General features: G+C 35.5%; 4 protein-coding genes across 5 annotated transcripts in view; 2 read left to right on the top strand and 2 right to left on the bottom strand.

Annotated features, from left to right (window-relative positions):
* Positions 1 to 17,959: 17,959 nt before the first annotated feature.
* LOC125195803 (uncharacterized) lies at positions 17,960 to 27,199 on the bottom strand. 2 transcript variants are annotated; one of them, XM_048094037.2, is made up of 16 exons: positions 27,055 to 27,199; positions 26,761 to 26,924; positions 26,018 to 26,420; positions 25,738 to 25,915; positions 25,498 to 25,637; positions 23,301 to 24,201; positions 22,850 to 22,950; positions 22,340 to 22,484; positions 22,198 to 22,266; positions 22,041 to 22,119; positions 20,919 to 21,391; positions 20,534 to 20,613; positions 19,710 to 19,845; positions 19,113 to 19,296; positions 18,457 to 18,539; positions 17,960 to 18,318 (listed from the first exon to the last, which is right to left on the bottom strand). In XM_048094037.2, the coding sequence occupies exons 2-16, from the start codon at positions 26,861 to 26,863 to the stop codon at positions 18,196 to 18,198; spliced, it is 3,198 nt and encodes a 1,065-aa protein (XP_047949994.1). In that variant the 5' UTR covers positions 26,864 to 26,924; positions 27,055 to 27,199; the 3' UTR covers positions 17,960 to 18,195. The 2 variants fall into 2 exon arrangements, with proteins under 2 accessions (XP_047949994.1, XP_047949995.1); XM_048094038.2 differs by having other exon boundaries at positions 22,074 to 22,119; positions 26,761 to 27,177.
* Positions 27,200 to 33,774: 6,575 nt separating this feature from the next.
* On the bottom strand, positions 33,775 to 36,636 carry LOC125196104 (putative late blight resistance protein homolog R1A-4). Its single transcript, XM_048094479.2, has one exon. The coding sequence runs from the start codon at positions 36,521 to 36,523 to the stop codon at positions 33,938 to 33,940; it is 2,586 nt and encodes an 861-aa protein (XP_047950436.1). The 5' UTR covers positions 36,524 to 36,636; the 3' UTR covers positions 33,775 to 33,937.
* Positions 36,637 to 40,219: 3,583 nt separating this feature from the next.
* Positions 40,220 to 43,881, top strand: LOC125192450 (putative late blight resistance protein homolog R1B-23). Its single transcript, XM_048090024.2, has 2 exons — positions 40,220 to 42,414; positions 43,484 to 43,881. Exon 1 carries the CDS (start codon positions 40,220 to 40,222, stop codon positions 42,401 to 42,403), a length of 2,184 nt encoding a protein of 727 aa, XP_047945981.2. The 3' UTR covers positions 42,404 to 42,414; positions 43,484 to 43,881.
* A 26,542-nt stretch (positions 43,882 to 70,423) lies between these two features.
* The window catches only part of LOC125196139 (putative late blight resistance protein homolog R1C-3), a 4,090-nt gene continuing 2,424 nt past the window's right edge, over positions 70,424 to 72,089 (top strand). Inside the window, exons 1-2 of the mRNA XM_048094524.2 lie at positions 70,424 to 70,890; positions 71,920 to 72,089. The exon at positions 71,920 to 72,089 is cut by the window's right edge and continues 2,085 nt beyond it. Coding sequence (XP_047950481.2) covers positions 70,468 to 70,890; positions 71,920 to 72,089 — 593 coding nt within the window. The 5' untranslated portion in view covers positions 70,424 to 70,467. The remainder of the gene's footprint in view (positions 70,891 to 71,919) is intronic.

Here is a 72,089-nt window from a genome sequence, read left to right on the forward strand (position 1 = left end):
GCAGATCCATTCATAAAGGCACTACAGACCAAGATGTTTGAACTGTTAGGTTTGGTATACTGAAAAGCATGTTTCGAGCAAGTTTCGCGCAAATAGAATCTTGCTTGTATACGTAAAACTCTACAATCCACTTTTAACCCGATTCAATATTATTCGAGTAGTCTCTCACGAATAAAATAACTATTATTATTACATTGTGTTTGCTTTTGCATTTATAAGATGTTTTACAAACATTTAAATGCATAAAAAGTAAACAAAGCCTAAGTCTTTTGCTTAGTAGACCGGTTGTGGGCGACGTCCACTTTAAGGTAACACGATCAATTCTATGCAATGCTTTTCAAAAGAGAAAGAAGAATTTCACAACCTAGATAGGCTTTGGCTACCTATCGTGAAAGGTTGCAATGTCAGTCTGATTATTTCTAAGCCTTACTGAAATAAGATGACATTGCTGTGGTATAGCACTGAACGGATCTAACAGCAAGAAGGTTGTTGATTATGACAGGCAGGGATTCGCCTTCGCCTAGGTAGGCATACTTCAAACCCGGAGGAAGGTTCTTCAACTCTTTCTTTGGAGGGGGTACTTCAGGGGCAACGGATTCTTCTCCATACCTTTCTTGACCAGCTCGTCCAACTCTGGCAACTTTTCCACACTGGCCAGTTGGACTTGATCCCTTGGACCCAGGGGATCCTGCCTCGCCACAGAAGTCCATTATTGCCTTTGTGATTTCTTCATCAGATAGCCCTTGCTTAATAACTGTTTCACACCATCCTGCAACTTCTTTCCTTATAGATTCTGTCATCTCCGATGCATCAGCCTGTTCCTGCAATAGTTCGGTCTCAAGAAACTCTTGGACCAGGGGGTTAATGACATCAACAAAATGGAGGTTTTCCACGTCAAGTGGTTTCCTCATAGCTTCATCAATGCTAAAAGTGAATTTCTCCCCATTGTAATCTAAACAGATGGTGCCATCAAAAACATCGATTATAGTCTTAGCGGTCCTCAAAAATGGTCTTCCTAAAAGAACGCCACTAGACTCAGCAGTTTCGTTGTCACTCATCTTTATCACATAGAAATTAGCAGGGTATAGAAAATCATGAACTTTTACTATCACATTTTCTAACACTCCTTCAGGGCTAATGCATGATCTATCAGCTAACTGGATCACCACTTTCGTATCAGTCATTCTTGCTCCTACCAGTTTTTTATATATGGAAAGCGGTAACACATTAATAGACGCACCTAGATCACACATAGCATGCTCGACTCCAACACCTCCTATAGTGATAGGTAAGGTAAACATACCTGGGTCAGTCTGCTTCGACGGCATTATCCTCTTCTGGATTACTGCGGATGCATTCTCCCCGATCACAATCTTTCCATCGGATTATGCCTTGCCCGCAATGAACTCTTTAATGAATTTGCTGAACGGGGGCAATTTCAAAGCCTCCAGGAACGGGAGATTGATCTCCAGCTTTCCAAAGATCTCCATGAAATCCACAGGGTTGTCCTTTTTCTTCTTGGCATCCCCTCGGTAGGGAAAAGGTTTAATCCTCTTTATTGCGTTGGTCGGATCTTCCTTAGAGGGCTCTTTCGCCTCTCATTTCTCTTTTTCAGTTTCTACCTCAGGCTCCGGGTCTAAGAAAAATGGGTTAGCCATCCGAGGTAACGGTCCTCCCAAATCACCGGCTTGGATATCATCCTCTGCTCTAACTTCTTCTTTTAGCTGGACCGGGTGGATAACATCCTCGCTCATTGGCACTGGCATTTCATCATTTACCTTCTTTTGGGTCCTTCATATGCTTTCCCGGATCTCAGGGTAACCTGGCTGATATTTGCCCTTTCTGGTGGCTTTACTGAGGCTGGAATCCCCCCTTCATTCCCTCGCATGTCGCTCAGGGATGTCGCGATCTGAGATAATTGGTTTGACATCAGATCCATCGCGGCTTTGTGTTCCTACTGAGCATCCTGGAGCTTGTGGACTACGTCATTATTTGCCAGTAAGTTGTTCTGCATGTGCTGTTGAGAATTCACTAGGTCATGGACCATATCATCCAGATTCCTGGAGTTCGGTTGACTGCCACTTGGCCCTTGACCATGATTTGGTCCACCCCCTTGATGCGGGCAAAAGTTTCATTGACCTCCTTGGTTATTGTTGTACTGATTCCCTGGTCCTTGATAGTTGTTGTTCCTCTGGTGTGGGGGTACATATGAGCTTCCCTTATTATTTTGATTCATATTGTTCCAGCTGGGTTGATTTCCTAGACCTCCTTGACTCCAATTACCTTGTGCTCATTGATTCCAGTTTTCCTGTCCCTCTTGATTCCTTCCGGACCAGTTGGATTGGTTCCCTTGGTTTCCTTCTGAGTTAATAATCTGGAGTTGAGGGTTTTGATTCCCATCGGACCACATGAAGCATGGATTGTCCCTCCATGGAGCGTCTTTAATTTTCCACTAGTTCCAATTACTGCCCTGATTATTTTGGTTCCAATTTCCTACAGCATTTATATGGGCTGGACAATCCATCCCTCCTCGAGATCCGCAATAATTGTAACCATTTTCTAGACCCAGTACTTGTTTTCTTTTTCTGTTGGACCCGGTGAGTCGTTCTTCCCCAGGGCGGTTAGAATAGTCTTCTCCAGCTGCTCCATTCTAACATCCATCCTTGCATCCACTCGGGCATCCATCCTTTCTTCATTTTGCACTGAACTCATTGAGGAATTCATATGGACATTCATTCCTCCGACACTTAATGAGATCAAGAAGAATGAGACAAGTTCCACAAGTGGAAGTCTCGTGTATGTTATGATGTGAATTAAGTAAGATATTAGCTTTGCCGATGGCATAGAAGTTTGAAAACACATATTATATAAAAACACATATTATATAAAAACAAACTTCTCACACTTAGACCGAGCATCGGGCTAAGTGGGAGAAGGTACACAAATTAACAGATACCAAAGCATGCTATATATAAAAAGAAAACAAACTTCTCACACTTAGACCGAGCATCGGGCTAAGTGAGAGAAGATAGCTAACGGACAAATATTTACAGACACATAAAAAAAACGGGCATGCTTTGTAAAAAACGAACTAAAACATAAAAAGACATAAAAAAAAAACTGAAATTTAAAATTACTTGGTTATGGGGGGGGGGGGTCAATTCTGGCTCTGGTCCCCCGTAGGACCAGACTTCTTGGGCACCGTCTTTGCTTTCTTCTGGCTGGGCTTTGGTTCATCATCCTTGTTGGCCTTTTGTTCCCCTGGCCTGGGGGTATCCTTCTTCACTGGTACGCTGGTGGTGGTCTCGCTGTCCTTTCTCTTCTTCTCTGGTGGCATTCCCTGGGCGCCGGAGGCTGGCTTCTCTGGGGTGACTCGTGGGGTCAGCTGCCTAGATTCTGTGGGCAACTTCGGAGGCATGCGCGGCTGTTGGGCCCGGAGGATCTTTTGGTCAACCACGGTGACCATTTTCATCATTGTCTCCACGGCCTGGGCCATCTTGTTAGCTTGCGCGGCCATCATCTCCCTTTGAGTTACCGCCTCCTGGTGCAGCTTCAGCAAAATCTCCTGTTGCTGCACCGTATTTGCTCCCAGTTTCAACATTGTTTCTTCCATCCTTGTCTGCCACCCTTCACTTGCCATTTTCTCATCACCTTCTTCCTCCACCTTCTCTGTTTTTATCTTCACTTCGTCAGCTTTCCCTACTTCGTAAAATCTCAACACGCCATCCTTCATTATCGTCAATCCCTTGTTGAAGAAGAACGGAGGATCGAAGTATCCTGGGTCGCTACACATTAGCAGGTTGGTGACTGAGTTGGCTATCTTCATTGACACATTCCTCTGGAGGTATGCTCCCAGCAAGTTGCACGTGTAGAGATGGCGGTCGGAGTGAGTCCTGACTCTCTGGCATGCATAGGCAGTCCAATACCCGAGGTGGACCTTCACGTTGTTCAGCATGCACCACATGAAATACAGCTCTGGAGTAGTGAGGGTTGCACCCACTTGACCCAAGAGATTGTACCCGATATATACTTGTGCCAATCGGAGTACAGGATCAGTGATGTTTATGTTGGAACAGATATACTAAAAAGCATTTTTCGAGTTTATTTTGAATTTGACAAATTGCTTGTATATTGTAAACACTCTTCATTTAATGAGAATAATAAATGTTTTCTTCATACTGTGTATTTTACTTTAATGGGTATTGACCGTATTTAATTATATATTAAATTATACAATTAAAGCGCCGGAAAGTAAAATCAGTCTAAGTCTTCCACATTTAAGGTTGGGTCGTGGAACAGGTCATCACAGTAGGTGGCCCAACCGGTACCTTGTAGAAGTAAAACTTTTTCACAACCTAGATAGGCTTTGGCTACCTATCGTGAAAGGTTGCAGTGTCCATCCGAAAGTCGTCTTTACCTTGAGAATGACTAGTGACACTGGTGTGGTATAGCATTGAATGGATCTAAAGTATAGACACGTCTTTGCTGCTATCTACTGTAAGACGATGTCTTGGAGATTTAATATTTCCTAATCTTTGTAAAAATATAGGACACACGTTATTTAATCATACGCTGTTTTGACTTATCAATAGGTGCGGGTTTTTCGTAACCCAATATTCCTGATATCTTGGGTAGTAGTAATTAATAACTAGTATGGTGTCAGTTTTATTATTACATTGAATCGTGTGCCTGCGTGGTTTGACTATATCCCCAAGAGGTGTTCGAGAGAAGTTCTATTATTCGAAAACCCGGCCGGTTTGGATTTAATCCAAGAATAAATAGAAAAGGAAAAGTATATTTTGATATACATCTCGTACTAGACAAACTCTTGGAAATAAAAAGATATTAATTAATTTAAAGTCTATAGCAGACTACAAATTAATTAATGGATATAGAAAGTCTTAGACACGGGAAATAATATATTAAAGAGGTTAACCCGGATTGCTTGTAATCACGGATTGGATGGGCGGTCAGTATTTCATCGATATTGGCACAAGAAATATTCCATTGGCCTTAGAATTATGGGTTATAATTTAATTGGTAAAGAAGGTCCAATTGGGGAGGCCCAATCCAAGCCCCATAGATCCCTAACCTAGCCCATCATAAACTCTATAAATAAGGATGTAAGGAGAGGATACAAAAATAACACAAAACCCTAGCCTCCACACTTGGAATTTTCGGCCCTCTCTCTCTAATAGAGGAACTCGAAATTCCTCTTTGTGTGTTCTTGGTTTTTCTTGTCTTCTCCTTCAAGATCCTTATAATTTCTAAAAGATTTCTCCCACGAGGAATTTAGATCTATAGAGTTAAGGGTCATAGGTTAGAAGATCTTTGGTCTTGCATTCACAATCAAGCTTCAAGATCCACACGTGGAGAAGTAGCAAGCCACTTCGATTCTTTGGAGAATCATTATTGTAAGTATTCAACATCATAATTTAATTTAAATTATGTGATTAATTGCGCAATTATATGTCTCTACATGTTCAAGCATGAAATTGAATCGATCTACATAATCTCCTAAATAGATTCTTTTGTGGATTTATTTAATTTGCAATTTCCGCTGCGATTATCCCCAACAATTGGTATCAGAGCCATGCTTTTAGGCTCTGATTATGTGGATTTAATCTGGTTTTTTCAAATGTTCTTGGATCCGTGAAGAATATTTTAGATCCGTAATCGAATATTCTAGATCTGCATAAGAATATTCTAGATCTATGAATTTTATTCTAGATCAGTAAAGAATATCTTGATCTATGAAAAGAATATTCCAAAATCTATAGAATATATTCTAGATCTATTTTTAATATAGTTGCAAGAAAGAATATTCTAGATCTATAAGAATATTCTAAATCTGAGAGAATATTCTAGATCTTTGAAATTTTATTCTAGATCCAAGAGAGAATATTCTAGATCAAGAATATTGTAGATCTATGATAGTATATTCTATTTCTATATTGTTATGTTCTATATATGTGTTTTAATTATGTAGATCTATATAATTTGAAAAATGTGATGGATGATTGTTTTCATGCTTGCAATATTGCGTGATTGTTGAATCTTGTTGTTCTTCGTTTTATTGTAAACCCACGGGGGTTGACCGTGGTAGATTAGGTTTTGTTTCTCCCTTGTATTTTTTTTTCTTTTGTGAACAAATGTAATAGTTAGAATACAAAGAAATGTAATACAATGGAGCAAACAAGACGAAGAACAAGACCGGCTAGAGAGACCTAGGCGGCGGCCGAAACCCTAGCGGGCTCGGCCGCACGCAGATCTGGTCGGCGGCAAGCGGCGGCGGCGGCGGTGGCGGCTGCTTTGTGAAGCAGCGGCTGCGGCGCTGCAGTGGCGGCTCCAGGCTGGCGGCGTCGATGGCGGCTGGGCAGGCCGGCGGCAGGGGCTGGCGGCGGCGGCAGGTCAGCGGCGAGGCAGCCTTGGCTGCGGCTGAAACCCTAGCAGGCTAAGCCGCATCCAGATCAAGGCGGCAGGGCAGCTGGCGGCGGCGTGGCTGGCGGTGGTGGTTGCCGGTGTTCGGCGGCGGGTGGGCAGCCCGATGAAGACGGCGGTGGCGCGGAACCCTACAAGGCGGCGGCGGCTAGTTGTTTTTATTTTAGGGCGAAACCCTAATTAGGGTTTTAGATGGCCCGATTAATAGGCAAGGCCCAATGTGTGGTCTTGACCTAATTTTTATACCCTAGATATCTGATTTATTCAAATAGAGTATATGTTTTATTTAATCCCTTTTATCCGGAGTACCATGGTTCATGGAAAGGATAAATTGTGATTTATTTTAATTATTTGATTTTAGACACTAGTGGTTTAAAATCAAATGATTTATTTGATTATATGTGATGTGGCAAAGTGTGCAAAATTATTTGCCTATGTGATTTACATCTTATGTGAGTTAAATAAATTATTTGCTTGCATGATAATCAAATGAAAACCATTTTGTTAAAATAACTAAGCGATAATTACGAACAGTCATGTTGTATATGGTCTCCATAAATGGTATTCAAATGTGAAGTAAATTAGATAACATTTCGACCTTTCTTTAGAGGAGTTATGTTATTAGTAATATTTACAGCTTTCATAAGATTTGAATAACTAAAATGGTTCTTTTAAATGAAAGGCATATTTCTGAAGAAATATTGTATCCAGTGGGAGCAATATTATCATGAATTGAGCATTGTTTAAAAGATGTTAACCATGGTCTTAGAATCTCATTGAGTGGCGTGCGACCTTTCTTTAGAGGAGTATTCAAAGCAAGATTAGATTCTTGAGGACTAGAATTATGGTACTAGCTTAGGCAATATTAGGCAGCCATGCCATTCTTATGGTCTCTGGACTATTTGTCGGTATTGTGACCAAGAAAAACTTTTTAAAATCTTTTGGTGCTTGTTTATTTAGCGTTTTAATAGCATATGTGATTCTCCAATGTTTTATGGTTTTACATTCCTTTATCATGTATGGTTGTGTGATGAATACCTTTTATTTTTTCTCAGTCAATATCAATTATGTCGCTTTATCCATTAGCTGTGATCTTGAAAGAAAACTCGAAGGCCAAAATTTAGTAGACTGGAAATGTAAATGGATACGATTCTCATTGCTAAAAGATTGAAATTTGTATTCACCAAATTTATGTTCTCCATTTCCTCGACAATGCTTCACAAAGGAAGTTTGAGAATGCATTTTATGCATGTACTCAACAAGTTCTTTAAGGAAGAATGTCAAGCTACTTTCTTGGAAGTAGTAGGACAAGTCTTGGTACACACCGATGTTAAAGGGATATCCAATGAGGACGTTGTCCAGATTTTATTGGAAATCCAACAAAGATAGAATGTTTTGAAGAATCTTATCATTCGGTTACTCAAATAATTCTATACTCATTTCATCGACAATCGTAATAAGATGTAACTATAAGAAGGTTGTTACTGAAAAGTTGGAAGCCTTCAGCATTATATTCACTTTATTACTGTTGGAGAAAGATAACATGATGGTTGACGAATTCATTAAAGCTACATCTTTTCTCTGTCCTAGTCTTATCAAACAAAAGACTAGCAATGAAAAGAGAGAATAGTTGAATTGTCATCAATGTCTGCTAGAAAGCAAGAAAGACAAGAAAAATTTTGGTGAAGAAGCAAAGAGGAGATGCATTATAAGTCGGATTGACCTCTTCATTAGAAGGACAATGACTTCGGTAGCAATGCAACTTCTAAAAGAGAGTTCCAAATCCAGTTGGGCAGTTGTTGCAGTGGGAGCTATTTATTTATGCTCACTTTATTGTTTTGAGTTGATAAGTAATATTTTGTTGGTACAATTCTGTTTAGAAAGAATTCAGTTTCAGTTTCTAAACTTGTATATGATTGAGCAATGTTCGATGTCATTTTATTATGCGTGCATTATTGAAAAATGTGATTCGAACATTTATCATAGTACCACAGAAAAATATTATAGTATCTAATCTAAACAATATAAATGCAACAAAATTGAGCTTTACACAACCGTTCAACTTCTTAAACTATGAACGATAAAGTATTTGTGGCACTTAGACATAAGGCCAAAAAAGTACTTAGAGATTGTTCAAACTGATTTTATCTAATTCAAGTGATTTTAGTAGCTTGTTTGTTAAATAACTTGAAAGTCAAGAAAGTCTAGTTGATGCACTATAAGTTAGAATCATTTGATTTAGAATACTTATAGAGATGCAACATAAAAAGACTAGCAAGTCTAATTGGTTTATACCATAAGAGACGAGCAATGAGTTAAGATCAGTAGTGGGAGTTAAATCCTAGTTGACTACTCCGAGCATTCTTCTAAAGAATGGGATTGTCATATAAGAAGATATTGAAGTCTCTCTATGATAAGTTCGATATATGAACAGTTTTACTCAATAACACCTTATCATTGACGAGATATACGTTGGAAACAACGAGTACCTTAAAGAAACTACCATGGCATCAGTACCTTCTACAACACACGAGTTGTGGACTAGAGGTAAGTCTAGTCCAACCCATCTCAAGGTGTGGAGTTATTCCAACACATGTTTGGAAAAGGTATCCAAGTAATTGGAGTTATGTACTGAGGTGTGTTTTAAGGTTATCCCAAATGATAGAAATGGTATAAGTTCTAAAATTCTTCAGAACTAAAAGGTATTTGTTTATACGAATACTAGATTTGGATGAAGATTATGAGAAGAACTACAAGCCTAACAGACTTGATGATTCTCAAGATAATGAGAATATCTATTTTTCATCTTAACCAAGAAGTCATACCATTGGAAACCTGTGCACTAAGGAAAACAACGTTGTACCTATGATTGTAAGAGTCATGTCGTAGTGGGAGCGTTCTTTGCGAACATAATAAGTTCATGGGCCTAAGGGAGTCGTCAGACTCAGTCTTAGATCAACTTGAACCTAATCCCTGTAACTACAAGGATACATTGACTCATTCAGATAGACGTTGTACCTATGATTGTAAGAGTCATGTCGTAGTGGGAGCGTTCTTTGCGAACATGATAAGTTCATGGACCTAAGAGAGTTTTTAGACTCACTCTTAGATCAACTTGAACCTAATCCCTGTAACTACAAGAACGCATTGGCTTATTCTGATAATCGTTTTTTTTAAAAGACGATAGATTCAGAATAGTAATCATAGATACACAAAGAATGTCTACAAGACTTGCGACACTACCATAAACTGTTTAAGCCAGTGGGAGCTAGTGAATCGGCAAGTGTAAACATGGATCTTAAAAGGCTAGAATAATGGCTAGTGGGTTATGCCCAGAGAGAATCTTCTTCTTTCCTGCCATTCTGCCTAAATCGATCTGTATTATATTGTCTGTGGTAGCCTACATAAATTAGGATGTATGTGTTATGATTGTCAAGACAGTTATCTTTGGTAGAAGTCTTGAGGAAATCATCTACATAGAACATCTTAATGGTTATGTAGTGAAGGGCAAGAAACACGTGATTTGGAAGCTTATGTAGATCATTCATGGTCTTAGGAAAGGATCTAAATCATAGAACATGTGTTTCATCATCGTTGTCAAATCTTTTGATTTTGACAAGTGCCCTTAACATAGCTACAAGTACAAGAAAGTTGAAAGTGCACTATATTTGGTATTTTATTTTTTTTGGTACTCTACGATGATGACATCTATAAAAGTTGACAAACAACTAAGAGGGTTATCTAGCGTAGGAAACTGGTCGTCTACCCAATTTAACGATGAAGGGTTTGAGATAAACTAGTTACATTCTAAGCATCTAAGTCCTTAGATTGCTAGAAAAGAATGTTATGTTTTTCTTAACAAAATCCTACATCTATACAATACTTAGACACTTTTGCATTGAAAACTTCAAAAGAAAAGTTTTTCTCCAGATGGAATTATCTTGTCTCTAGTCAAGTGTTTTTCGACACTGAATGAGATCAAGAAGAATGAGACAAGTTCCACAAGTGGAAGTCTCGTGTATACTATGATGTGAATTAAGTAAGATATTAGCTTTGCCGATGGCATAGAAGTTTGAAAACACATATTATATAAAAACACATATTATATAAAAACAAACTTCTCACACTTAGACCGAGCATCGGGCTAAGTGGGAGAAGATAGATAACGGACAAATATTTACAGACACATAAAAAAAACGGGCATGCTTTGTAAAAAACGAACTAAAACATAAAAAGACATAAAAAAAACTGAAATTTAAAATTACTTGGTTATGGGGGGGGGGGTCAATTCTGGCTCTGGTCCCCCGTAGGACCAGACTTCTTGGGCACCGTCTTTGCTTTCTTCTGGCTGGGCTTTGGTTCATCATCCTTCTTGGCCTTTTGTTCCCCTGGCCTGTGGGTATCCTTCTTCACTGGTACGCTGGTGGTGGTCTCGCTGTACTTTCTCTTCTTCTCTGGTGGCATTCCCTGGGCGCCGGAGGCTGGCTTCTCTGGGGTAACTCGTGGGGTCAGCTGCCTAGATTCTGTGGGCAACTTCGGAGGCATGCGCGGCTGTTGGGCCCGGAGGATCTTCTGGTCAACCACGGTGACCATTTTCATCATTGTCTCCACGGCCTGGGCCATCTTGTTAGCTTGCGCGGCCATCATCTCCCTTTGAGTTACCGCCTCCTGGTGCAGCTTCAGCAAAATCTCCTGTTGCTGCACCGTATTTGCTCCCAGTTTCAACATTGTTTCTTCCATCCTTGTCTGCCACCCTTCACTTGCCATTTTCTCATCACCTTCTTCCTCCACCTTCTCTGTTTTTATCTTCACTTCGTCAGCTTTCCCTACTTCGTAAAATCTCAACACGCCATCCTTCATTATCGTCAATCCCTTGTTGAAGAAGAACGGAGGATCGAAGTATCCTGGGTCGCTACACATTAGCAGGTTGGTGACTGAGTTGGCTATCTTCATTGACACATTCCTCTGGAGGTATGCTCCCAGCAAGTTGCACGTGTAGAGATGGCGGTCGGAGTGAGTCCTGACTCTCTGGCATGCATAGGCAGTCCAATACCCGAGGTGGACCTTCACGTTGTTCAGCATGCACCACATGAAATACAGCTCTGGAGTAGTGAGGGTTGCACCCACTTGACCCAAGAGATTGTACCCGATATATACTTGTGCCAATCGGAGTACAGGATCAGTGATGTTTATGTTGGAACAGATATACTAAAAAGCATTTTTCGAGTTTATTTTGAATTTGACATATTGCTTGTATATTGTAAACACTCTTCATTTAATGAGAATAATAAATGTTTTCTTCATACTGTGTATTTTACTTTAATGGGTATTGACCGTATTTAATTATATATTAAATTATACAATTAAAGCGCCGGAAAGTAAAATCAGTCTAAGTCTTCCACATTTAAGGTTGGGTCGTGGAACAGGTCATCACAGTAGGTGGCCCAACCGGTACCTTGTAGAAGTAAAACTTTTTCACAACCTAGATAGGCTTTGGCTACCTATCGTGAAAGGTTGCAGTGTCCATCCGAAAGTCGTCTTTACCTTGAGAATGACTAGTGACACTGGTGTGGTATAGCATTGAATGGATCTAAAGTATAGACACGTCTTTGTTGCTATCTACTGTAAGACGATGTCTTGGAGATTTAATATTTCCTAATCTTTGTAAAAATATAGGACACACGTTATTTAATCATACGCTGCTTTGACTTATCAATAGGTGCGGGTTTTTCGTAACCCAATATTCCTGATATCTTGGGTAGTAGTAATTAATAACTAGTATGGTGTCAGTTTTATTATTACATTGAATCGTGTGCCTGCGTGGTTTGACTATATCCCCAAGAGGTGTTCGAGAGAAGTTCTATTATTCGAAAATCCGGCCGGTTTGGATTTAATCCAAGAATAAATAGAAAAGGAAAAGTATATTTTGATATACATCTCGTACTAGACAAACTCTTGGAAATAAAAAGATATTAATTAATTTAAAGTCTATAGCAGACTACAAATTAATTAATGGATATAGAAAGTCTTAGACACGGGAAATAATATATTAAAGAGGTTAACCCGGATTGCTTGTAATCACGGATTGGATGGGCGGTCAGTATTTCATCGATAGTGGCACAAGAAATATTCCATTGGCCTTATATTGAATTATGGGTTATAATTTAATTAGTAAAGAAGGTCCAATTGGGGAGGCCCAATCCAAGCCCCATAGATCCCTAGCCTAGCCCATCATAAACTCTATAAATAAGGATGTAAGGAGAGGAGACAAAAATAACACAAAACCCTAGCCTCCACACTTGGAATTTTCGGCCCTCTCTCTCTAATAGAGGAACTCGAAATTCCTCTTTGTGTGTTCTTGGTTTTTCTTGTCTTCTCCTTCAAGATCCTTATAATTTCTAAAAGATTCCTCCCACAAGGAATTTAGATCTATAGAGTTAAGGGTCATAGGTTAGAAGATATTTGGTCTTGCATTCACAATCAAGCTTCAAGATCCACACGTGGAGAAGTAGCAAGCCACTTCGATTCTTTGGAGAATCATTATTGTAAGTATTCAACATCATAATTTAATTTAAATTATGAGATTAATTGCGCAATTATATGTCTCTACATGTTCAAGCATGAAATTGAATCGATCTACATAATCTCCTAAATAGATTCTTTTGTGGATTTATTTAATTTGCAATTTCCGCTGCGATTATCCAAAATCAGTAAAGAATATCTTGATCTATGAAAAGAATATTCCAAAATCTATAGAATATATTCTAGATCTATTTTTAATATAGTTGCAAGAAAGAATATTCTAGATCTATAAGAATATTCTAAATCTGAGAGAATATTCTAGATCTTTGAAATTTTATTCTAGATCCAAGAGAGAATATTCTAGATCAAGAATATTGTAGATCTATGATAGTATATTCTATTTCTATATTGTTATGTTCTACATATGTGTTTTAATTATGTAGATCTATATAATTTGAAAAATGTGATGGATGATTGTTTTCATGCTTGCAATATTGCGTGATTGTTGAATCTTGTTGTTCTTCGTTTTATTGTAAACCCACGGGGGTTGACCGTGGTAGATTAGGTTTTGTTTCTCCCTTGTATTTTTTTTTCTTTTGTGAACAAATGTAATAGTTAGAATACAAAGAAATGTAATACAATGGAGCAAACAAGACGAAGAACAAGACCGGCTAGAGAGACCTAGGCGGCGGCCGAAACCCTAGCGGGCTCGGCCGCACGCAGATCTGGTCGGCGGCAAGCGGCGGCGGCGGCAGGAGGCCAGGCGGCGGTGGCGGCTGCTTTGTGAAGCAGCGGCTCCAGGCTGGCGTCGTCGATGGCGGCTGGGCAGGCCGGCGGCGGCAGGTCAGCGGCGAGGCAGCCTTGGCTGCGGCTGAAACCCTAGCGGGCTAAGCCGCATGTAGATCAAGGCGGCAGGGCAGCTGGCGGCGGCGTGGCTGGCGGTGGTGGTTGCCGGTGTTCGGCGGATGGGCGGTCAGTATTTCTTCGATAGTGGCACAAGAAATATTCCATTGGCCTTATATTGAATTATGGGTTATAATTTAATTAGTAAAGAAGGTCCAATTGGGGAGGCCCAATCCAAGCCCCATAGATCCCTAGCCTAGCCCATCATAAACTCTATAAATAAGGATGTAAGGAGAGGAGACAAAAATAACACAAAACCCTAGCCTCCACACTTGGAATTTTCGGCCCTCTCTCTCTAATAGAGGAACTCGAAATTCCTCTTTGTGTGTTCTTGGTTTTTCTTGTCTTCTCCTTCAAGATGCTTATAATTTCTAAAAGATTCCTCCCACAAGGAATTTAGATCTATAGAGTTAAGGGTCATAGGTTAGAAGATCTTTGGTCTTGCATTCACAATCAAGCTTCAAGATCCACACGTGGAGAAGTAGCAAGCCACTTCGATTCTTTGGAGAATCATTATTGTAAGTATTCAACATCATAATTTAATTTAAATTATGTGACTAATTGCGCAATTATATGTCTCTACATGTTCAAGCATGAAATTGTATCGATCTACATAATCTCCTAAATAGATTCTTTTGTGGATTTATTTAATTTGCAATTTCCGCTGCGATTATCCCCAACAACTACAACTTAGCACAGGGAAGTAAAGGATCGATCCCACGAGGACGAAGGTGTTACGAAACTGCATTTGAGGATGTTTTGGGAAAATGGGTCTGACTGTACAAAGGCATGTACGCTCGAAGCATCTTTTAGCATACAAACCCCAACAAATGTCCTCAAGAGGAGCTCAAACAAGGTTTTATTATTCGGAAAACTGGTCAGTTGGAGTTTTATTACTCTATGAATAATAAATAAATGTTTCTTGCTAAGTCCACTCTTGGAATTAATAAGATGTTAATTAATTATGTCCATAGCAGACATTAATTAATTAATGGATATTTATATCTTAAGCGCGGAAAATAAATAATATAAACAACAGAAACCCGGATTACTTGTAATTTCGGATTTGGATGGGGAGAGTTCAATATTACTTCTGTAGTGGTTGCTCGTAATATTCCAATATAAGCTTGTATTAAATTGTGGGTTCAATTTAATTAGTAAAAAACTAATTGGGGGAGCCTATGTCCAAAACCTTCCATAGATCTTTGTCTGGGCCCAAAATGAACTTAATATAAATAGGAGAACAAAGGAGACATAATCACACTTTTCTACATGAAATTTTTTGTCCCTCTCATTATTGAAGGAGACGATTTTTTTTATTATTCTCCTCCGTGAGAATTTCAGCTCCTCATCCGTGAGGAATTTTCTATCTTCTTTATTCGAGTCCCAGTATTTTGATAAGATCAGCCCACCCTGATATCGAGATAAAGTTCGGGAACCAGAGAGAAGATCTGTGGTCTAGTACTCAAGATCATCATCGTGGAGAAGGCGCGAGCAATCGACGATTCTTTGGAGAATCAAAATCGGTAAGTCTAAACCGTAGAAATCATGTTTAGGATTTATATTTTTCTAAGCATGAATTATTTGCGTTCTAGCATGCAATTATCTGTTTAACATGTGAATTGATTAATCGCATAATCGGTCAAATAGATCTGTATCTGATTTATTTGTTTTGTACAAGTCTTCTGCTGTGCAAGGGGCACCAAACCCCAGCATGAACATCATGTGGATGGAATGAGATTCAGACTGATCACAAACCTAGACTTGCTTTTAGTATAAATGAAAAGATTTTGCAGTTTGTATACTCGAAAGAATGTCTTCGAGTATAAGTGGGAAATTGTTAGAGTTCTGTATACATCGAGTATAAGTGGGAAAATGTTAGAGTTTTGTATACTTTAAAGCATCTTTTGAGTGATTGTATATTATAAAAACTTTGTTTATTTTCCAATCACTAAAATAAATTATTAATTACAATGTGTTATGTTTGTACGTTTATAAGTGTTTTCCAGCATTTTAATGTATAAGAAACACACAAGTCAAAGTCTTTTGCTAAAGTAGACTGGTTGTGAACATGGTTCATATTAAGGTAACATAGTCGGTTCTTTGCAAAAGAAAAATAGGAGTATTTCACAACCTAGATAGGTCATGGCTGCCTATTGTGAAAGGTTGTAGTGTCAATCTGCATATTTCCTTGCCTTAAGGAAATAAATGACACTAATGTGGTACGGCACTAAGGGGATCTAACAGTGAGACAAGTCTTTATTGCTATTTACTGAAATACTATGTCCCCGTGAATATTACTCCATCTGTCCCATTAAAAATGAAACGTTTTCCTTTTGAGCTATTCAATTAAAAATGACATAGTACTCCCTATGTCCAATTAGAAATGAAACGTTTTTCTTTTTAGTTTGTCCCATTAAAAATGAAACGTTTCCTAAAATGGAAACATCCCTATCTCTACTTTTTCATCTCTCTTACTTTACTCTCTCTTCATTAACTCACAAAACAACACTACATAAAAACCTGTACCGATTCCCAAAAATTGCATATTTAATGAGACGGAGGAAGTATTTCCTAATATGTAAATATATTAAGTTTCAATTTTTCATCCTCTATTTAAGACTTGGATAATTTGATAAGCTTACCCACTCTAGATTAAAACAGAAGTTTGAGAAACAGAAGATTTGTCAAGTTTTGAAGGTCATCATCATGTGCAGAGAATTAACAAGCAACTTCTGCTCTTTAGAGAATCTTGAGGGTACGTATTTTATAGGTAGAATTCATGTTTTAGGGTGGGTTTTATATGCCTATCAATATGATTTCATTCAAATTCTTTGCATGCAACAGTGATATTGCACGAATAGATTTAGTCTGAATAATCACTTAAATAAATCATATGTTTTGATTTGTTTGAACTGTTCCCTCTGTCCAACTATAAGTGTGGCGTTTCTTTTCGGTCGTTGTTTTGCGAAGATGATAATAAATATTTAAAGTGACGATAAAGTAAAGTAAGAGAGAAAATATAAAAGAGAGTCTTATCTACATTATTTTCTTACTTACTTTACTTTTTCTCTATTCTAAGTACTCCCTCCATCCCAACTAAGTTCAGTTAAGAAATTGTGTTGAAAACTGAAAAGTAAGATAAAGGAATAAAGTAGAAAAGATATAAAGAGAGTAAAATAAGTGACGGAATAAAGTAAAAGTGACTGGATGTTTTGTTGACTCAACTTAGTTGGGAGTTGGGACATCCCAAAAAGGAATACAACCTAACTTAGTTGGAACGAATGGAGTATTTATTATTAATTTCACAAAACAACGGCAAAAAAGAAACGTCTCACTTATAGTGGAACGGAGGGAGTATAATATTTCACTGCAAACCCGACACTATGACCATTGTGGAGTAGCTGTCGTTCGGACCTCTTGGGCAGGGTGACTTGGGCATTTGACTTGCCAACTAACACTTTCAACTGTCTTTCTCGCTCATTCATCTTTTAATACCTCAATTCCTTCAATCATCCCTTATTGAGATTTGATCACCCGGTGGAACATTAAAACTACACATTCTCTTGCATATTCATCAGTTTTAACCCGAAATCTCGAGCAGGACAACAAATGAAGCAATAAATTTCATCAACGATTCTGACATAAACCTCGTATTTGAGCCGTGCACGAATGCACAAGTTTCAAGATTAGATGTTTTAGCATTTAGGCTTGCATTTTCTAAATGGAACAGTTCTTCTTGGACGACACTCATCTCTCCTTGTGATTCTTGCCTCTTGATGCAAGAAAAAAAAGTGCACAACATGGTTTACCTGTGACCAACTTCGCCATAGTAAATAGTCATTATTAGAGAGGAAATCAAAGAATATCGAATCGTGTTCAACTGTTTTTGTTATGGCATGTTCTTGAATTCCAGAAGGACAAGTGCGGGTCATGTTGAACTGTTTTTGTAATGTCATAACCCTAAGTAGTGTGCCCATATCAAATACCGTACGTACCATCTCGACTGAAAGAAAACGTAAAAACCAAGTAAGCGATCTTAAATTTCTTACTTGTAATGCCTGAAGCTCTTTGAATGTCAAATAATCAGTCGTGCTAGAATAAATCCGGTGTTTTTCATTCCTTTTCTTTTTCGAACTTTGCTCGTAGAAATTTCTAACTGCTGAAGGATCAAATGGTCACATATACACAAAAATAGACAACTGTACATAGGCTATTTTACATTTTGTACAACAAAATTGAAACTGCGTCACCCCTGAATTGATGATAGAGGCTTAACCATCTTTAGTGAGTGACTTAGGACTAAAAAAGATTTTTTTTTAATTTCTTCTATACTGGTTGAGATCGCGACTTTTCGTGGATATCCAAAACAAGCTCCTCCAGTTCGGGAAAAATTGATATTAGAACAAGTTCGAGTATTCCATAGCCGAGTTGCTTCAGACAAACTGTGGACTGCAAGTGATTGAAGCAACGAGATTTAATGCCAGGCAAATAACAGTATACAAACACACACATGTACACATACTTTCATAGACAAGCATACAGGCGTACTTCTTGGCATAAGCCATGTAGGAAAGATGAGTGATATACCTGAAGAAAATAGTAGAGATCTCTAGTGCACCGTTTGTACTGTTTATGCCCGATCAAACTGACTAAAGTGGTTGGAGCACCATCTGCCAGGAGGAAGGGAATGAGATGGTGATATTCGCAATATTCACACGACAAGGAAGGTCAATCAAAATGAAAGTTTGGATAATATTATCATGCTGTCACAGGAACGGTTACATGCATAGCAAGCTTCCAGACAAAGCCCATAACCAGAAAATTCATCTTATAACATCATCTCCCAGTGACAACTAGAGGAGCTGGGGCAAGTGCTTTAATAACAAGGAAAAAAGATAGGGAAAAAACGGTTTAAGTAGATGCACACTAGAGAAACCAGCTAGCTGTCTGTGCAAAATGAGATATATACACTGAGTAATGTAACAAAGTTGAATAGAAGTCATGGATATCAACAGAAAGATGTGAGTACATGTGGCAAAATATATGGGACCATCCAGGGAATCAAGAAACACAAGGAAGATTGAGGAGGTTGTATAGCCGAATTATCTGTCCAACTTATTGGCTAAATTAGCATCAGCTTACTACTACTACATTCCTAACTTAGCCAACTGCATTTGTAGTATACAATACAATAGAAAAACATTTGTCTCAAAAAAAATAGAGGAAATAACCAAGATACTTACTCAATAACGTATTTTTCACAAAGCTAGCTCTGCGGGCAGCTTCCAGCTGTTGCTCAAAAGACCCTGATTGAGTAGCTCTCATACCACCTGCTTGTTTTGTAGTTTGCTGAGATTTTTGTGTAGTTTCCAAATTATTTTGTTGAGCGCGCAATCTTAGGAAGAATGTGCCTTCCGGCCAGAGAATCTAGTGAGAAAACGATAAAGGTTCTTCTCAGAGCAGGAAAAACAGAGCAACAAAATCAAAATATTGAAGATTAGTTGAGTTACATAAAAAAAGGCAGTTTTTTGCTGATATAACCTAAAAATAGATTACTCAGTATTTGGGAATATTAATCCTATTATAAGAAAAATATAACATTAACAATGTAAAAGCTGCAGTCCTCCAATTCATTAATTTGTTCAACTAGAAAGTGGCTGGAAGCTCAAGTGTATATCATCAGATTGACACAGAAAAAGTGAGCTTCTCTCATGCAACACAGTGGACTGGTAGCAATCAGAACACAAATGCTAAATATCAGAGTCCTGCTAAGTAGAAACTACTCAACAATCAACATCAGGAAAACAGAATTATAGTACTATATTAAAATAAAAACTTACATCCTGGACCCATCGAATCCCTTGTGCAACAACATCCCCTCTACGGAGCCACTGGATTTGCCTTAAAAGCCAGTCATCAATGGCATCTTCCATGACTAACTGCAGTATTTGTTTTGATATCCAAAATACCTGTCTCCTACATCAGAGAATATACAAAATTATAAATCTTAAGGATTAGAGTATCAGCTTCACAACAGCATGTTTTTTACAAGTATAAGTCAGTAGATACATCAGTTGATTGCATAATTTAAAAAACGAGTGAATTTAAAAAATGATCCCTGATGCCAGCTCCACCAACTATAAGTACTTCAGTTGCATTTCTTTGTTCTTAGTAGTGACACTTCGTTTCCTTGTCCTTATTCTATTTTACTTTGTTTATTTCTCTATATTCGTACATGTGGGAAAATATATGGGACCAAATTCATAAAATGGCCATATGTTTAAGATTAAAATAGACTTTAGTCTTTAACTACTTATGAATTAGTATTCAAATTAGGTAAATAATTACTTGCGTTGACCGTTAGTTTTGTGACGGCGCCGTCCAAAAAGAACCGTTTCCGTTTGTTTGAGATTCAAAAATAAAAAAGTAAATGTTTTAGACCAAAAATGAACTTTAGTCTACTTTTTACCATTATCTCTTTTTTGAGTAAGTTTGTGTGTGAAAAATCAACATATTAACATTTTCAGCAGAAATTATATAGATAAGCTTTGAGTTTCTTCATGCAGGTTCTGAAGTCAATGTGCCAAACAGGTCATAGAATATATATTCACTTAGTGCTAACGCAAATTGACACACAATCAATGAATGTTAAAAGAAATATCACCTCAGCCAGCCCCTTCTTTTGAGTTGAAATACATTATCAACTAAATTCAGAACAGGAACGCTTAAATTTGGCGGCACCCACTGCAAGGAACATTTTATGTCAATCAGACAATGCATTACCAAGACCATGAAACATTGATATATAATGCTTAACAGACTCATATATAACAATAGCATAGTCCCTCACGTATCTCCAGCCCTTGGAGTAAATAAAAGAGTAACAAGATATTGAGAGGGTGGTGCATTAAATAATATTTTATGCAAACTAACATTTCCAATAAATCAGTTTGAATATGGTCCGAATATTATAGTAGAAACAACACAAGATCATGAGGAGAAGGGTGATGACCAATAAACAAACATGAACAAAAGGATATGGGAAGTACCTCTGGGGGCACCGCAGTTAGAGCATCTTGTGGAGTGGATGATACCACTAAACTAGACTCCAGATATCTATCAGAGTTTGATTCAGATTTCAACCTCACATTTCGCATTTCATCTGAGTTGAAGTTACTGACTTCTGCATCATGTTTAACAACCTTATGTGGTAACCCCTCTGAGGTTGACTCGTGGTCTGAATGCCACCCTCTATTTCGGCTTGCAGCTTCAACGTCCCGATCCCCAAGGTTTAGATCTTTCTCACTTTCGTCATTGTCTGAGAAACTGTTAGTCGACTCTGACATACTAGGCCTGATGGCCAATTTATTCATATCATCAGCATTATAGAGCAAGTTTTTGCTTGTAACAGAAGAACCTTCTCCAGCTAAAGATGAGGGTGAGCCAGCTACTTTCATCAAAAGGCCATCGGAAACCCCTTTGAATTGACGTAATATATCATCCACAGCATCGTCAACATTAACTGTTTTGATAAGAATATTTCGTAAATAAATTTTAAAATTAAGTGTCTGAAAGCAATATTGAAAACAAGAAGGTCAGGTCCCATGAAAATGTTGAGTACGGAGCCTGAAAAGAAGTTGATCAATCCACGATCACAGCAACGGTTTAGCATTTGTACTGTTTACATTTGGTCCAGCCCAATTCCTATAGGGATAGGAATAAGGATTACCTAAAATTATCCTCTTCATTGTAAACTGTATCTGAAAATTATACTCCGTGTAGTGAAATGTCTGGCTTAGCATCGCCCTCAGATATACGTAGATACACATCGTATTGAAAAGGTAAACAATTCTTGTGTTTATTTCGTTTATGTTTGTGCTATCTGTGTTTATTTTCTAACAGAAAATGTGAAGGCCTAACTTTTGACTAACAATTCACTCTTCAAAGCATCTAGTTTATATAAGACTCCATGACACGTATGATAGAACGAACTGATCATTAAGTTGGATATGAGTATTTATAAACAATGTAGTTGAAAATGAAACTCTTTAGCCAGTTTACAACCAACAAAGGATGATAGTGAAGGAACAAGCTATTATTGTTAAAGAATCTAATGAAGCATCATAGAGCATACAGATAGACTAATTGAACTTTCATAGACAAGTGAATACCTGAAAACGATCCAACAAAGAGAAGGCACATACCTGCCAGAGATCTCATCACTGACGTAGATTTCCCAAAAGAGTAATTCTTCATTGATGAAAAACTATAATTAGTTCAGAAGCCATACTAAATGTATATGCTTTGAACAGATAACTAAATGCATACCTTGGAGGAGGCACTAAGAAAATCCCACACTTCGTGTTGCTCAGCTACATTAGCAATTGATAAGAGATCCTATTAAAGACAGAACATTAGTAGAGAAAGCAAGAACATTGTCTCTGTACCAGAAGGACTAAATAATTCATACTTGAAGATACTTGTCTAGCTGAATACAACGTTGATGGACAAAAGCATCCTCTGTACTTGAAGAGAATATCCTTTTGGGAGGCAAATGTAATGTATAATTGGCAATATCCTTAAGATGCCTATGCAATCTCTCAAAGTTCCGATACCTGTAGATAAAGTACCCCAGCAAGAGGAATTAACTATCGATAATAAATAATCAATCCAAAAACTTTCACATGGTGATGAAGCCAGTGCAGTTGCAAGCGCTGAGCTACACTTCATTGCGCACCATATTAGGTGCTGGCCTCACTGTTAGAGTTTTTTTATTCATTTTTAGTTTTTATGCAATATTTTTCTGCCCATATACTGTCAGAATCCAAATTGTAACATCAAATTTAACAAAACAGATAAAAACTGCTCATATGCGTAGATGCCTAGGCCATTTTTTGTAACATTGGTTACAACTTTCAAGACAAAGCAGCAATATGTTATAAACATAATTTTTTAGTCTAAAATTGCGACGAAAATGTACCTCCTTTTCACAAACCAGGTGGTTCCATTAGCATCTGTAACAGCGATTGAGTAAACTGCAAAAGATGTCGAACCAAGTTTCTCAAAGTATGCTCCAATAACCTGCAGCATCAAGGATCTCTCATCACCCAATGCATAGACTATCCCCAGGCAACAGTAAATAAAGGTGGTCTAGAAATGCACTGACAAGCTAAAGGTGTAGCACATAACAATTAATGCAATTCCACTATGGAGAAACCACAAGTGACATAATTATTTGCCTATATTAGTTAGATGCCGACTCTTTAACATAACGAATTAAACAGTACTACAGTTAGAAGAGTTGCAGCATACGAAATGAACACTTCATTTCCAGAAAAGTTAATCCTGTAAAGCTAGTTTTTCATGAATAGTAATTTCTTTTTCAATATATAAGTAAAGTTGCGCAACACATAAATAATTCACTGCCATACCCGACATCTAAGCTTTGAAGCATGCACTCCTTCATGACGTAATACAATGTCTGATTTGCTCATCAGGTTATGTACATTAAGTTTATTACCATCTGCACTGTAGAACTCATTAATGATAGGTGTACTGCCTTCACTTGTATACATATCTTCCCGGTTTAACTGAACTGTCAAGGCAGAGGTGCTGTTTGATCTTTTAAGCTTATTTCTGTTTTCATGGGAAATAACAGCAGGGCTATCCAGTTCATACACTGAAGATCTTCCTTTTGGAACCACCTCCATATTATGCTCTTGGTAAGTGCTTAAAGCATCAACATTCAGGCTAGTGGACTGCGATTCCTGCAGGGGCCTGGGAGGTAGCTGCATGGAAACTTTGTCCTCTATTCGAGGATATTGTCCAGGCTTCTGTTTGGGTACTTCAGTCACCAAATCCTGTGTAGGTGATGGGCCATTAACTGAATCTGGAACTCCTGAAGCCTGAACACCTCGAGCAGCCTTTTTCTGGATTTTCTTTTTGTAGTTTCTTCCAATAGTCCACATGTTTTCAAGATTTTCAGGCATAAGAACTTCTGTTCTTCTCTGAGTTGCAGCCTCAAACTGTTTAGCCCACTCACCATGTCGTATATGAGTTGGTTCACTCTCACTCATACTAGATAAGGGATTGCCTGAGCTACCTGAATCTAGTACCTTGTCATGATCCAGTCGAGCCAATGATAAACTAGCCTCTTGATTGTTCAGAGACGATCTTTTTCTCAAATTAGAATCACTGCTTTGACCAAGTTCTCTCGAAACTTGGTGGTCAGGGTTATGACCCCCCGCATTAGGTGATTGGTCGCTGGACGACCCACTGAACCCCTCATTATTGTAGGCAAGAATAATATATTCAATCAACTCATTAATATACCTGAGGAGGGGAAAGTTTAAAGCGTTACATGCCAATGGGGCAAGTGCACAACAACACAAGGAAGTCAAGTTTAAAATCTACTTGAAAGATGAAATAAACCAGATAAATACATGAATGAGAATGAATAACTAAACAGGAACTCTCCAAACAAAAATTATAATAACATACAATATAGGAATAAACCAGTACAGCAAGATCAAAGTTTTAGAGTTACCTAAAATTTTGAACCAAACTTAACAAATCAATAAATTGAAATCTGCACAATTTTTCTTGAGTAAGTTAATTCATTGCTTGAGCAGATAGATGCATAAATAAGAGAGACAGCCTAACTGAGTTATTATATCAACATAGTACATATCTGTCTAATGTGTGTTTAATAACATAAAAATGAATTGATCCTTTGCTACTATTAAGTATCAAAAGAAATTACTCATTCAGGGTCAGTATCACTTGTTACACCATTGACCACTCACATTGTATTCGATACAGTTGGTCACAGTACTACAACTAGATTGACAGTCTCCATGTCTCCATGACATTATTGCTTCCTAATGCTTCAGTCAACATTATGTGTTCCTAATGTAAAGGTTTGCCCAAGTCCTACACAATTTTCCAAGTTTTCAATTCCTTATTTTCAATTAAATCAACAATTTCCACATGCATAACAATAAAGCTATCACTTATTCAATAATTGGGGGCATAGTCCTTATTAAGGCCCAAATTTAATGTCTGCAATGGATGCCAAATATGCTGCTATGAGTCATGACTAGCTTGTTTTCATGTAGTAAGTAGTTCTCACCCCTTCCCATTTGCTCAAATTGCAACAACACTTGGTTCTATTAATTTGTTACAGGACTTTGGATACAAATGTTTAGAGAAATAAAGGTCCTAACATGTGGCCTATGGCTGTAGCTAAGTGAAATAGATTTCCAGCTCTACACATTAGAATCCAAAATTACTTAATTCTGGCTTTATGACTTTGTATCTGTGGGATTATACATTGGAAAGTATGATCAGGTCATATCAAAATAAATTCCAGTTTATCCTGCCTAATATAATCAAATAACAAGGCAGGTGATAGTCTTTGCCAAACTTGTTTTCTACAAATTTATTTAATTGAAAGTTAACGTTACAGCTTTCAAGTTATTGTCAACATGCTACCATCAGCCAAAATATGGTTTTAACATAACAAACATTGAAATAGGTAGCCTTCTCTTTCTGCATTGCATCATGTAATAGGATGGATAACGAACCAACTTTTTTCTTTGTAAAACATCTAGAGAAATAGCATCTTACGAGGGACTTGCAAAATTCAGAAGGGGTTGCACAACCAAACAAGTTAAGAGTTCGCGAGCAATGCAGCGAACTAAAGGGCATTGAGCTTCCCTTGGTCTCAGGACAACAGCCAAAAGTCCAGCCATGAGCCGTTGAAGAACCTAAAATATTATAAAGTATTAGAAACTATAAAATTTTAACCACGAAACAAGGAAAAAATAGTAAGGCAAATGATACTTCTGAACTAAAACACTTTTACACCTTGTACTCACTCTCTGGCGATATCAAAGCAGGGTGAAGCTCCTTAGAAGCCAGGAGATGATGTTTCAACCTTTCATCCCTTTCCTCAGAAGACAATGTCCCCATAACATCTGCACCAATAGCTGCTTGGTTCCTTCTGAAGAGATCAAGGTGCTCCCCTATCAGGTCCACTACATCCCTGGAGGATTGCAGGAAGAAGGGTCACTTGCACATCATATATTATTCAGCTTGGATCATTTTACAACTTTATCAAAGTACACATATAAAAGACAGACAATACCTTGTCAACAAGTCAACAAGGTTTAATTCTTTGATTCTAGCAGATACTTCTCCCAGAACATCCATGACTATAGCATATATTAGTTCTGGTGCCTCTCTGTCAGGTGTAATTTCAGAATACCACAAATCTGTGACGAAATCGTGTAGAAGTTTGTTGACGAAATCCTCAATAGCAGCTTCGACGGGGGGTGAATCTATTTTTCTTTTCCACTTTTTGGTTGGTAGCGGAGTAGTGAGTCTGGAATCATTTACTGATAGCTGCTTCTTCTCTAAGTGTGATAAGTACGATGCTGTCCTGTTGTTCCGAACCTTCCATCGGAATTCCACCTCATTTAACAAAATTCTCAGTCCAGAGACCAAGAGTATGGCTATGGGTATATTCATTAACATTGACTTACTACTGTCTGCAAGTAACAATATATGCAGAAAACTGATCAGTAGTATGATTAGTACAAAGTAAAATTATCATTTATCTAACCAAAATCTTATAAAAACACAAGCACTCATTAAGTTATTTTACACGCGTTTCAAACTAACATTAACCACAAGCATATATCATAAACATGTAACGAAATCAAATGAAATCAAACCCCAACATAAGGCTATAGGAAACTAAAAAAAACTTCTTAGCAACTGCAAAACTGATGCAAGATCACGAAATTAACGAAGCAGTGCCGTCATCGCAACTCAGGATTGATCAATCTCCACAAAATCAATAAAGTGCAGAGAAATTCAAGTACTTACGCGTCAAGATGTACGACACAGCGAATATGCAGAGACTCCACCACACAGTTCGAAGCTTAGCTTCTTCAATTAGATCCTGTATACTCTCCATCGCTCTACTCATGATTCGCTTTTTCCTTAGCCACAAATCAAGCTAAGTACTAATTGAGAAACTATTGAATGACCTGCACACAATCCGTCAGAAGCTAAAAGTGTAAAACATTTTGAACTATACAAATAGTAATTCCGCCAACATTTCTTCGAAATTAGGATCACAATAATACAAAATTGAATTATTTCAAAATTGCGAGTTACTTTGACTCTTTGAGAGGGATGAATTTCTCTTAGTTTCCCAGTGTTTTTGGTCTGGTCATGGTTTCCATTTTGTGGGAAGGAGAGAGAAAAAAGGAAGGTGTTTGGGGAGGTCGTGACGGCGTCGTATAATCGCTGTAAATGTCGACCTTAGCTATGCTTGGTTGTACTGTCGCGGGAGAAGTGACGGCTTTACCCTTACTATCATTACCTGTGGAATCCAAATTCCAACGTGCAAAAGAGTGCATATGGAGTATTAATCATAAAATACTGGATAACCAAGATTCGTAATTATTAAACTATATTACTAGTTTCTAGTTAGAGTGACTGCATAAATGGATACATATTTCACTTTTGTATATAAATAGTACTCCCTCCGTTCTAAGGTATTAGATTAATTTTTTTTTTTGGGGATGTCCCAACATATTAGACTCGTTTTCTTTTTAAGCAAAAAGTATCTATCTTATTTTATTCTCCACCTACTTTTTTTTCTCTTCTTTCCCCTACTTTTTCCCTCTCTCATACTTTACTCTCTCCACTTTAACTATTTAAATATCAATTCCTTAAATCATGTGCCAAAAAGAAGTGAGTCTAATACTCCGGGACGGAGGGAGTATCTGATTTTTATTTTATATTGTTTTTGGTATTTATAAATCACATTTTTGGTACCTAATACAATTTTCTTCCTAAAATGTCCTTTAAACAAATATATTTTCTCATTTATATCATAGAGGGTATTTTGGGCATCCATAAAATTAATACCAAAAGTGATATTATAATACTCCCTCTGTCCCGCTTTAGGAGTCCCGGTTGAGTCGGGCACATATTTTAAGAAAAAAAGTGTTTAGTGTGTAATAAATAAAAAGTGTTTGGACACTTTTAATTGAGTGTCCAATAAATAAATGTTTTAGTGGATGTTGGGGCCCATTTTTAACACTTTTTTATTAGTTGTAGTGGGTGTTGGGACCCACTTTTAACACTTTGTAGGCATTTTTTTATTAATTTATCTCAACCGGGACTCCTAAAGTGGGACGCTCAAAATTGATCAACCGGGACTCTTAAAGCGGGACGGATGGAGTATCTTCTTTCATTCTCCTCATTCTTTATACTATTATTATAATCAATATTAATATTATTATTTTAATGTTATAAATTAATAATTATTCATTTTTAATATCATTCAAATATACTTAAATATAATTAAAATTATATTTTATTTAATTATTATAATTATTTTTATAATACTAAAAACTGATAGTAATTAATAAATAATTATAGTATAATTATATAATTTATGAATCACATAATATTATATAATATAATAATAATAATAATAATAATAATATTTGATTCATAATTTATATAATTATACTACAATTATTTATTAATTATTATTATTATTATATAATATTATATGATTCATAATTTATATAATTATACTAAAATGATTTATTAATTACTATCAGTTTTTAGTATTATATTATTATTATTATTATTTTACATTAAATTAGTAACTAATCAATATAGCCTTAATAAAAATTTAATATTGTGAATTGTAATGATATAAAAGTTGAATATTATTAGTTAGGTGTTTCAACCTTAAAATGAGTATAAAATAATTTAAAAAAAATATTCAATTAATAATTACTTTAAATAATTAATTTAATTTGGTATTTTATTTTTTATTTATATTATGAATGCAATTATATGTATGTATAAAACACTAAAAATAAAGAAGAAAAAGAAGAAAAAAAGAAAAAAGAAGGAAGAAGAAACATAAATTAAGGAGAAAAAAAGAAAAAAAGAAAAGGAAGATAAAATACTAAAAAGAAAGAAGAAAATGAGAAAAAAGAAAGAAAAAGGAACTAAATAAGAAAAAGAGAAATAAGAAAGGAAGAAAAAATAATCACATATTTGGTACTATTTAATTGAAATTTCCAAAAATATCCTCCATGAAAAAAACCCACATATTTGGTACCTAGGGTTATTTTTGTCACTGGGTACCAACAACGATATAAAATAAAGATCGGGTACCATTTATGTGCGAAAGTGAAAGATCAGGTACCATTTATTTAGTTCACTCTTCTAGTTAATACTCCTCCATCCTTTAAATATTATCAAACTTTGATTTGACCGGACACAGATTTTAAGAAATATAATAAAAAATTAATTGAAAAAATTAGTAGAATGTGGAGCCTACTTTTAATTATTAATAGTTTTTTCTATATTAAAATGTGAGTGAAGGAGTTAGTGGAATGTGAGATTCATTATAAAAAAATGGTAAAAAATTAAATGTGATAAATTTTGTGAGACGGACGGAAAAGGATAAATGAGATAAATTTTCAAGGACAGAGGGAGTACATCATCAAGATGCAATTAAAATTGAAATATTTTTCTTTTGGTTCGTCCCATTAAAAATGAAACATTTTACTTTTTCTATCTGTTACCTTATTTTCTCTTTACTAACTCACAAAATAATAATACATGAAATCTCATGACAAAAAATAAATATTTTATATTTAATGGGACATAGGAAATATTAGTAGGGATAATATTTTTTATACGATAAGAATACACATGAAATTAATAAATTTCGGCTAAGTCTTATTGTTCTTATTGGATTCACTTGTTAGAAATTTGATAATTTCGAATCGGTTTAAATAGGGTTAGAGTAATCATTAAAAATAATATTATTTTTATTTTTTAATCAGATTTAAATTAATCAAGTTTATTCAAATATTATTCTTAGGATGCGTCTTAGATAAAATTTCTTTTGTACAATTATTAAAATACATAGGTTTCGGTTTTGTCCAAAAAACATACTCCTATAAAGAAATTTTAGAAATTTTAATTATTAATTTTACTAATTTTTAGTACTCCTATTATATCAAATTAAAAATATATTTAATTTGATATTAAATATTTGTTGTTAAACTAAATTAAATTTAAAGTAAATAGAAAATGAGAGAGAGGCATACGAAACTAAATAAATGATGAGAATACAAGAAAATGGGGAAATAGAAGGAAGAGATGTGAGAGAAATATTAAATACAAAAACTAAAATACTCCCTTCGTTCCACAAAAATATGGACTATTTCCATTTTAGTTCATCCTTAGAATTATGAATTTTCTAATATAGAAAACTTTTTTCTATCTAATAAGGAGGAACTCATTATTCAATAACAATACTTCAATTATTTTATTAATTTTATCGCTCTCTTACTCAACCAATTGTGTATTACAACTCGTGCGCATTCAAAAGTTCATATTTTTAAGGGGACGGAGAGTCTCACTATCTCTCTTAAAACTAAAAAGTGAAAAGGCAAAAAGTCCAAAAATAGTGCAAAAGTACATCAAACATGATTAAGTCTTTGTCCAAAGATATCTAAATATATATTTTACTAGATATCGGAATTTTACAAACCACATCGTGCAAAGATATTTTTATAGTTCAATGTTTATGTTTAAATGTCATCAACTCTTTGCCTATGTGCATTAGAAAATGTTACATCATTGTTTCATGTTGGTGCAAAAGTTCTAATACTATTATTTTATTTTGTTACTAAAAATTTTATTATTATTTTATATGTATATCACGTAGGTAAAGAGTTAATGGCATCCAAAATCATACGACCGAATGTATAAAATTGAAACGTAAATAAAACTTTTTGTATAATTTATGCAAACTTCAAACATTTTTGTACTGTCCCAAAATTTTTGCTCCTTATGCCAAATTGCCAATGCAATCCTACTGTCAAAGAACCAAAGTCTTATGTACTTAAACTATGTGATCCCATTCTCCTGTCATAATTTAATTTGGTCCAATTAGAAAACAATTTTACAAGTCGAAGTCACTAGTCGTGAGTTCACAAAATGTTTTAAGCTTTCGTAATAAGAGGGATCCCCTTTACTTACGTAATTAAAGTGTCGATGACACAAGTATTTGAAATCGTTGATGAACATCTTACTTTAAAGATAAGTGTCATAGGAGAGGATTCTTGGGCCATCAGCAGCCCTATCTCACTATCTCTAGTCCATCTCTACATCCACTCTCTTCACTATTTATAGGTTTCACACCACTTTTACTCTATCACTTAATCAAAAGATAACACCTGCAATCTTTCATCTCTTAACCATCTCTTTTTAACTATTCATGGATCCCACTATTTAATTCTTCAATTAAAATTTCCAACTAATTAACAAACATTTCATTTAAAATAATTGATTAAAAATATCAAAAATACAAATTAAAAGCCTAAAAATTAAAATTTATATAATTAACAAAATACAAAATTAAAATTTTGCATAATTTAAATGCTATAAATTAAAATACATAATTAAAATCCTAAAAAATTACAATATCGGCGATTGTGGAGGTTGCTTTGGCGGCATAAACGACAGGTCAGCATCAGGGACAGTCCCAATTGAGCCATGAGAAGCGAAGTTCTTGGTTATGTGCTCGAATTGGAATGATGTTGGCTGTTGTGACCGCAAAGAACAAGGTCATTAAAGTATTATTCTCCCATCTGGAGGGGCCGTCTGGCTTGGTTTGCCTCGTTCCCTGCTCTAGCTCTAGCCGTCTTCGTCCTAATCGGATGACGTTGCACATATGAGCTCTAGCCGCCTTCGTCCCAATCGGACAACGTCGCACACAAGAGCTCAAGCCCCCTGCATCGGTTCCCGAACATTGGCTTGCGATCTCCTCATCGTCGGGCGCAGATCGAGCACCACCACTTGATGTGTATTGGCTACCCGCCATGTGCTTCGCTTGTTTCAAGATCGAGCCTGTGTTGGACTGGATGTCACCCGCCCGCCTATCAATATATCGAACTTTATCCCAAGTACTGCATACTTGAAGGCCCTCCTGGTATCTTGTAGGAAGAACATCATAGCTGGCCTCAGAATATCGGCTCCACTTACTCTGTTTTGGTACTGTTCTTCATTCATGTAAATGCAGCAATAAATTTTGACATCCTTAATGACTCGTCGAAATGACTGCGAAGCATCTTCGCTAGGCCTGTCAAATCGGGTATGCGCAGATACCCAATCCGAAAATTTCGGGTACCCGATCCTAAATTTTCCAAAATCTAATACCCAATACCTGATCTGAAAATAATTTCGGGTACCCAAATACCCGACTCGGGTATCCAGTCCCGATAAATCGGATATCCAATCCCGATTTTATATATTTTTTAATTTGTTTTTAAGAAAATAAAAAATTCATAAGTTATAACAACCATAATAAACATCACAATTCAAACACTAATCCTAAATGTGACTTAAGAGTGAAGGATTTTAGGAGTATATTTAATTATTTAATTTTTTTAAATTAAAAAATGAATATATAATTTATAAATTAATAAAAAATTAAAAAAATCAGGTAATTCAGTTAATTTGGGTATACCCGATCGGATATTGGGTAACCCGATACCCAATAATCTAAAAATCTTATACCCGAACCCGATCCCGAAACCCGAAAAATTGGATATCAGATATCCAATTACCTGATATTTCGGGTTTGGATATCGGGTATCCAATATCCGATATCCATTTTGACACCTCTAATCTTCGCAGTGCGGGGTCATTCCTCTCGGGTGTGCTTTGTTGTAGTTTTCAGTCACCCTCGCTGAAAAAGCATTATGGTTTTGTTGATTCCTGACGATTGGATCCTCTGAAGTGGCAATCCACACTTCGAACAATTTCTCCATCTCAGGCAGAGTGCAGGGATGATAGGTGCATCGTAATCGTCACCGGTCGCCGGAGTATCTTTCAGAGTTTCTTCCAGATTTCCTTTATCCTCCGGTTGGGTCTCCCTGATTTGGGATAACAATGCGTCCAACCCATGGGACCCTTGCCATAAGTGGAACAAACTTTAAGTACAAACTTTAAGTAGGAGATTCTTAATATATTTGTTTCTCTGTACAAACTTTAAGTAGGAGAGATAAAACTCAAAAGTGGCTAATGTAGATTAGAGCATCTCCAATGCCGGCTAGCCGGTTCGCGTCGCTAGCCGGTCGGCTAGCCAAACCATTGGAGTAGGCCAACGGGAAATCGGCCAAAATTTTGGCGTGGGCTAGCCGATGGCGTGGCGCTGGCCGCCATTGTGGCGTGCCGATCGGCCAGCGCTATTTTTTAATTTTTTTTTTTAATTTTTGAAAAACTATATAAACGCGATTTTCTCTATCTCTAAATTTCTGTACAAGAGCAACATCTAGCGATGGACAACAACAACTAGCCCAATACAAAATTAAGACCTAAAACAGAAACATGTCATACCGGCGAGACCCCCGTTCGGCTAGCGGCAAACTATAACAGATTCAAGGCATACTAACATTTTTTAATGTATTTTTTTAATAAATTAGTGAGGAGTAGAGTGGGGCGGTGGCTCATGTGTGGAAGCCCGAATTTTTTTTTATTATGTAATTTTTTTGATTTTTAGTTAATGTACTTTTTTTTATTTAAATAAAATTAATGAATTTTCCCGTATATGTCTCGTAAATTTAATTCGGTAATTTAATCGTAATTTTAATTCCGTAAATGTAGTATATTTTGAATTATTTTTATTGCGGCTGGCCTAAATCTGATGTGGCAGGTGGATTTTTAGTACTGCTGACGTGGCAGGGAGAGAGAGTGGCTGACCTATTTGCACTGGAGATGCTCTTAATGAATTAGAAAAAACTTTCCATTTTTAATACTCCATGAAAATAGTTTTAGTGGACATGCTGAAATGGAAACAAACATGGTATAATAATTCAACCCATCATTTTGAGTTTGATGATGGTACAAGGCATTTCCAATATAAACATATAAACAAAACTAGGACACTGGAACACACTCACACTTGGTAAGACTTAAGGCTCTGGCTCGATCACTCAAGCCTCAGTGTCTATTCATAAGAAGAATAGATGCGAACTTGAAAGTCCATCTTCGCATAGTCCACCTCCTGTTCCTGCTTAATCACCTCTGCCGATTCCACAGCAGCTGGACCGCAGTCCACCAGTTCGATCAGCTTGAGGGGTCCTATGAATCCAATATCTGACGGGATCTCCTCCAAATCATAGCAATGCCTGAGGTAAAGTTGCTCCAGCCCCGGAAAGTGGGTGTGATCAGCGTTCCACGTCTTGAAATTGAGGTACTCGACCATCAAGAACTTCAGCTTCTCAAACACATGGTCATCTAGTAGGCACCATTCATCGCCATTGAAAGCAAGCTCTCGCAGTTTCAAGACTTCAAGATCTTCCAGATCCGCGATAAATCCCATTGCTTCCCAAGGAAGTCCGCAGCCACTTAAACTCAGCTTCCTCAGTTTAGGAGGCAGGTAAAATTCAGATTCGAATTCAACCTTTTTGCTCAGACTGGGATTCAAGACAGAGAAATTGAATACCTCGAGCTGCTTGAGCTCGTTCAGATAAAGGCTTACCACACCCGCTTTCTCAACCCACATGCTTAACTTTTTCAAATTAGGCATCCTTTTAAGAACCTCTCTGGTGCAAGAAGCAGCATTGATATCTGTAAGAGATTGAAGGTTGGCAAAGAGAGGAGTCGTCTCTGGTATTTTGGGCAAATCGGTTTCTGTCATTACAAGATGCCTTAAGTGCAGCATGCCCCAGAATTCATCAGGTAAAAACGATTTCCCAACGAATATGATTCTAGGCTGTCTACGAACAATCAAGACTTGAAGACTTTGAAGCTTGGACAATGTTGATGCAAGCTTCCCATTATATGTCATCGACAAGTACCTCAAATGAATCAAATGAGCCAATTCCTGTGGGAATCGGATGAAGTAAACGGTATAAGCATCCAACACCCTAAGCAGATCATAAGTCAGAAACAAGGGCATCGGATGATGATGATGCGATCCAGCATATATCAGAGTTCTTGCATCTGAAATCAATTTCGTGCTGTGATAAACATCCTTCAAGCAAATGAGGATGTTTTTATGAACAGACACACGCCTCTGAGTCTTAGCAACTTCCTCTAATTTTTGAGCGTTCGCATACCTCCTTACGGAGTGAAAGAACTTCTCCGTCCCTGACTCCTTCGCAGCTAGATCCCGCAGACTGTCGTGCAATCCACAGGTTTTAATCCTCCCACTCGAACTAACCTTGCGAACTGATATCAGATTCCTCTGGGTGAGATCCACCAAGTACTCCTCCGCAACCTTCTCCAGCCTCCTCTGGTGCTTCGTTATCACGAGAAACCCCTCCGCAATCCATAGCTTCGACAGTTTAGACAGAGGGATATCACTATCTTCAGGAAATGCCCCTAAATAAAGGAAACATCCCTTGAGCTGACCAGGCAAGTGATTGTAGCTCAAAAGCAGAATCTCCGAGTAGGCCTCTTCGCCTTTTGCAGCTGCAGCATTCGTGTCCTCCTCAATCGTCTGCCAGTACTCCTCCGTCTGCCTCTCCTGAGAGAGAAGGCCTCCGATGACGGTTAGCGAGAGGGGGAGACCTTGGCAATTGTCGGCGATCCCTCTCCCGATCTTCTCCAAGTGAGGAGGGCATGGCTTCCCCTCAAACGCCCTGTCACAGAGCAAAATCCAGCTGTTTTCTTCATCTAGAGTCTGCATCTTATGGCAAAAATTAGAAGATTTCACAGTTTCAGCAACTTTGGCAACTCTGGTAGTGAGAATAACTCGACTACCGTTTTTATTATCCGGTAACGAAAGCTTCACATTATCATAAGTAGTAATATCCCACATATCATCAATCACGACTAGATATTTGTTATTGTACAAGCTCTGATGCATATCAACCCTAAGCTGTTCAACGCTGCCTTCATACACTCTCTCTCCGGCTTTCCGGCCCCTACTCTCCATCGAATTCAACAATCTAGCTAAAATATCACCGACTTGGTAATCCTGTGACACGGTGACCCAAGCGCGAAACCCGAAGCTATTCATGATTGTACGATCTTTGTAAATGCTTCGAGCGAGAGTAGTCTTACCGATTCCCGCCATGCCGCAGATCGGGAGGATTTGGAGACTGTGCTCGTCGTTGGTGAGCTCGTCGGTGAGGAGCTGCTTGTCTCTCTCCTGCCCTACGATCCGGAATGCGCGGCTGACGAGGTCGGATCGGGGCGGCGGAGGGATGTCGGCGCCGGCGGCGGCGCCGAGGATTGATTTCTCTTTGCGGATTGAATCGGCGAGCGTCTGCGCCTGAGATGCGATGGGGTCGATTTTGTGTGTTAATTCGGGGAAGGAGAAGGTTGGGGATTTGGCGGAGAGGAAGGAATCGAAGGCGTCTTGAGCTTGGTAGGCTGCGTCGCGGATTAGGGTTGCGAGGGTGGATGCGGTTTGTCGGTGATGTTTGGGCGCGGGGAAGATTGTTTCGACGGATTTTTGCAAGGTGAAGATGGTGTGGTAGAAGGATTGGAGGTGTGGCTTTTGATCAGGAAGAGGGAATTGGTCGGAGTCGAGGAGCTGCTTCAGATGCTTCTCTAAGGAAACTACGGCGGAATAAGCCGCCATCTCCGATCGGAAAGTAGAGAGAGACAGAGAGAGAGATGAAGTGTGTGTTGTGTGTGAGGGGGTTAGAAACTGTGTTGGCTCGCTGCGTCAACGGGTCGTGACTCGTGATTGATCCACTCGTGTTGACTCGGACAGAATCATTGTTTTTATTTTATCTTGCGTACTCAAAAAGTTAGTCAAGAAACTTTGAAGATTAAAATTATAGATAAATATTTATTTCAAGATTATCAACAAATCTTTCTGCGTAAGTATTTCGTGTATGACTTGCTTCTCTATTCCATCGGTCCAGATCACCTAATGCATTCTCTAATCCATTTCCTATTTCACCCCTCACAAACATATTATATTATAGTGGAGTCCATTCTCATGTATGTGAGAAGTGGAGTATGAAATGAATTAAGAAATGCATTCGGTGATCCGGATTGATTCCCGGATATTATTATTTTTGTGTTCACTAAATCAGTAGATTCCTTTATAATTGAATAATTTTTTCATTTTAAGAACTTCTAGTAGAGTTATTTTTATATATTAATAATTAATTTTTTTTAACTCTTACGTGACTATTTCTTGCTTTATTCTCTCTACTTTATTCAATCTCTACTTTATTCAATTTCTGATCCATTTTCTTTATATTTTTCTCTGGTGAAAAGTTCTATAGCAACTACGAGGAAACAAGGAATATATACAAAGATTACCACTCTCTATTGTTCAATCTAAAAGAGGTCTCATAAATTCTTGGTGATCTAATCCCTAGGAATCATAATTTTTGACATTGTCATTCCTCGGAAGTCTCATGGCATTAATCATTCCCTTTAAACCAAAACGTTTATTGAAATATTCATATAATACGAATATGGTATGAAATTGATATGAAAATCAATATTGATTACTACTATCTGGCTTCACTGAAACATACACTCCTCTCAATAAATCAAGGACAAAATCAAAATAGTTTATCCATTAGTCACCAACCTCTCTTCTTTGGTCAGGTTTTAATAAAAGAATCCTTCAAATCGTATTTACTCGGTATAGTTGGCATTTAGGTATGACTTTTGGTGGCATGATAAATTTGATAAGTTTCTTATGGACGAGAAAGAAGCTTGCATAAATTGTGCATGTATTCCTCAGCGACAGACAATCAATATTCAAGAAGATATAACATCAGATCATTTGCGAGGTTGAAGACAAGTGGTGATTGACAAGAGCTCCTTCAGCCTTAAATTGGCCAATCTGCCAAAGAGATTAAGTTCATCAGATACAGGTAACATGTGTCATATTGTTCATTCTCACCTTCATTTGGCTATTTGATTGATTAGCCCACCTCCAATGCAAAGTGCAATGAAGAATGGTCTCTAAATCAGTTATTGTAAATGTTGTGGCATTATTCTTTAATGTAGAGATATAATAGCTCTAACTAAATAAGTCATCAACTAAGTATATTCTTTTCGAGTCTGTATTTAGTTTGATCCTAAAATTATTTTTTTGTTGTTTTAATTAATAAAATAAATTACAATTAATTTGTAATTAAATTAATTTGTAAAATTAAATTAATAATGATTTTGAAAGTATTAGAATCACACTCAATGAATAAAATGAAAAAAGTAAAAAACTATGCTAACGTGAATTAAATGAGAATGTGGTCCTTAGATCAAATTTGATTACAATATCAAACTGTTATGATTAATGCAACGTTTCAAGTTTCAACCAAATTTCATTAATTATAACATGCAAATGTAGTTTTATCAATTAATACAACAATTATAATGATGTACTTCATTGTTAATTTATCAATTAATACAACAACTATAATGATGTACTTTCATTGTTACTTCGTTCGTCCACGAAAAATAATCTCATTTTATCATTGTGATCCGTCCACAAAAAATATTCTCATTTCTAAAATTGGAAAGTTTCTCTCAAATATTTTATCTATTTTTTTCCGTTCTTTGATATTTTTTTACCCTAAACCCATACTTTACTTACTTTTTTTCCATATATCTCTTACTCACTATAAAAAACAACAAATTTACCGACGGACAATTCCGTCGGCAATTCCAATATTTTCGTTGGTAAATTGGGTATCGACAGAATATTCCATCGGTAAATTACACGTTGGTAATTTGTTTTAGCTATGTCCTTCGGAAATGTCGTCAGTAACACCGTCGGTAATTAATCAAATACGTAGGTAACACCTTTTTCCGTCGGTAATTGAACTTTTTTGTAGTGATTTATTAAAACTCGTGCAGGCCATAAATACGACTATTTTTTGTGGATGGAGTATAATATTATAAGAGTAATTGGTCAGTAAAATCATAAACTATTGCCGAAATTTGGTACTTCCCACAATCTTTAAAGTTGGTAAGATAAATTACGAACTTTAATAATTGTGCAAATTTCCCGTATTTGGAAAATTAGAGATTAAATAGTATAGATTGATTACTTCCTGTCAGTTTTAGCCATGGTTAATTACTTAATTACTTCAGAAACGACTCATATGCCGCCACATAATTAATTACTTCATGTCAATTTTAGCCATGATTGAAAATAATCACCATAAAATATTTCGCAGAATTGTTAAAGTTTGTGATTTCTTCTAACAACTTTAAAAATAATGAAAAATAACAAATTTTAATATAGTTCCGACCAATTACCCATATTATAATGAGTGTAAATTCAATGTTATTATTATTGTTGTTGCGGATAAGAGATTTACGTGTTGTATGTGTTCCTCTTCTAAATTCTGATTATGGTGGTGTGGTGTGTTAGGTAGATGTGTTGTGGTTATGGTGGTGCGTAAAGTAGATGTGGTCAAAGGGAAGAGGGAGTAGGCGAGGTAGATTTGGTGTTTATATGTGCTTCACAAATGTCACATATATTGTTGTGTTTGGCAACACTAGTTGAATGGGGAGGATGCAAGAACCGGCGATGGTTGTCGTTGGCTCAATTTATCAATTAGTTTTATTTATAGTTATTATTAACTTCTTAATGGAAAAATGTTAATTTATTCTATAATCTATGAAATAATTTAGTTTATCAAACATTTCAATAAAATTATCTTAATTAGATCTTATCCATAAAAAGCAACACATAAAACCAAAACCAATATTCATTTAATCTTATCTTTTAACATTCCAACCCAAACTAATTTACTCTTAATTCTTGTGTTAATTTTAATTCAATAGTCCTATAAAAATGAATCATTTACTATGAATGTGAAATTTACATATAAATCCTATAGAATAAAAAGTACCTTGAAAGCCAAAGTTTGGTTGAACAATGTGGCATTTGATTTAAGACTAGTTAATAAATAAAGTTTAATAATAATGATATACTGTGTCAACAGTCAACTATCCCTTCCAAAACCTAAAGGCATGCGGCTATTTTATTCATTTTTTTCTCTTTATCTTTTCACACATTCATCGTTAATTTTCTTTGTTCTTTCCTCTAAATTTCACATGTTTTCTTTATTTAATTTTATTGACTGTTCTCCAATATTTTACACAATCTAAAATTTCCTATTTACTTCATTTCTCTTATTTTATTTAACTTTGTGTTGTATACTCATTTCTATCTCATTTCAATCTCATTTTCTGGATGCGTCGTTGATTGTTACAATTTGTTATATACATCACGAGAATAGTTTCTAACACATCAAAGTATACATTTACTCAGTGTCAGACCATTGGACAAGCAACAATGTCAATGGTGGGTTTCAAATACGAGGAAGCAAAACTATTAGGCTATCTCATGGATGAGAAGGAGAAGCTTGATGTCATCTCCATCATCGGTATGCCTGGCTTGGGGAAGACAACGTTGGCGCGGAAGATTTTTGAGAATGAACAAGTATGTTATGAGTTCCCAATCCGCATTTGGGTTAATGTTTCTCAAAATTTCAACAGTAGGGATGTGTTTCTCAACATCCTAAAAAAATTCACCAGCAATGACATGTCTGGCCTCAATGACGAGGAGTTAACCCAATCAGCTCGTTCGTGCCTGTCCAAAGAGAAATTCTTGCTGGTAATGGATGATGTGTGGAGGCCTGAGGATTGGCAAGTCATACAAACTACACTTCCCAATAGTAATAAATGGAGTAAAGTCTTGATCACCAGTCGTCTGAGTACTGTAGGTGAAAGTGCTAGAGTTGGACACTTCACGGAGCCTCACAATCTTCGCTTCTTCAACCTAGAAGAAAGTTGGGAACTGCTGCAATTGGTGGTATTTGGCAATGAAGAAAATTGTTTCCCTGAGTTAGTAGACATTGGAATGAAAATAGCAGACCAGTGTCATGGAGTATTGTTGACAATTGTGGTGATTGGAGGTATTCTTGTAGATCTATTCGTCAAAACACGTGTGCCCCGTCTTTTGAAAACGTTATGGGATGATGTGTTACGTAATATGAGCAAGTTTGTGAAGAATGACGAGGAGAAGCGCATATTAGAAGCTTTGGAGTTGAGTTATCAAACATTGCCTAATTACCTAAAAGAATGTTTTCTCTATATAGTAGTGTTTCCCGAAAAACATGTGATCCCAGCTTGGAAGCTTATGCACTTGTGGATTGCTGAAGGATTCGTGCTGCCTAAAGGAAGAAGTTTGGAGGAAGCCGCAAAGCAAAATTTAAGTGAACTTGTCAGTAGGAACTTACTCATGGTTGACCGTAAAAACCTAATGGGTGAAATAAAAACATGTCGCATTCATGATATGATTCGTGAATTTTGCAAAGACATAGTTGTGGAGCAGAAGTTATTCCAAGAGATAAGGAAAAATAAGGGAGTATTTGAACCTCCAGTTTCCGAGGTCCAAAAGTTCCACCGTCTTTGTTTCCATTCAGATCTTCCTGCATTCTTCTCTAGAAAACCGAAAGGCCCTCACGTTCGTTCATTCCTATGTTTCTACAAGGCACCTGTCAACCTGGAAGACAAATACCTAACATCAATTCCAGATGCCTTCGAGTTGCTCAGAGTTTTGGAGTCGATCTCCATCCGATATAGTCAATTTCCTGCAAAAGTGACCAAACTTATTCATTTAAGGTATATCACTCTACATATTGAGAAATTTTCTATTCTTCCGGAGCCCCTCTCCCAGCTATGGAACCTACAAACTCTTGTAGTCGAGACAAAGTCACATTCCATTACCATGAAAGCAAATATATGGAAGATGTATCGTTTGAGGCATCTCAAGTTGAATGCAGCCATAGTCTTGAACCCGAAATGGGATGGTGAAGGAGGCGAAAACCTCCAAATACTCAGCAGATTGGCACCCGAATCTTACACAACAAAGGTTTTCAAAAAGGCCTGCAACCTTATTGAATTGGGAATACGTGGTAAACTAGCTACTCTTTTTAGCCACATGTCCATGGAAAATATGGTTCGTCTTGAAAAGCTGAAGCTGATGAATGATGTACCTACCGACTCTGAACCTCTCCCTCGCCTCCCTCGGCCTAATTCTTTCCCTCCGAATCTCAAGAGGCTGACATTGTCGAAAACATTCCTCGATTGGGAGCATATGTCGACGTTGGCTGAGATAAAAAGTTTGGAGGTGTTAAAGCTGAAAGAGAATGCATTTATAGGAAGCTATTGGGATGCTTCGGCTAGTATTTTCGACAATCTCCAAGTCTTGGTCATCATAGATGCAGATATTGTTCATTGGTTGGTTTCTACGTATAGTTTTTGTCGTCTTGGTTGTCTCGTGCTGAAAAACTGCGACAAACTCATTCATATTCCATTTGAGCTGAGCAAGAAGTTGGAGTTGCTAGAGATTGAGCGCATTCAAAGATCAGCAATTGCATCTGCAAAGAGGATCGAAGAGGTGAAAAAGGGTGAGCATGTTCGGTTCAAGCTCCAAATGGGCCCTGGATGTGGGATAAAACCTAATCATTACTAGCCTACCCCTAGGTATGTGTATGTGATATGTGACAATGAACTAGTACAAGGTTTCTACCTCTTAACAGAGCATAAAATCTAAATGGTTATCACTGCAAACATAGTTTGCAGATATAAGAAAGATTAGTGAAGAAGGTTGAAAAACTCAGAAATTTACTAGAAAGTTAGAAATCATTAAATGAACGATGAAAAATATTGAGAATAATCCGGAGTGAACTGAGGGGTAAAATATAAGAAACCAAAGCGGTTATCCAATTTGGTAATGGCTTTCGATTTCGGCCACAGTAATTGGGCCTAAGTAATACAAAAAATTGCTTGGAACTAATTTGATACCCTGAGCTCAAGGTTACTTCATAAGAATGAATTGAAATTGTGGTCCACCCACTTCACTCCTTTACAATTCTTTCAAAATATTCTAAAATTTTCAGAATTTTTAGTTTAAAAAGTTAAATTATTATTATTATTATTATTATTATTATTATTATTATTATTATTATTATTATTATTATTATTATTATTATTATTATTATTATTTATTGATGTTAGTTATTGTTTATAAAAGTACTCCATATGTCCCAAGAAAGTCGAGTCACTTTTTTTTACACTTGTTTTGAAAAAATCGTACTAATAAATAGTTAAAGTGGATAAATAGTAAAGTAAGAATAATGTAGAGAAGACTCTTATTTACATTATTCTTGTTTTTGCTGTTCTATTTATTCACTTTAACTATTTGTTACGATTTTTTTAAAACGAGTGCAAAAAAGAATCGACTCAACTTTCTTAAGACAAAGAGAGTTGTAAATTATGAAATGCGTTAACCAGCGGTCTAAATGACGAAATGGGTCAAAATACTTTTTTAGTACAGTGTTGAAATGAATCATCGTCGCAATGAAATTATTCCCAACTCTAGAAATACCAAAGTGGCAAGATGACTTGGTGTGCCCAATCTATAAATATTTGACAAATGGAATTATAAAGAGGTTCACTCCCAAGTGTAGAATATTGATAAGGCCAATTTCATGTATCGGTTATGGGGGTAAATTTTGTGATTTCTAGGGTCTAACATATGTTTTAAGTTCAGGTGTGTAGAGAAATTCGCCAGGTCCAGGGAATGAGGAGTAATATCTACCAGGCGGAGGAATTAAGCGAAAAAGAGAATGAAAGAGCAACATTCCACCTGACCGAGGATAAGCATGGAGCAGAAGTAAAGCAGGCGAAGTGGATTTCTAGGAAGGGCAAAATGGAGAATTCGAAAGAAGGAAGACTCTAGAAGACCCAAGCCGCGTCTATAAATAGCGGAGCACTCATCAGAATAAGGGAGATCGCATCATACACACTGGCTCTTAGCTCATACTCTTTTACACACACTTTCTCTACACACCTAGATAGAATGGGGTAATTTAGGGGTTTCATCGGTGGTTTAGTCGTAATATCCGTGGTGTAACACCGTCCTTACGGAGGGCGAAGATACAATTGTTGTTTTAGTTTATGTTTTTGTGGGTTTAAAGCCGAGACTTCATCACTAGAAGCTCGGCGTCTTTTGATTCTGTGTTAAACATGTGAATATTGCTGCTAGAAGTTTATGTTTCGTTTTTGTTTACTTCGATGTTGATTGATGCTATTTACTGATTTTGGGTGCTTTTCGCATTTGACTTGTTGGATCGGAGTTGATTTATGGTTGAATTGTTTGAATCAGAGTCGACGAAGATGGGTTTGATCGTTGTTGAGTTCAGATTGCTTGGATCCGGAGTGGATTAAGCATTCGACGTGTGGATCTGAAACAGGGTGGCGAAATTCTGCATGATTATGGATGTTTACTTGCTGTTCTCTTTGTTTACTTGACCTAGTAGTGTAGATCTGCTTATTTTTAGGTTAATCGTTATTTCCGACGTCCGATCTGGTATGCTCTGTTTGATCTGTTATGTTACTCTATTTCATTCATGTTTATGCTTAATTTGTGAGAGAGATGAAGATCATTGTTAGTTAGAGTCAGAAGTTTCGTCTAGGGGTGTGCATTCGGGTTTTGGTTCGGTTTTTTGCCCAAACCGAACCGAATCCGAAAAATCGAATTTCCTTGAAAATCAAAACCGAACCAAACCGAAAAACTGAAAAACCGAAAACCGAAAAACCAAAAACCGAACTATAAAAACCGAATTAAACCGAAAAATTGAAATTCTATAAAATTTCAGAAAACCAAAAAACCATAAAACCGAATTACACCGAAAAAACCGAAATTCTATAAAATTTCAAAAAACCGAAAAACCGATATTAAAAACAAATATTCACAAAACCATAGCAAGATTAACATCACAAACAACAAAAAACAAATATTTAGGCTACAACTATCAACCAAAATAAAGTTTCATAAATATATAAATATGTAGGCAACATGATTAACTAATGGAGATTTCACTGTGTTTTTCAAGAATCTAAAGACTTCATAACTTCTTCTTGCTCAAACTTCAAGTACTCCCTTTTATTCAACATCTGCAAGAACAAACATTAAGAAGATTATAATAATAAATTATAAATTATAGAAAATGCAAATAATAGTAGAGGAAAAATTCTCAATTTGACCATATGTGCATATGAATTTCAGTAAATTGGAGAAAATTAAACTCAATTTCAACATATTAAAATTACAACACACAATTTCAACAATCAAAGTAAAAATAACACATAGCCAACATCGAAAACTTATAAATCTGGACATATTACACTTTAATTAATTCCTAAACATAAGTCTGAATTTGTACCTTCCCGGAGGCGGTGTGGATGGCTGAAAGGCGGAGCCGCGGAGGTGACGGATGGTCGGCTGGAGAGGCGACGATGTGGAGACGGGAGGCGGCAAACTGGAGGACGGCTGTTGACCGGAGGCGACGGACTGGAACACGGCTGTAGGGCGGAGACGACGGGCTGGAGGCGACGATTTGGAATCTGGAGGAGATAGCCGTCGATTTGGACTTGGGAGATTGAAGATGGAGAGTTTTAGGTTTAGAGAGTAAAGCAGAATGGAGGCGGAAGAAATTATTCTAGGGTTTGAGTTTTAAGTATTTTATAGGTAATATATATATATATATATATAATTAATATATTAAATATAATTCGGTTTTTCGGTTTTTCGGTTTTTTTTTCATCCGAACCGAACCGAACCGAAAAACCGAAAATTTCAAAATTTTAAAACCGAACCGAACCGAAAAACCGAAAAAACCGAACTGAATTTCAAATTTTCGGTTTGGATCGGTTCGGATATCCGGGTTTCGGTTTTTTTGCTCACCCCTAGTTTCGTCACTTGCTCTTTGCAGCTTTTCTGCCGTACCTTTCTGTTTTGGGAAAATGATCCACCCTGCATGTTTTCGTTCCTATCTAGCTGTTTAGGGAAGTCTGTTTATCAGGTCTAGTAGGTGTAGTTGCTGAGTTCTAATTGCTGTTTGATCTCTGTTTATGATGAATGTGTACGTTGCCTTTTTCGTTTCCTAGGTCTAGCTGTTAAAATAGATAATTCTGCTGTTCCCAAGTCTAGTAGTTTGAATTCTCAACCCTTAGTTGCGTGGCAGCAGCCAACCCCCTTTCCAAGTCCTTTAGATTCCAACTCGCGTCCTATCCTTCTATGTGGGATCGATCCTTTGCTTACCTATACTAATCATTAGTGTAGCGGGTTGAGGTTTTTGATAGTTGTCTGAGTGTGAATCCAATGACCAGAGTCTTTCCGGTATGAGATCTCCTAGACCCTATGATCTAGTGAATCCTTTTGACCTGGACATTGTGAATTATTGAACATATATTATGCTCTCAGTCTGAGCATAAATATATATGTATAATTTTAAATATTCTAAAAAAGGCATTATATTGATGAATGGAAATTGCCTATGAAATTTTTATGGAAACTATTAATCCAATTTAATGTACACGGCAATTATATTTATACACGAATATATGGTTAATGTAATACTCCTAAAATTTGTTTTCAAATAGTTTTGTTGCTAGTTTTATATTTATAACATATTATATAATTATTTTAAATAATAAAATAAATCAAAAACTACACTATATACTCATTCATATAATTAAAGTATTTTATCATGTGCAATGTTATGAATAAAAATAAAAAGTAGTCCGATCAAAATAATTATACTCTCTCTGTCTCATAAAAAATGAAATGTTTTTTTTTTGGATTGTCCCATTAAAAATGAAACGTTTTCTTAAAATCGAAATAACATTATTTCTATTTTTTCCTCTCTCTTACTCTGTCCTTTTTTCAATAATTCACAAAACAACATTACACAAAATCCCATGCCAAAAAGAAGTATAGTTAATATGAAAAAGAAAAACAATTCCTATGAAATAAATTGGTGATAAAATCTGTAATTTTTTATTATTAACGTTAAATGATGGTTATTATATAGTATATACTTTTTTTGTTATATTAAAAATGAAACGTTTTCCTTAAACATTTTCCTTTTGGATTAAAAATGAAACATATTCTAAAATAGAAATAATTCTATCTCTATTTTTTCGTCTCTCTTAGATCTCTCTTCATTTACTCATAAAAAACACTATATAAAATCTTGTGCTAATTTCCAAATGTTTCATATTTAATAGGACGGGGGAAGTAGTAATTTTTAATAGAGTGAACTGCATGAAATATCCCTAACTTTTGCACTTGTTACACCAGTGACCCCTAACAAAAATAGCACCAGAGGGGTCTAACAAAATATACAATAAAAACCAGATTTTTTCGAACGATAACACTCTCAGGGCATTCTTATCAAATTATCCATATTGATGACGCCGTCCATTTGATTGAGAGCATAATTATGGTGTCAAGTGTCAAATTAAAATTTGTATCAATCCCCATTTTCATTTCATGACTCTTAAAGCATTGCTAGCTTGTAAAAAGAACGTGGTGGAATAAAACTAAAATTTGCATTTATCACTTTCAGTGGCTTAATCACATGCCAACAAAAAAATTTCTCCCCTTTTTCTACTTCAAATTTTTTTGAAAATTTCTAAAGCAAACTTCAACCCTTGCCAAGATAGTGCCGTTGAAGACTAAATCAACTAAAGTTTAATGGTAGAAAGGGCTGAATACCTGGAAATCAAAAATTTACAGAAGATAAAAAATGGCTGCCTAAATGTGTGAAGGGTGAAGGAAGATGACATACAAGCTACAGCCATATAGGATTATTATATTAAGATTTAAAATGATGAACAATTACTTTATTGAATGTTGTGTCTTTTGCGTCTTTTGACTTTACCAATAATTTCACTTCTAAAAAAATTACGGTACCTATTGGAATGTTAGTTAATTCACTAAAAAGCTATAATTTGGTATTAAAAAATAATATTAATTGAAAGAAGAAAACAATTTAGGTCGACCAAAAAGTGAGGGATGTTAACTGGGCTAACTCGTTCGGGTTCGGGCTAACCTATTCGGGTTGCCAGGTTATTTGGGTGCGGGCTATTCGGATTATGGATTTTTCGAGTTATAAATTTTCAACCCTACCCCTAAACTGCCGGATTTTGGGCTAACCCATCGGGCTATTTGGGCCTAAAAGCTTTCGAAAATAATTTCTTGTATCAAAATTTTCTTCTATAAATGATTTAAAAATTTTAGATATTTTTTTTCTTTTTAGTTAGAATCATATAAAATCTTCATATTTTCATAGTATTCTACAATAATACTTGGAAAGAAGCATTTCATCTCGATCAACAATAACATAAATTAAAGCTTGTGTTCGTGTCATTATTTTGGCATTGTTCGTAACTAATTCTTTGTGAAAATTAAAAATCATATCTTATATGAATCATAATTAAAATGATAAATATATTAAGATTTTGATGAGTTATTTCTTAATTTTGTCTTGATTGGCTTTGGTGGTGGTAAGACAGACAGATGATGGGACGGTGGAATAATGAATTGAGATGGAACTTGAAAGCTGATATTGTGGGATCGAGTGAAAAAGTATAATGATTATGTAGAAAGATTGAAAATTCAAAAATATAAAAAAAAAACCCTAAAACTTAATAATTTTTAATAAAAAGTTGCAACCCATCGGCCCGACCCGCAACCTATTAGGGCCAACCAACCTATTTAACTCGTCAACCCATTCGGGCCAACCTTTTTAACTCGTCAACCCATTCGAGCCAACCCGTTTTGCCCGTTTTATATTCGGGTAATAAAATTACAACCTTAACCCGCTCATTTTATCGGATTGTTCGGACCCACGGGTTTCGGATTGAATTGACATCCCTACGAAAAGTTAGTAAAATTTAGTGGCTTCAATTTATTCTCACGTAATCGATAAAATTTATCATGGGGCAGTTTTAATTTTGAAGTTCAGCTTTTTCTTCTTTATTTTTTATTCAGTTACATACATATATTTATTTTTTATGGTAGTTCTTTATATTTACTTCATTAAGAAAAATTGAGAATAAAATATAAAAAAACTATGCACTGGATGTGTGACAGTATAATTCATATAAAGTTATGTGATTTATTAAAAAAAATGTGAGGAATGAATTGAATAGAGAGGGAGAGATAATATAGTCGCAAACAAAGTGTTACGGGAAAGTGGAACAATATCTTGTATGATTTGACAAATCTTTGCACGTATGTGTAGTTGTGCAGAGTAGGTGTGCAGGTTTGGGGTCATCAGACAAAATTGTCCTTCAAGCCATTTGGGCATTTTCATCCGAAAAATGGCTAAAAACACTTGATTTGTGATTGTATATTTTGTTAGCCCCTCTGGTGCTATATTTTTTTTTTGTTAGCGGCCATTGGTTTAATAAGTGTAAAAGTTATGGATATTTCATGCAAATCACTCTTTTTAATATTAGTGGTGCCTCACTCTAAGTGGAGTATCTCTTTTTTATCACAAAATTATTATTTTAGAGTTAAATTGAGAAAATAAAGTAAAAATATATCATTTAGAGTGAAACATCCAATAAGAAAAATATTTACATTGGGACGAGGGAGTATATAGTACTCCGTGTATATTATAAATCTCGAATAGTTTCATAGCTTAAAATATTGCCAATTTTTGTTTACTTCCAGACTTCCGGCCTGGAGTGTTTAATTTCCATTCTTTAAATATCATGCCTCTTTTAGAGTATTTACAAATTTAAATAGGAGTACAGGATTATACAGTTGGAGATAGACCCTTTTATAATTCATTTGTCAAATGATTATAGGTTGAGCACACCAAATCATCTTATCACTTTGATATTCAATTTGGTATTCCTAGATTAGGAAATGTTTTCTCTATTGCAATTAGGTTGCATCCAAAATCAGATATAATAAAATTAAATTTTTTATATTAAATAAGTAAAGTAGAAAACAAAATCCTCTGATTCATCACACTCCTTACTCTAAATCAAATTTTTGAAAATAAAATAAAATTTGACAATTATAGCTGAAACTTCTTTCCCCGGCTCATTAATAACATTTTTTTCAAGACTTTTTCAGATAACAATTTGCATTTTTAGATTATATTTATCAACAACCACTCTACCATCCCATCCACTTTTTTAATAGTAATTTTTATATCCTCCACATCATCTATCATATCATCAATATTTATTTAACCCAACCACACATTTTTCATGGTTTATCAATGACCACCCAACCACACCATTATATATTTTTTATACTATATTTTAAAAATATTATTATTACATAAAATATTTATTATTGCACAGTAAAATTTATAAAAAAAATACAATAAATAACAAACTAAAAATTATAAACACAAAAAATAAAGGGGACTACAAAATATTCCCTCTGTTCCATAATAATAGAGTCATTTTGTTATTTAGTACGTTCCATAGCAGTAGAATCATTTATCTTTATAGTAAAAGTCAACACAAATATTACATATTTAATAAGACGGAGAGAGTATTTTTTTAATTAAAATAACCTGGTCGGTCGGCCTAACATGACCGATAAACTTGGTCATATTTTATGAATAAATAAAAGTGACTTTGTGGACAAGTTGATTGGCTTGGTACAGTCAAATTAAAAAAGGTGAGAAAAGGGCAAAGGAATCATATTTCATGGGCATTGGAGGATGGGTCAGACTCAAAAGGATGCCTGCCAAAGTTGACGATTGAGGAGGTAAAAAAACAAATGGACTACTAATATAATAATGACGATAGTGAATACTCCCTTCCGTTCCATAGTAATGGATGTGTTTCTTTTCAGTACGGAGATTAAAAAAAATTGTGTTAGGTGAGTTAACTAAATGAAAAATAAAGTGGAAAATGAAAAGGGTAGAGAGATGAAGAGAAAAAAATGAGAAAGAGTAAAGTAGGTGTAGAGAAATGTGTTGACTTTTACTAAAAAAGAAAATAACTCTATTACTATGAAACGTAACAAAATGACAAATGACTCTATTACAATGGAACGGATGGAGTACTAAAAGACAAATAGTAAGTACGTACAAGTAATGATCCTTCCTTTGTCATTAGTACTTAATTGACACCATTTTTCTTTTTATATTGATTTTCAATTAATTAACACCGTTACTTTATAATCCTTCCGTCCATTCGAGAAAAGAAAATATTTAGTGGTCTTTCCGCACTATCATGACACCATAAAGTGGTGTGTCGAACCAATTATCTATTGACAAATAGAAATATAAAAAACCACACATCCAACTAGACATGCAATTATTTAGGAACATTCATTATACCACTTTTATGGAAAATTGCATAATATAAATATAGAAATTTCTACTATATGGTAGTATATTCCATATTTATATATAATATAAAAATAAAATCTAACACTTGCGGGTATATTCTTTTGGGTATGAATATGATTATTTTTTCTCTTATTTATTATGTATATAAATAAATATATTATACATATAAAGCATGATAGTAATTTAATTTTATTTACAATATTAACCTATTGAGTACACATATAATCATTTATATGCACTAAAAAAAGATAGAAAAGTTATATTATGGGCATACTTATTTTAGTTTATGTAGAATTTTTAATTAAATATATTTATTTATGTATATAAAAGTAAGAAAAAAAAATTATACACACAAAAATATTAACAAAATGATGTAGGATTACATTTTAGGATTATATTTTTTATTGCGATACATATTGGCTATTATTATTATTATTATTATTATTATTATTATTATATTAAGTGCAAATATAAATATGAAATATATATAGAAGCTGAAAGTATATTAGAAATGTCCATATTTATATTATGCAAATTTCTATAAAAGTAGTAGTATAATGAATGTTTCCTAAATAATTGCATGTCTAGTTGGATGTGTAGTTTTATATTCCTATTTGTCAATAGATAATTGGTTGGACACACCACCTCATGGTGTCATGGTGGTGTAGAAGGACCACTAAATATTTTCTCCATTAAATATCTCATTATTCCTTTTTCGTCCATCCACCAATAAATACATTACATTCTTACTAACTTATTTCACTCACATTTTATTATAAAATCAATATATAAAAGAAGATTCCGCATTCAATTAACCTTTTCTATCCACTTTATTTTAGTAAACTCAAACAATTTTTTAAAACTTGTGTCGGTCAAATATGATACATTTAATCATGGACAGATGGAGTACCACTTTAGGTAAATGGACCTCATATTCCACTAATCCATTTCACTCACATTTTATTATAAAACTAGTATCACCCACGTGCGATGCACGAACCATTCTCTTTTATTTAAACTTATTTTATACTGTGAAATGATGTTATAAATTCATAAAAATATCATTATATAAAATCTGAAATCATAAATATATAAAATAAAAAAAATTATTAAAAAATATAAAATCAAACAAAGAAAAAAAAAACACATATACCGAATGAGAAACTAAAAAAGTTCTAAACTCATATAATCAAATAAGTTTATAAACTAAAAATTGCACACAAATCACATATCATTTAAATCACTTTTAGATCTATATTACAAAAGATCAATCACGAACACATGTCAACAAAAATAATGTATAAATATATATTAGAAGATAGTCAAATCGATCAAAATCATCAACAAAAATACAACAAAATAACATGGAATATACAACCGATATGCATGCATTTAGCTGGAAAAAAAAACTGGTTGCATACCCTAATAGTATTCCCGCATCGCCTACTTCCCGTGTAGCTGCTACCACCCATACCACCTCCAGGAAAGACAAATGAATAAGAGCTGCCACCAACCTAATATTCATATAGAGCACCACATGAAAAATTTATACATTCGACCCTTCACAATAGTACATGAAGAAAAGGAAAAAAAATCACATAATTAAGCTCGACACTTCAAAACATAAATCACTTCCACCATAAAGACCTTCAAAGAGAACAACAAAAACAACACGAAGAAGAATTTGAAAAGGCTGTGTTCATGCACGGCCGCAGCAAAGAGGGCCACCTCGTCTGCTACAAAGTACGAAATTACCAGCACCTCCACTCACACAATCCAAAATTTCGAATTTCACTAAGCAATTCACTGTCGATATCCCGAGCTTCTCAAAGCCTCAATGTTCAAGAAGAACAACGCATAAGCAACATAATCCAATCAAAACCACCCCACTCGAAAAACAGAGCAATTCCTCAAACATAACCCCAAGGAATAACATAATAATATCAAACCCCCACCATCAAATCCAGTTACGAAATCCTAAATCCCTAGGGTTTCATCACTCTACTAACACCCAAAAATATCCCCAAAATAATCAAATTAAATATTGTCCGTAGCTATCAATGACTAAATAAATAGAATTTGTTGTGCAACATTACCACTAACTATACCACTAATCCACTAACTATGAAAATTAAATAACCAACTAACACTAATCACACGTTTTATATATTTTGAATTCATTTAATATCTATTTTAAATGGCCATTTCCCTAAATACCCCTAAAATTCCTCTTATTTCCCTAAACACTCTCAAAACTCCCCTTTTATATATTGTATAGATTAATATATAAAAGTAGGACCTACATTCACTATATTTTTTAAAATCCGTGCCAAGTCAACCGGTGTCAGATAATTGGTTGGGCTTTTTCCTCGGGCATTGGTCTGGGATTGAGTCCTTGCTACAACATTTATTTTTATTTTTTGAAGTATTTCTGGTTTTGTCAGGATAACTGAGAACTGAACCAAACCTCATTTGGTGTTGGTTCTGGTTCTTGGTATAGTGTATCTTGGGTGTCGGTTAACTAAACGATTCAGTTCAACCGACCTAATTTTCAGCCCTAGCCATAGTCGCTTACGTTGATCTTCACGCTACCATGTGGACATTCATGTGAGTCCCTCATTTGAATAGATTTGGAACTTTCCAAAGTTTTAACAATCAATTTGTTTAGATCTATACTATTTTGTTGACATTAGAGAAAGAATTATTGTTGGAAATTTGTGTCCAAGATTGAATTTCAACGGATTGAGATTTTTAGGAACCATTGACTTCGAATTTATAAGAATATAGTATGAAATATATGAATAGGAAGAAGAAATATTTGTTGTTAGATGAAAAATAGTAATAAGAAGATTGAGAGAATAAGGAATGTGGAAATAATAGAAGGGGAGAAACAATTAATTTTTTTTTGTAGAATCTGATTACACTATTGCTCTTACCTCTAATGTGAAAATCTCCTTGAACCTCATTTTTTAAATATTACTACCTCCGTCCCCCAAAATTTGCTATACTTTGATCCGACACGGGTTTTAAGAAATGTAATGGAAAGTGAGTTGAAAAAGTTGGTGGGATGTGGGTCCTACTTTTAAAGTATTAGTTTTATAATTAAATGTGAGTAGGAATGAGTTAGTGGAATATGGGGTCCACTACCAAAAATGGTAAAAGTGAAGTGTATCAAATTTTCAGGGACGGACCGAAATGGTAATATGTATCAAATTTTCAGAGACAGAGGTAGTATAAATTAATATAAAAAGTACTCCCTCCGTCCTATAGAAATTAGGTCATATATATATATATATATTTTTGTCCATAGAAATAGTCCATATTTATTCGTGACAAACCTTTTCTCCTTCTCTTTTACATTATCATTTATAGGTCCCACCATCCAATACACAATTTCAACCCTTTTCTCCTTCTCTTCCGCAGTTTTGCATGAGCTCATATTGCTTATGTGGTTAGGTCGGAAAAATCCGGACTTTGTCGGTCATGTTCTAAACTATGAGTATATTTTACTTTAAAAATTAGTACTCCTTCTGTGACATCCCTAATCCAAAATATGCATCATTTTACATTATTGCATATTATTTTATCACTTGCATAAAGGATATATGCTAAAAGAGTTTTATAGATATTAATTTAATTAAGAAAAAGAAAATGTAGTTAATTATATATTTAGACTAGGTACTAAACTACATTAATAGGTATATACGTATAAGTAAACAAATGTAAGTATAATTAAATACTGGATTAGATTGGATTAGATTACCCAATCATAAATATACATACGCATAATATATATATATGTATATATATATATATATATAGGGATGTACTAAGATGACAACCCTCTTTATTGTAACACCATACCACCATTTTAGGCCATTGGATCTGAAAATCGTGTGCTTGTCATGCTGCCACGTGTAAAAACACGGAGGGGTAAAATAGGAAATTTCTAATTTTACGTTACCAGATTGCAGTGCTGTTCATTGAATATTGCAGTCTTTCCACAACAATATTGCAGTTTACCACGACTGCAATATCTAATACAGTAGACTGCAAACCCGTGTTTTTTCACGAAACTTAATCCTAGGCGTCCATAGATGAGATCTAACGGACTATATTGGTGGTAAGATGTTATTTTAACTATAGTGGCACCCTAGTGCACCCCTATATAGGGATGTGTTAAGATGACAACACTTATTATAATGACATCATACCACCATTCTCGGCCCTTGGATCTGGAAATCGGGCGATTGTAAAGCTGCCATGTGGCAGCAGATTTTATTTAATTTTAATCATGAAAAATTGCCTAGGGGTAAATTTGGAACTCTCCTTCCCAGATCATTTACACGGCAGCAACAATCACACAATTTTTCATTCCAGAATCACCAAATCAAACTCCAATTTTCATCCAATTCTGGGAAATTTTACGCGATTTAATTGCGCATTTCATCTCCAATTTAACTCAATCCATTCCATATGAATCTGCTCCAATTTCTCTCCACATGAATCTGCTCCAATTTCACTCCATAAAAATTTGCCCAATCCATTCCATACGAATCTGCTCAATCCGTTCCAATTCCACTCAATTTTTGATTTACTGAATCTCGTTCATCTGATATGGCGGACGACTCTATTCTCAATTTTATCTGTAATTTTGTGCATAATTTTGGAGCATATTGTTAATTGAAATCGTTGAATTTTGTGAATTTCGTTCTGCAAGTCTTGATCTGTAATTGAACTCCATGAGTTTTGATGTGTAATTGAACTCCGTGAATTTACTAAGTAATTGAACTCTCCGATTTGTAGTAGTTTACTTCGTGTATTCTCCTTTGGTTTCTGTGAATCTCTTCTTGGTTCTTTCCTTTTTGCTGCTGATTTCATAAATTTTGTTGTTTTGCTGTTGGTTTCAGTTTTGGTCACAAATTTTTTCCAGTGTTATTGAATATTGCAGTGTTACCATGGTGATATTGCAGTTTACATGTTCTGTTAATAATTTTTGTTCATGTTGTAGTTTAAAGAAACAATTGCAAATTAATTATTAATTTTTATATTATTGTTCTCAGGTTGCATTCCATTTTAGTAATTAGTGTTTGTTGACGAGAATAATTTTATTTGTGTCGAGATTGCAGTGCATCCAATAACTAAAGGTTCAGCAAAGTGATTCTAAAAGCCGTTTGGTGTCCGCGAAGGAGAAGGCTATTAAGTTGAACAACAAACCATTGCGTCGTTGTAAAAATTGTGGAGAATTAGGTTACCGTGACTCTAGGAACTACGACCGACAAAAGGGAAAATAAAATTATTAGTTCATTTTTTTCATACCCATATTGCAGTCTTATACTTTGTATATTGCAGTATTAGTATCACCATATTGCAGTCTTATATGTTGTATATTGCAGTATTAGTTTCGCCATATTGCAGTCTTATATGTTGTATATTGTAGTATTAGTATCGCTATATTATTGTCTTATATTATACATTGTATATTGCAGTATTAGTATTGTCATATTACAGTCATACGTTGTATATTGCAGTATTAGTATCGCCATATTGCTGTCTTATACATTGTATATTGCAGTATTAGTATCACCATATTGCAGTCTTAATGTAACGATTGTCGACTACACTATTTGCTTCAATCTATTATTTCCAGAAGGATTAATTATTAATTTTATACTATTTGTTTTCAGGTTGCCTTCCATTTCAGTAATAAGTGTAACTTCAATCCTTTTTAATTACAAATTTTTACATTATCATATTGCTGTGTTGTTTAATGAATGTTGCACTGTTACCAAGACAATACTGCAATTTACATATTATTGATGAGAACAACTTAGTATGTGTTGAGATTGCAGCACACGACTATATGAGTTGCAATGCACTTAATAACAATATGATGTATAATGTTGAGACGTATTCTTTACCTATATTTAATATCAAGCATGAAACATTTTATAAGTAACTGACATCAAAACAACTACGCAAAAAAAGTCAAATCAAATTAAAACTGCAAAATTACATGTTTCAGTACTAAGTTCATTCACACAGCCAAGATTTCATTCATGTTCAGAAAAGCCAAGAGTTAATTTATTGTTCATGGTTTCTTGTACTCCGCAACCATCTTCTCAACATCTATCGGTCATCTCTTTTTTACCTCCTCGAACTGATGTAAGGAAATTCTCAACACACAGCCAAGGGCCTATTCTTGTTGCAGGACCTTTAATCTGAACAGCAGGACATTTACCCCCTTGTTTAGCTTTACCAGAACTACAAAAAAAGAAGATTGTTTCAATACTGCATTATTCTAAATGATGCACTGTAATATATAACAAGCAATACAGTAATATAACATGCAAAACTGCAAGATGATGCATTATCCTTAATGGCCCACTGCAATATATAACAAACAAGACAACATTATTCTAAATGTTGCACTGCAATATATAACAAGCAATATAACAAGACAATATATAACAAGCAATACAACAAGATGATGATGCATTATTCTAAATGGCCCATTGCAATATATAACAACCAAGAATGCATTATTCTAAATGTTGCACTGCAATATATAACAAGCAATACAACAATATAACTTGCAAAACTGCAAGATGATGATGCATTATTCTAAATGACCCACTGCAATATATAACAAACAAGACTGCATTATTCTAAATGATGCACTGCAATATATAACAAGCAATACTGCAAGATGTATCACAATACCTTCACCTCCTGGTCCTCTTAGTTCTTCATCGATATTCATTCTATTGCTTGTTTCACCTTCCACTTCCTCCTCATTCATATTCTGATGATAAGTTCTGGTTTCAGCTTCACGTATATCCCTTCTAGACTCTTCCTCTTCTGCCTCTGATCTTGTTCTTTTTCGTGCCATTTAATTTGTCTTGCACTGCATTAAACCAATAATATCAATCAAATATCGTCCACCAATCAAGCAACATCCACAAAATGAACCATATACAATAAAGCAACATACAAAATGAAGTAGATACAACAAAATCATCCACAAAATGAATCATGCAATAACATAATTAACACCGCTTTTATACATTAATACAACCAAATCAGCAATTGACCCAAATCATACAGTAACATAATTAACCCCACTATTATAATTAACACCACTTTTTTACATTAATACAACCAAGTCATCACCACAAAATGAATCATACAGTAACATAATGAATCATACAACCAATCAGAAACTAGCAACCACAGAAGCATAAAATTGACCCAAATTCCATATACTAGAAGCAAATCAGCAATTCAGATTTCAAATGCAGACACAACTTGAGCTAGAGAACTTGCAGACAAGCTATTTAAAGAAGAAATCCAAGGAATTTTGAGCTGTAGATTGCACAGGGTGTAAACTATTTATTTTCAATTCACTTCAGGTACAACAACACTTAATCCAATAGAAAAAAATCACAATAGTCGATCACAATGTGTCAAAAAACCTTTATATCACCACTGCATGGAGAAAATCATCATACAATTGCAAAAATCACCAATAGATGGAGCAAAGAGCTACACAATTGAGAAAATCACCAAAAACACCCATTAAAACTGAACTCGCGACTATAAAAAACTTTCATATCACCAATGCATCTCTGAAAATCGATATCCAGAAAAAAAACCATACTGCCGTCCGAAATCGAGTTTTCCATCGGAAACGTTGCTTCAGTTCGCCGTCGAAGTGAGTCTTAATCATCGTCGAAGTGAGGGTTAATCGCTGACTCACGGTGTAGAGGCGGAGGCGGCGTGAACTTGTGAATTTAGGGTTTCTCGTAGTGAATCAGCGGTAGAGAGAGGGGGGGGGGGGAGGGGGGGGGGGGAGAGAGAGAGACAGATTTAGAGGCAGAGGTGGCGGGATTCGGAGGCGGCGGGATTCAGAGTAATCGCTATCGGAGAGTTAGGGAGAGAGAGAGATGGATTTGGAGAGTGATGTTATTTTTGGGGGATATCCCCAATTTGATTCTATATGAAATGACTAAACTGCCCCCGACTGCAATTTCGTATACACTAGACAGCAATCTCAATTCTGTTCGCGAAATTCAATCTTGAGCGTTGGATTTTCGGATCTAAGGTTGTATATTGGTGGTATAGTGTTATTTTATTTATGGTGGCACCATAGTGCACCCCTATATATATATATATATATATATATATATATATATATATATGAATTAGGATTTTTTTATATATAAAAAAAAAGAGAGAAAGAAGAAGAAAAAAGAGAGGTGAAAAAGAAGAAGAAACAATGAGAGCTTTAAGACTATCAAAGTTTGAAGAGGGTCGGGTGTTGTAGACCGGGACGCAGGAACACGTGCTCGGTTAGATTACTGGTCGTAATCAGGTGTGCATAAATCACACTTTTAATTTTACATGTTTTATGTGCTTCTTGCTAGGTATTTATATAAAGTGAATAATTAGACTATACGATATGACTCTAATATGATTATGTGTTATTTGATATCAATGGTGGAATATGATAGAAATATGTCATTGATGCAATTGATATGTTTGCACATGGTTTTGGAATTATTTGAATCATTGGATTACAGAGGATCTGTGACAGTCATGCCCTGAGTCTGATATCAATGGCAATGGACCTACAGGTCATATATACAATGGCAATGGACCCTCGGGTCATATATATGTATACAATGGCAACGAGACCTACGGGTCATATATACAATGGACCTTAGGGTCATATATATATGTACAATGGCAATGAGACATTCGGGTCAGATACAATGGAATTTCGGGCAGATGTCAGGCTTGATTTGTCACAGAATAATAAAGTGAATATTGTAGCATATGCATATGTACATGAAATTGTTTCTAATATTTGTTGGTTATTGTTATATATATTGGTTAAAGAATATATTGATATATGAGATATGGAATTAAAGGTAAGGTTTATATACACTGAGTTGTGGCTCATATAAACCACTAATATTTTTCAGGAATAAGATATGAGGGAAGTATTTGGCTGAGATGAGTCGTAGGAATTGCACATGTTATCAGGGTCGGCGGCTGACGCATTTCTGCAACCTTCTCTTCCTCATCATTTTTGCATGTAGATAAATTTATAGTATATAGAGTGGTGAGAGGGTCCCACTGCTTTTCAGAATGTTTTAAAATATGTAATTGATAAAATAGTGGTTTTTGAAATTATATGATATGTGTGCTTTATTGAATTGAAGTGTGATTATTATTTTAAATTTTGAATTTATTTATAGTAAGTGCATACGTCATAAGGGTTGAGGTGTGACAGATTAGGTGGTATCAGAGCGGGGATAGAATCCCGCTGGGACATAGTATTCATGTATATCATATGATACATAAGTTTCATGTGCATTTGTATTGTCACGAACATATGTCACTGAGGAGAGAAGGGTCAGCCGCCCTGCATCATCTATTAATTGTATCTCATATACATGCTGCATCATATTGGGATTTTTGGTACATGGACGAATGATGAGGTAAAGAGGTAGAAAATTTAAAAGAGCTCGAAAAAGTAGAAGTTGTTGATTTTATGGGACTAATCTGACTGAGACTGGGATATAGCTAAAAGTGATAGAACCGTTTTTCAATCAGATGAGTTGTATGTCAGAAGAAGGTTTTGATTATAAGGTATCTCTTATTTGAAGCAATACTTCCTATTGGTGGGAAACAGTCCCACAAGCTATGATACAACCTCTGGTATTCAATTCAGACGATTTTTCTAGAGAACTCAATACTAAATATATGCAAAGAAGTGTATTGTGATAAGAAGCAGAGAAGGTTTTGTCTTTTATCAAGGAACTATGTTTGTTGATTATGAGCTGACATTATTTCAGTATCTCGGTTTATCTAGACTGCGTGGTGCGAATTAATTCAGTAGAACTGCCAACAGATATTGATTATCTTGTTCATATACAAATTTGATATTATTATGGGTATAGATTGGTTTTCACTTCATCGAACCAAGGTAGCTTGTCAAGTTAAAGAAATGGTAATATAATCTTCGAGACGGGATCGAGTGATTGTTGGGACTAACGCAGCGGAAGACACGGAAACCAAACAGGTCCTTGACCGGATCTATTTAGGTGATTATGCATTCGACTCCAATTTCATGCAATAAACATAGATCTATAGATATAACATCAAATAAACACATAATCATGCATATTCGATGTAGATTCGATTGTTACCTCATAATCCATCATTGGATTGACGTTGCTAGCTGCACCACCCGGAGATCCTTGGTTTATCGACCACGAATCTTCCAACCTATTCCCTTGTCCTTGATTCTCCATCCGTGTGGGCGGATCTCGAAGAACCAAATAAAAGTGATATGAGATCTAGGGAAAACCAACACAAACACGAAATTGTCTTGGTCTAATCCTATGAATTAGGATAGAACAAGAACAAAAACCAAAACCCTAATCCCCCTCGTGCAAAGGCATGAAAACCGAGGCAAGAGGGGAGAGAGAGAGCGCCGGTTATGGCGGCTAGGGTTAGGGTTTGTGATGTGTGGAGTGCTATTTAGGGTTTCCCATCTCTACACTATTTATAAGCATGGACTTGTTGGGATAGGATGGGGATCCATGGAATGACTTAAGTGTTGGGCTCACCCATTAGATAAATTACTAATTAAATCAAATGACCCATGATTTAATATATTATCAATGAAATATTATTTTGTTCCACTAAAGAATAATATTGCACTCCCACTTAAATCACCAAATTACAAATAACTTGAGCCATTTTATTTTATAATATTTCCCGCGTTTAAGATTATCTTGATCCATCAATTTAATTCTTTTGTCTGCTATGTGACTAGAATTAAATTAATTCTCCAAAGAGTTTTTCTAGTTTGAAACTTTATTTATTATTCGTGGAATAAATTCAAACTGCGCAGATTTCTGAATAATAAATTCCTCTTTCAAACACCTCATTGGGGATCACCCTTTTAGGGATTTAATCATACCACACTGGGCACGCGAATTCTATGAAATAATATTCCAATACCTTCATGTTATTCAATTACTACCACCCAAGATATCATGAAGTTGAGTTACATACAAACTCTCACATATTGATAAGTCAAAGTGGCGTTTGATTGAATAAACAATATTGATATTAATATCATAGACTAGAAAATACTAAACTTTCTGAAATATATTCTTTCAGTAGATAGCAATAAAGAATACATTTCGGATTAGATCCTTTCAGTGCTTTACCACACCGGTGTTACTAATCTCTTCTTAGGTAAGAGAGAATTATCACAAACACCGCAACCGTACCAATAGGTAGCCAAAACCTATCTAGGTTGTGAATTCGTTTTTCTTCTTACTAGATCTGGCCAAGTCCCCTACTGGAAAACTCATGAGGAGATTCATCGAATTTCCCTACTTGACCTTCTTAGTAAAAAGCCTTAGACTTGTTTATCATATTTCAATAATAAACCATTATATTATATTATTTATTCTCATAATTAGGTAAACAAGTGGACGTGGCGTTTCTCGTATACATGCACAAGCTGACTGTACAAAGGCTTGTACGCTCGAAGCATCTTTTAGTATACAAACCCCAACAGTGATATTTTACGGTAAGCAATATATTGTTCCAGGTTTTCTTATATTATCTAGATCGGATTTTTGATTTATTGGAAGTGCTGATTTATCTGGATATTCACCTTATCAGGAGACATATTTTTCTATTGAGTACTGCATTTATTTTTATTTCTACTTATCAACCGTCTTCATTAGAGTTTCAAGAATTTATGAATCAGTTACAAGAGTTGTCTGTTAGGAGATTTATATGACCCAGTGTTTCATCTTGGAGTGCACCAATATCATATTTAAAGAAGAAAGACTGCACATTGTAATTTTATATACACTATTGAATGTCGAATCAGTGACAGTGAAGAATAAATATTCATTACCGAGAATCGAAGACTTGTTTGATCAGTTTCAAGAGACAACATTTCGATATCAATACAATCATTATGAGTTTTGCTTATGCCTTTCGAATCAACAAATGCACCTACAATTTTTATGTCATTGATGAACAAATCTCAACCATTATAGGAACAGTTAGTATTTCGTTTTATTGGCGACTTGCTTGTATATTCATGAATTACAAATGAGTATTTTAATCACTTACAGTCAGTATTTCAAGTTCGGCAAGATGAACAACTCTATGCTAAGATGAGTAAAGGTGAGTTTTTGCTAGAACATGTGGTATTGTTGGGACACGTGGTATCAGGTTGTGTAGTAGAAATGGATCTACAAAAGATTGAACTGGTTTTCAATTGGAAATATTTCTCGATTATTATTCAATTGATAATGAAGTTAGTACGACATAATTCTTCTTTTATATGGAGTGAAGCATATCAAAAGAGTTTTAATGAGTGGAAGCATTTGTTGAATATGTCACCTATTTTGGTTATCTCCGCAGGTACAAGATATTACGTTATTTATAGTGATGCGCTGAAACATGGATTTGGTTATCTTTTGACTTAATGGAAAGTTTATTGCTTATGCGTCGTAAAAATTGCAAATACGTGAAGTTTCTTATTCTATTCAAAATCTGTTATTAGCGACATTATTTTGCTTTGAAGATTTGACATCATTATCTGCATGATCGCTTATATGGTATTCTAGTATCTTATATATTGACAGAGATCCGCGATTTACTATCTCAGTCTTGATAAAGTCTTTTTGTGAGTTTCACCTCAGAAAGGAGTCATGCGATTCGGGCAAAAAGGTAAGTTGAGTCCCCGTTACATCGGGCCATATGATATTGTCGAAAGAGTTGGACCATTGGCGTACAAGTTAGCACTAACCCCAAAGTTAGCACAGATTCATAATGTTTTCCACGTCAGTATGCTTCGACGTTATTGATATCATCCTTCATATGTTCTGAAAGATGTTGATATACAGATTTCTGCAAATTTGAGTTATATAGAAGAACCTGTCAATATAGTGGACTGCCAGATGAAACAATTGCGAAGAAAAGATATTCTAATGGTAAAAGTTATTTGGCAAAATCATGGAGTCGAGAGGCGACTTGGGAAACAGAGGAAAAGATGAGAAAGAACTATCAACATCTATTTACGGGTTAGCAATTTTGTTGAGTACGTTAACATAGAGAGGAATGAATTTTGCGGACAAAATTCTTAAAGGGGAGAAGAATTGTGACATCCCTAACCCGAAACATGCATCATTTTACATTATTGCATATTATTTTATCACTTGCATAAAGGATATATGCTAAAAGAGTTTTATAGATATTAATTTAATTAAGAAAAAGAAACTGTAGTTAATTATATATTTAGACTAGGTACTAAATTATATTAATAGGTATATACGTATAAGTAAACAAATGTAAGTATAATTAAGTACTTAAGTAGATTGGATTAGATTACCCAATCATAAATATACATACGCATAATATATATATATATAATATGATTTACGTAATTGTAAAAAGATAAGGATACTTATAAAATTAAGGAAATGATAGTTAGATAATAGTTTATTTTAGGATAGTTTATTATTATACAAGTATAATTAGAAAGCTTTGGTTTGTTTGCAACGTGCCATATTCTTAAACTATAAGTCATATACTAATAGATAATTACATATTAGTAAGTCGGCTAGGTTGTTGGAGTATACATATATATATATATGAATTAGGATTTTTTTATATATAAAAAAAAGAGAAAGAAGAAGAAAAAGAGAGGTGAAAAAGAAGAAGAAACAACGAGAGCTTTAAGACTATCAAAGTTTGAAGAGGGTCGGGTGTTGTAGACCGGGACGCAGGAACACGTGCTCAGTTAGATTACTTATCATAATCAGGTGTGTATAAATCACTTTTAATTTTACATGTTTTATGTGCTTCTTGCTAGGTATTTATATAAAGTGAATAATTGGATTATATGATATGGCTCTAATATAATTATGTGTTATTTGATATCAATGGTGGAATATGATAGAAATATGCAATTGATGCAATTGATATGTTTGCACATGATTTTGGAATTATTTGAATCATTGGATTAAAGAGGATCTGTGACAGTCATGCCCTGGGTCTGATATCAATGGCAATGGACCATTGGGTCATATATATGTATACAATGACAACGAGACCTACGGGTCATATATACAACGGCAATGGACCTTCGGGTCATATATATACGTACAATGGCAATGAGACCTTCGAGTCAGATACAATGGAATCCCGGGCAGATATCAGGCTTGATTTGTCACATAATAATAAAGTGAATATTGTGGCATATGCATATGTACATGAAATTGTTTCTAATATTTGTTGGTTATTGTTATATATATTGGTTAAAGAATATATTGATATATGAGATATGGAATTAAAGGTAAGGTTTATATACACTGAGTTGTGGCTCATATAAACCACTAATATTTTTCAGGAATAAGATATGAGTGAAGTATTTGGTTGAGATGAGTCGTAGGAATTGCACATGTTATCAGGGTCGGCGCCTGACGCATTTCTGCAACCTTCTCTTCCTCATCATTTTTGCATGTAGATAAATTTATAGTATATAGAGTGGTGAGAGGGTCCCACTGCTTTTCAGAATGTTTTAAAATATGTACTTGATAAAATAGTGGTTTTTGAAATTATATGATATGTGTGCTTTATTGAATTGAAGTGTGGTTATTGTTTTAAATTTGAATTTATTTATAATAAGTGCATACGTCATAAGGGTTGGGGTGTGACACCTTCCGTCCTAGGAAATATGACCCTTGGGTGGCACGAGAATTATGCAATTTTAGTTTGTGTGTGAAGTGGAGAAAATAAAGTAAGAGAGAAGAAATAAATTAGAGAGAAACATGTTTCCATGGGAATAAAGTAGAACAAAAGATGTTTATGTTTTTAGTAATGACTTATTTTAATTGGGAAAAAAAAAAGAAAATTGATCATCTCTGAAAGCAGGGATTGCAATGGCACATTAAATCTTCTTTTAAGAATATAAAGTAGCCTCGTAACACAGCACTTTTTATAAGGAAGCAGTTTTTGTAAGAAGAATGTAATCTTTATTGTTATATAATGCAACTTTAATTCATAAGACCATTAATTAAAGTACTCCATTCATTTTAAAAATGAAACAAGAGTTTTTGAATCAAGCTTAAGGGCATCCGCAATGGGGCGGACGATAGATTAACCATCGTCCGCGCCCGATAGATCGTCCGCGGATGATGCGCGGAGGATACCCGTCGTCCGTCGCATCGTTCGCCACTGTGGACGACGCGGACTATCGGCACGCGTTTCGAATTTTTTTTTGAATTTTTTCAAATTTTTTTTCTTATTTAAACTCTACTATTCACTATCATTTCACACACTCCAATTTCACATCTCTTCAATTTCTCTTCAATTATTCTCTCTCATCGACTCAAAAATGAATCCCAACGACTACGATTTGAGTACATCGGATGGCTGCAGACGGGCCTTGACTCGAGCCTTGTTCGATGCCGTTAATGAAGCCAAGGCGGAATGCTTGGCACAAATGCAGTGGGAGCAGGCGGCGGCGGCGGAGGCGCGGGTCCCTCGCCCGATACGACGGCGGACGTTTGTCCCCCGCGAGCACGACGTAGCGCACGAACGTCTGTTCGCAGATTATTTTGCCGAGAATCCAAGGTGGGGCCCGAATGTTTTTCACCGCTGTTTTAGAATGAGCCGAGATCTTTTTCTCCGCATTGTGCACACGTTGGAGGCCCGTGATGAGTACTTCCAGTATCGGGAAGACGAGATCGGCAGACCCGGACTTACGCCGTTGCAGAAGTGCACGGTTGCGATCCGCCAGTTGGCCTACGGCACAACAGCGGATATGTTCGACGAGTACCTTCACGTCGGGGATACAACTGGCCGCGAATGTCTGAAGAATTTTTGTAAGTTAGTTGTGGAGGCTTTTGGCGACACATATTTGCGACGCCCGACTGCTGACGATTGCCAGAGCCTGATGCGGATGCACGAGACGGGAGCATCGACTGTATGCACTGGCAGTGGAAGAACTGCCCGACGGCCTGGAGAGGCCAATTTACTAGCGGCTACAAGGGCAGCCACCCGACGATGATCCTAGAAGCCGTCGCTTACCACCGCCTCTGGATCTGGCATGCCTACTTTGGTGTAGCCGGGTCGAACAACGACATCAACGTCCTCAACTCGTCCACCCTATTCGCCGATCAGTGCAGGGGTCGCGGTCCGGCCATTCAGTTCACTGCCAACGGCCGCACACATCATATGGGGTACTACTTGGCCGATGGCATATACCCTAGGTGGCCTGTTTTTTTGAAGACGATCAGCTGCCCAATTGGTGAGAGGAGAGTCTTGTTTGCGGCAAAGCAGGAGTCCGCGCGGAAGGATGTGGAGCGGGCTTTTGGGGTGCTCCAATCGCGGTGGGCAATCGTGAAAGGTCCGGGGCGTTTCTGGTATAAGGAAGTCATCGCCGACGTCATGTATGCGTGCATCATCATGCATAACATGATAGTCGAACAAGAACGTGGCCATGTCACCAATTGGGTGGATGATGAAGCCGGATCTAGCTCCAGCACAGCGACCTCGCCGGCCACTCGAGGATTACCGACTGGCTTCGGTGCGGTTCTAGAGCGACAGGCCTCAATGCGCAACCAACAAGACCATACTCAGCTCATGACGACATGATTGAAGAAGTTTGGACCCGCAACCGCCGCCGTTGAGAAATTGCAGTTTTTTTTTTCGTATTGTAATGTTTGAATTTTAATGAAATGAAGTTTTAGTTTTCCAAATTTAGAAGTATTTAAATATTCAAGTAATAGAAAAATGCTTAAAGCGTCGCTTAGGGCGGGCTATAGTCCGCCCCACTGCAGGTGGAATAGGAGGAGGATAAAATGCTGACGTGGCGGTGCATAGGGCGTCGCTTAGGGCGTCCCATTGTGGATGCCCTAATAATAAAAAGTTCCACCACTTTTCTTATTGAATAACAATATTATGCGATTTCCATGATCTCCGACAGTGTTGACTTTTTGATAGCTCCGTGTTCTGTTCAGCAATAATATTTGCTCATTAATTTGAAACTAGTATCACACCTGCGCGATGCACAGATATTTTATTTGATTTATAAACCTATTTATAAACATAATTAACTACTCCACGTAACAAATAATGTGATACACACTAAATAAAACTTTATATAAAAATTATATAGTCATAACAATAAATATAATAAAAATATTTGCAAATACACATTAATTTTACTTAAATCCTAAATGCTCTAAAAATATAGTAAATCTATTGAATAAAACCAAAATACTATTTTACGAAAATTTCATAACATATTGCGACTTAGATCATATGGAAAAACAACTCAATTTACTATGATACAAACAACACATGATTAGGTAGAGAATAACTATGGACCTATCATCAACACATCAACAAAAAAATTAATTTTAGAAACATAAAATGAGTCACTACAAATTAATAAATTTATAGCAAATGAACCGACATTGTACACATATAATGGAAATGGATTTCCTGCTGTGCACAACAGGGGCCTGCTTTCTATGAACAAAACGCAACAACGCTTGTTTTATTTCTTTTTCTTTTTTCTTTTCTTTGATTTATTGCCTGTAAGAAGTGGCATAGCAGGTGTTCCCCAGATATAATTTGTACCATAAATTATGAACCTACTACAACATACAATATTTAGTGTTAATACAAATACACTAAATAATCAACCTTCCATTCTGCGCCAAAATAAACCCTAAAGAAGAATCCATCGCCTCCATCATACTTAATTGCCAGAAAATTCACCGACGACGAATGAGAAACAGGAATACAAAACTTCACACCACCAACATCACTTTTCTTCGCTTTTCATTTCTCCATATCATCATTGTACACAAATTCAACCAAAAACATTAAAAGGATTCTCTATTACCTACTGCCCTACAGCCTCTAATGCCATAGTTTTGCAGAATCGACAGTATTCTCTCGTCTATAAATCCTGCATATATGTATATACAATATTTACATAGAAATAGCAAGACTAATATATCATGAATTAAAAAGTCACAGATTTGATAGCAGAAAAAATTTTGATTCGAAATATATCATGGATACTTCCCCTTTTATAACCTTCAAACTTCTTTTAGTAATGGATTTATATTAAATGCGAAATGAAGGTGATTAAATAATTTCCTCACACCATATATTAAGGTCTACAATCGGCAGTTACATGATTTTTTCAATTATGGATTTGAATTAGGTGTAAAACGGTTGTAATTTAATTATTTTTCAACACCAAATATTAAGGTAATTCAATGGAGAACGGTTTCCATAATCATTAAGAAAAGAGACTATTGAGTGCACGACCTCTTCAATTTTTTTTGTTCTTAGAGCGGTTACATCATTTAAAGATAATAAAATCAAGGAAAAAATGTTATGGAACCCAAAACTTATAAATATTAAAATCTATACTCAAAACTTATAAATATTTCAAAAGAAGGCCAAAACTCGCCTTTTATATATGTATAGATTAAGGATAAGTAATATTCTAAATGCTCCCTTCCTTAGCCCGTTGAGATATTTATTTTTGGCACCGTGATTTAAAAAATGTAATATACTAAATAAAAAAATATGAGTAAATAATAAAATAGTACTCCATAAGAGAGGAAAAATTAAAGATTATAAAATAAGAGAAAGAAAAGTAAAAGTGGAGTTCATTGAAAAAAAATATAATTCTACTATTATAAAATATTTAAAATAAAAGAAAATAACTCTACTAAAAAGAATATAAAATATTTAAAATAAAAAAAATGACTCTACGAAACAATAATTATTAGTATTACAAAATCAGTATGTGTCATCAACCATTTATTCCAACCCAAAAATGTCATTGACTTTCAATTTCGTTAAATTCGTACATGTATTTTACGCTTCATAACCACTTCATTTAATATTAAACTATCGATCAACTAACCTTGTTTTCTAAAATGAAAATCCTCCCTCCATCACAACTAAACTGAATTAAAATTTTTGGGCAATAATTAAGAAATTAAGTTGAAAATTATAAGTGAGGAATTTAATAAGAGATTAAAGAAAGTAGTAATAAATAAACATAAAAAATAAAAATAATTAGATATTTTGGTGTTTTAAAAAAAATGAGTTAAAAACTCTAGTAAAAAAGGCTACTAAAATTTAATGGTCCGTACGTATATAGTAGAAAATAGAAATACTAATTATACGTAGAAGATCAAGTCCAATTACTACTAGCAAATTAGTGACTACTCAACATTACTCTTCTTCTGCAATCTCTCTCTCTCTCTCTCTCTCTATGGCGGAAGCTGCACTCACATTCCTGCTGGGAGAATTGCGCGATACGCTAAAATGGTACAACGATCTGCTCTCCGGCTCCCAGGCCGATTTCGATCTGCTCAACCGCGAACTCAACCTCATGAAGACATTCCTCTCCGACGCCGCCAGCCGACGGGAGGAGAAAATGTTCAAGGAGATCGAGCAGCAGATCCGCGACGTCGTTTACGAGGTCGAGGACACAATCGACAAGTGGCTGACTGCCGCCAAGGGCAAGACCACCGTCGGCCGCTTCACCAAGAAGAAATTCAGCTTGGCCAAAGAGGTTAAATCCCTCAGAGACGACAGAGTCCAGCCCGTGCTCAACCTCATCAGAGACAATTTCGCCGCCCTCTCCTCCACCCCTACCCCCGCCCCCGATCAACACCCATCCAGGCCTAAAAAGGTAAATTCACACCTCATCTCACTATCTATATATTTTGTTGCTTAGATTAGATCTCCCTAGTTTGCATTGCATATGTGTGTGATTGGATCGTCGATGATCCGATTGTTGCAGAAAAAACTTTTCCCCAATTATTATATTTTACTAATAATTTTGTTGCAGCTAAACGACGACCATACAAACTTTTTTGTATATTGATCAACAATAATTATGTTGTTTTGGATAAAAAGTTTTGCAGGTGAAAAGTTTATTTAAAAATGTAGTATTGATTTGAATAAGCATTGAGGATTGGTATGGTCTAATTCATTTATCAATGGAACATGATTTAAACTAAATTCAAAGCAATTTTAGTGTAAATTTCGGATCAAATATGATTTACTCCAACCATTTACATTAAATTCTAACTTAAAAGAATATTATCTATATTTTTCCTTTTTTACTAATAATAATTTGAAAATGTTTTGGGTTTCAGTTAAATGTAAACCTAAAGATACGTAGATTTTACTCAAAAATGGGATTGGTTTTGAAGTATTATTGGAGCTAATTAACTATATCCTATTTTAGGTTTTAGTGTACTATTGGATATGGTCTAATATCTCAAAACTTTCCAAAAATTTATTTTTTTCCCACAAACTTTAAACTTGGTATATAATATCACTTATTTAAACCGTTGTTGAATTTTTTTCATCAGCGACAAAATCCGGTTACATTTAATTTGTTATTACATCACATAAGATATGAAGATATGGTTACAAAGTCTCTAGAAGACATATATGATTATCCATCTCATTTTAATGTAGTTGGATTTTGTCGTCGGTGCGAAAAATTCAATAACAATTTAAGTCCGTGATATTATATGCCAAGTTCAAAGTTCACAAGGAAAAACAAATTTTTGAAAAGTTTTGTAATATTAGACGCCAATATCAAGTTGAGAAAGGATAGATGTTTATTCAGAAAATTTCTCACTCACAAAGCTTGTTTAATATAGCATGGCACTAGCTTCTAATATATCAAAATTTACCGTTTACTCAGGATCAGTTCATTAGACGAGAAAAAGTGGTGGGTTTCAAAGATGAGGAAGCAACACTATTAGGTTATCTCATGGATGAGAAGGAGGAGCTTGATGTCATCTCCATTATTGGAATGCCTGGCTTGGGGAAGACAACGCTGGCGTGGAAGATTTTTGAGAATGAAAAAATTGG

This window comes from Salvia hispanica, chromosome 4, assembly GCF_029641045.1.
Source record: "Salvia hispanica isolate PSC_SH4W2 chromosome 4, Shi_PSC_v1, whole genome shotgun sequence".
In the NCBI taxonomy this organism is placed as follows: domain Eukaryota; kingdom Viridiplantae; phylum Streptophyta; class Magnoliopsida; order Lamiales; family Lamiaceae; genus Salvia; species Salvia hispanica.

Coding starts and splice junctions, on each gene's coding strand:
- LOC125195803 (XM_048094037.2), bottom strand. CDS start 26,863: ATGAGTAGAGCGATGGAGAGTATACAGGATCTAATTGAAGAAGCTAAG. Junction 22,120..22,197: donor TTCTTAGTGCCTCCTCCAAG/GTATGCATTTAG, acceptor TCATCAATGAAG/AATTACTCTTTTGGGAAATC. Junction 18,319..18,456: donor ATCTCTACTATTTTCTTCAG/GTATATCACTCA, acceptor AATCACTTGCAG/TCCACAGTTTGTCTGAAGCA.
- LOC125196104 (XM_048094479.2), bottom strand. CDS start 36,523: ATGGCGGCTTATTCCGCCGTAGTTTCCTTAGAGAAGCATCTGAAGCAG.
- LOC125192450 (XM_048090024.2), top strand. CDS start 40,220: ATGTCAATGGTGGGTTTCAAATACGAGGAAGCAAAACTATTAGGCTAT.